We start from the raw sequence: 52,583 nt of genomic DNA, 5'->3' as shown, positions 1-52,583 counted from the left end.
ACATTGTATGTGAGCCCATCAGGCAAAGATAGGAGTGTATGGGAAAAGAGGCTTCCTGGACATGTCATACTATTTGCTGGATTATAAAAATCCTATGCTGAAGTCACTCTTGAGTGAGCAGTCACATGAGACACAGATATTTCCATGTTTTTGCCTTGCTGGAGTAACCTACCCCAAATCCTAAGAGGCTTGCTTAGTAGGCATTGTGCCTCTTTTTTATGTAGGGGTAGCCAGATGTAAAGATTTATCCTTGGGGGTGGGAATATGGCCTAGTGGCAAGAGCGCTGGCTTCGTATACATGAAGCCCTGGGTTCGATTCCCCAGCACCACATATACAGAAAATGGCCAGAAGTGGCGCTGTGGCTCAGGTGGCAGAGTGCTAGCCTTGAGCAAAAAGAAGCCAGGGACAGTGCTCAGGCCCTGAGTTCAAGCCCCAGGACTGGCCAAAAAAAAAAAAAAAAGATTTATCCTTCTCCTCAGATAGGATAGCTTGCTGTGCCCTGTGTTATCACCCCTAGAAATGCCACAGAGGAAGAAAACCTCTGAATTTTTTCAGGTTTACTTTCCATCCTCTCACCTTCAAATTTCCCACTATGAAGTCTAGAGAGTTCTTACTTCATACTCCCAAGGTCCATTAAGGTAATGGACCAATGTAGTATCTTGTGAGAGAAAGGGCAATCAGAGTCCCCACAAACTAAGTTATGACAAGGTTGGAGATTAGATGTATTCCTAGGAGAAGACAATGAATGTGTGTGCTGACCTTGCCAGGTGAAAAGCATGCTTTCTTGGGAGGCCAAATCCAAAGGATTGAGGTTCAGTGTCTGCCTAGGAAAGAAAAAATCTATGAGATTCCATCTCCAAAATAACCAGCAAAAAGAGATAGGCTGGATAGGTGGCTCAAGTGGTTGAATACCAGATGTGCCAAGTTTGAGACCATAAATAACCAATAATAAAAAAATAATAAATACATATTCTCATAGCCCAACTACTTACTTTGCATTTAGGTGGCAGCAGCTCCTATTTTAAGTTTACAGAGATTGATCACAGAGCTCTTCAAGAATGCTGAGGCTCCTCTCACAAAATTATTTCCCACAATCACAGCAAGAATTCTTCTGAATTCTTCAAGACAAGTGAATAGATCTTTAATAAATTCATGGGGTTGATGACTTAGCTCAGTGGAAATACCCTGTGTAAGGGCCTGAGTTTGGTCCTCAGCAATACAGAGAGGGACAGAGACAGAGGCAGACAGAGAGAAATTCACTCTAACATTCTAATTTCCTTATGCCTTTGAATCTGTTCCTCTACAGTAATCCAAAGCAGATCCAGAATTTGAGCTCACTCACTGTGTGCCTGTGGCTTTAGACCAGCAACCATTTTAAACAAACATTTAATTCCCCAACTTGCATTCTTAGGTACAGAATTTCTTCTTAGAGTCCATATCCATCAATTTGGTCACTATATCCTACATCCTTAATTTTCCCACACATTGGGGTCTTCACACATCCTCTATTCTAATTTTCAGATTTCTGTTCCTTTCCAGTTAGTGTTCTTAGTTTAACATTAGACATATATAAGACTGGATATTTATTAACTTTAAAAGACATCAGAGCTAGGCACCTGTGGCTCATGTCTATACTCTCAGCTATTCAGGAGGCCGATTTCAAAGGACTGAGGTTTGAAGCCAGCCATGTAGGAAAGTCTGTGAGACTTTTATCTCTAGTTAACCAGCAAAAAGCTAGAAGTGGAGCTGTGGTTCAAGTAGTAAAGTGTCAGCTTTGAGCAAAAAGGCCCCCAGTACAAGCCTGTTTGGGCACAAAATAAAAATAATCATCACTGGGTAAAGTTTGCTTTTGTCACTAACTTCTGACTTCTTCCATGTCTTGCTGCCTTTTCACACTTCCCTATCTCTTCCTTGTTAACATATCAACCAATGTGGTCTGTTCAGCTTTGTCTTCCTCCAGATTTCAGGATTATCTTTATCTCATCCCAATCAAAACTCCTGTTTGCCAGTAACATTCTCTCAATTGTTAGCCTAATAGCAAGTAACCTTATAATCTAGTCTCCACTATTTAACTATTTACTCTACATTTGGTAACTCCTACTTCCTTCTCAGCTGAGCCTGCAGGAGTGGAAGAGACAGAACCTCCCACTAGTGCCATAGGCTGTTGGAGCAGGCCTGCCAGCACATACCTTTTAGATGTTGGATGTTGACCTTAGCCAGGGCCTTCGCAAACAAGTCAGGCCTAAGAAGTACATTTCCACCAGCTACTTTAATGACAGCATGGATCTTATTCTCTCTGTAAAAGTCACTTCAATGTCATGCAAGATGAGGGCAGAGGAATTTAGTGCTGCTTTTTCACTGCTTCTTTTCAATGGAGCATATGCATAATTAGTGGTGCACACCTATAATCCTAGCACTCTAAAAGATCAGGCAGGAGATTGTGAGTTTGAGACCAGCCTGGACTACATAGTAAGACTTTATCTCTAACACAACATGAAACAACAACAACAAACCCCAAATGCAAAGATGCCAAAGATTGAGGGTTTCACTCTTCTTTCTCCCTCCTTCCCCTGGTCGGCTCACCTTCTTCCCTTTCTTCTTTCACTCTTTCCTTCTGTTTGTTAAATTTGTCCAGAACTTCTGATTAGGAGAGATAAGTTTTCTATTTCCTCAGTTGCCCAAATTAGTCCCAGATGTTGCCTTTACTTCAGAGATGATTTATTTTCTCTTCCAGGCCTTAATTTTAAAGATCCAGTTAAGGCAGAACTGTGTATAGATAAAGGTCAGGCTAAGTGCTTCCCTATCAGAATCTTTATTGGCACATGGTTACAAAGGGTTCTTTGTCCTAGTGGGTTAATGAGGTTGTTCACAGCTGAGATGGGAAAATACTGGTCTTTAAAGTTTCTTTCTTTCAATCTGAGTGCTGATGGCTCATGCCCATAATCCTAGCTTCTCAGGAAGTCAAAATCAGGGGATCGTGCTTTGAAGTTATCTCTTGTAGTCTTTTAAAACTTAATCACCAATTAACTAACTAACTAACTAACTAACTAACAACAACAACAACTGAGCTGGAGCAATAGAGCACCAGCTATGAGCCTGCAAGTAGATCAAGAACATTACTCTGAGTTCAAGCCATGGTAATGGCACCAAAGAAAGAGCAAAGTTTCTTCCTTTCAAGTGGTGCTTAAGTATCTTCCAAAACAGCTTTAGAGAGGTTTTAGGCAACTGGATAGCCATTGTAGAAGCATGGCAGACAGAAGAGGAAAGCAAGGGCTCCAACATATTACTATAGTTGGAGCACAGGAACTTTGGTGGTACTGCTGGCATTTTCTTGGTGGTCTTCACAGGTTTGGTGCCAGTGAACAAAGGTATTGCTTAAGCATTCAAATCATGCCTTTAATCCTCCAGCATTATCACCCAAGTCCAACCAGAACCTTTTAAGGCTTCATATAATAAAGGGCTTTTAGTTGAGAAATAAACTTAATTAGTTAGGTGTGACAATTTCCTTGAAACAAATGGTGAAAAGACACCCCTCCCTTTACCCCCTCTAGAAACACTGAAAGCTATTTATGCTCCTATAAACAGCCTTGAAAGGTCAATTCTACCAAGACATGATTGGCTTTTCCACTCAGTTAAAAATTGTTACCATCCTTTTTTGTGTGTGTCTGGTGTATATGCTGTGTTTTATATATAGACTCATTCTTTCCTCAAGAAACATATAGCTTAGTGAGGATTTATTTTTTTTAAATGATAAATTATAGAAGCATATTGCATTAAAATGGCAGCTTTTGTGGAAGAAAAAAGAGACTTTTCTGAACAGGGCATATAAACAGAGATGGGGATTCTAGGCAGAGAACCCAAAATGTGTTTAGATTTAGCATGTTGGCTTAGAGTACTTCTAATTAGCCTGTGGGAGTGTGTAGAGGGGTTGGGTAGGAAGGAAACCCTAAGGTGTAGGATGAGGTTAGATCGCATGTCTCAATAAGGTGGTAACCCTAGGATTTCTGTGTGACCTTGATAGAGGTCTGGTAAACTATCCACATTTAGTTGAAGATGCAATTTACATCTTTCTGGAAGCAGATGCCCAGGTAATAATTTCACAGAACCATCTTTCCTCTCTAACCAAGTCTTGCTCGGCTGAAGCGGCGCATTAATTCAAAGAATTATCATTCGTAAGTCCGAGTGGCCGGTGGAAGTCCTGTACAGTGTTGAGACAGTTTACCCTCCCATTCCTTTGCTCCTTTTCTGCAATAACGAGGGGTTGTGGTGGTGGTGGTGGAGGGGGCGTCTGGGGAGGCAATGGATGGAGTGAGGATGGCTGTCAGAGGCCGAGTACATTAATATATGAACTTAATTGTTGAATGGCCAGTCACCAGAATGCTAGGCTGGGAGTGAATGGCACTTAGGAATCAAGAATTCTGGTCCCTGTCTCCCTGACCTTACCTAGTCCTTTGCTGTTTGTCTTTAGCCTTAGGTTCCTTTTGCATTCTGCCTTATTTGTCCCTCAGGATCGCTTCTGAAAGCCTCTTTCTTTCCTTGGGCGAGCTATTTGCCTTGCTAACATTTCCATCCTCTTCTTTCCGTCATTCCTAGCCAAGCCCGGAGTTTTGTTTTTTGTTTCCCCTCCCTCAAGTCCTGGTGTGCTTGCCTCGAGGCAGGCGGCTCCAGGAACCCCAGACGGATGCAGCCACGAGCCGCTGCCACGTCTCCACCGCCGGTAGTCCAGCGCCTACGTGGGCCCAGGGGGCGGGGCGGGGCGGGGAGGCGGGACCTAAGCGCGAGTGGCGCGGAGACGGCCCAATGGGGCTCCCTGGAGGGGGGCGGGGCCGGCGGCGGTTGGGGGCTGAGCCCGGGAGGCGGGGAAGGTTTGTCGTTGCTCAGGCCGCCGCATCCCTAAGCGAGTCGTGCTGTTGCCAGCCCGGACTCCGGAGCTCTTTCCTCGTCCCCACGCTCGAGTTGCACACCGGATCTCGCCAGCCGCTCACCCCATCGCCCTGCGGGCCGCGCCTCCGGCAGCATGTGTGGTAAGGGGACCGCGGGCGGGGGGGCGTGTTGCCGGGCAGTCCAGAGGTGCGGAGCGCGCGTCCGCCGAGGCCCGAGGCGCTGCCAAGGCCGGGCGGGTGTCTGTGATGGGCAGGGGGCGTCCTGCGGCGGCTGTGGACGCGGGAGCAGGGAAGTGGGGGTCCCCCAGGGACACCTGGGCGGCGGGTGGGCCTCTGAGAGGGAGGGGGCGGGTAAGTGCAGCGCGGACCCCAGGGGCGGGGGGTACGGAGGCGTGGACCAGGCGCTGCGGAAATGGGCCTCCAGGTGAGCGGGGCAACCTGTGGAAGCGCGGGTGGCATCTTGAAACTTAGCTTTCCTTCTTCGAAAGGAAAATCCCATTGCAGTCGCCTTCTTCCTGACAGGCCCCCCAGAACTCTAGCTAGAGTAAAATCACAATGGTGTTTCATAGCATCTTACTTCCTGCCACTCCCTGCCTGCACTGAAAGCTTTACTCGTCCATTATCTCCTTGAGGGGGTCAGAACTGACCCTGGGAGACAGACCACACATTCTGGGCCACTTGCATGTACTTCCGAGAAGAATGCTTAGTTATGAGTAATATTTATTGTTTATCATTTGCGATGTGTACCCTTTTCAAATAGTCACTTCGATTAAAACGTGACCAATGGCTTTTCTAGAACAATTGAGAAATGAGTGAGATCCCTTATAGTCCATGTTTTGAGAGTTCTTTTATTATCCTCTATAAGTATTACTGAAAGGGATTGTGTGAATGACATCTGACATGATTGATTATACTTTAAAATTGGGATTCATTTAGCCCTTGTCAAAAAGCATTGTCTTTCCTCTTTGAAACTGCTTTTCTTTTTGAAATTATCAGTTGATGTTACCCTCTGGAACTCAGAACACTTTTTAAGGAGAAGTAAGGTGGTAATGGAATTGAAGCTGTTTAGCAAAGTTAACTCTGCAGCCTTTGACATGAAGGAACTGGGTAGGATTGTATTCATTAACCTCTTTTGTCCCCCTGTATTTCACTTTATGTTCATTTCAGCTTATGGAAGGAACAGTTTTAAATTTACAGTAGATTTTTTTTAAAAACACATAAAAACAGAAACACCTATAAATAGCTTACTGCAATTACTGGAGTAGAGTTGACTTCAGAATCAGTTATACTTTTGTTTACTGTGTCTAAGAATAGTTTTGTAAAACACACGATTTAAGTTAGTGTTGTAAAATAGAGAATTTTCAAACTGGTTAGCTGCCGTTGTGCTTCATTGGTAACTAAGTGTTCTTGAATAATGTGCCCTGATATCCTGGTTGCAGGTTATTTCCTCATCTTGTTCCAGGAAGAAAGGATGTTGAAGTACTATAGAAGAAGAAAATCAGATCCGGTTTAGAGATGGCTCAGATAAGAATTTTAGGGTGGTGGCTCAAGTGCTGGGAATTTTTATATAGCCAGTTACAGGATAGCCATTAAGCAAGAGTTTTACTGGCGAGGAAGCAGATTATGAAGAATAAATAGGCTAGTGCAATTAGAGGCATTTCCAAAGTCCAGCTTTTACCCAGCTTAGAGCTGTGCGTAATTCCAGTACTCAAATTTCCTCTCTAATGAAAAATTCAAAAAGATGTGTGTAGTTAGTTTCCTCCCACATTTGTTTATTAATATTTGTGCTGGTCCTGGGGGCATGAACTTAAGGCCCTTGAACTCACTGTCCCTGAGTTTTTTTTTGTTCACAGCCTCTACTGCTTTAGCTATAGCTCCACTTCTAGTATTTGGTGGTTAATTTGAGATTAACCACTTGGGCTGGCTTTGAACAGTAATTTTTAGATCTCAGTCTCATGAGTCGCTAGGATTAAAGGGATGAGGCACCTAGTTCTCTCTCTCTCTCTTTTTTCTTTCTTTCTCTCTCTTTTGCTACTCCTGGGGCTTGAACCTGGGGCCTAGGGCCTGGGCACTATCCCTGAGCTTCTTTTTGCTCAAGGCTAGCACTCTACCACTTGAGCCTCAGTGCCACTTCAGGCTTTTTCTGTTTATGTGGTGCTGAGGAATCGAACCTAAGGCTTCATGCATGCAAGGCGAGCACTCTACCGCTAAGCCACATTCCCAGCCCCCTGGTTTATTCTTGACTCCTAAGAATTTTTTTTTGTTTTTATTGCTTTTGTGTATTGTTTGTTTTTGTGCCTATATTGGGTTTGAACTCAGAGTCTCACACTCATAGAACCATGCTTCCACTTCTGACTTTTTGCAAGTTAATTGGAGATAAGAGTTTTCAGGATTTGTTTGCTTAGGCTGGCTATGAACCTTGATTCTCAAATCTCAGCCTTCCGAGTAACCAGGATTATAGATGTGAATGGTACCCAGATACCTCTGGTTTTGCTTAGATATCAAATATCAAGTCATTTAAACTTCTAGCTTTTCCTAGGTTGTTTTTCTGATTATTAAGTAAATGAGGAATTACACTCTTCTGATTTTTGGAGTTTTGCCAATGAGATTTTGCTCAAGCTGTATGGGAACTTGCAATTTAAAAGTATCTTACAAAGGGATAAGAGTCCTGGCTCACATCTATAATCCCAGATACTCAAGAGACAAAGATCCAGAGGATTACAGGCCAAACTAGGCAAAAAGTTGTCAAGACCCTATCTCAGCAAACAAGCCAGGTCTAGTGGCTCATAACTGTGATACAGTATTGTGGAAGGTGTAAGTAGGAAAATGGCTGAAGCCAACATGGTTAAAAACTCAAGACCATATCTGAAAAATAACTGGCAAAAAGGCTCACATGTGGGGGGTGGAGGTGGAGGGTAGGGTGGTATAGTGTGGCACAGTTCATGTGGTAACATATGCCTGGCAGATTCTAGTCCTAAGTTCAAACTCTAGTATTACCTGCTCTCAAATAAAATAAGATAAAGCAATGTATTTGGAAATCAGAATTCTTTTTCTTTTCTTTTTTTGTAATTATACTGTCTAATGACTTTGGAGGTAATTGAAGGATTTTGAAACTGGTTACTAGGATGAGTCATAAAACCAGTACAAATCCGTAGATATCATACAGGATATAATGTTGTGAGAGGCAATATTTAATTGCCCAATAAGCACTTCCTCTATGTTTTCTAAAAAAAACTCTTAAGTATAAACCTGATCACTTTGTAAAATTTGATGTCTCTTAAACTTTTCATTATGAAATATTTTTTCACTTCATATCTTTTTAGGATGCTTCTAGAATCTTTTTAGAACCTGCAAATTGTATTCTGTTTCTGTCATTTGGAAAATTTTGACTCTGTCAGGTGTCTAGAAAGTCTTAGAATATGCTATGAAAATGGCCTTTATGCTTGGCATTCTGCTCTGGGGATAGATGACTAAAACAAGGTATTGCCTTCAAGGAATTGCACTCTGGTCAGAGGAAGCAAAGTGAATATACATTCTTTTTCATTGCCATTTCATAGACCACTGTAGAAGTTCAGAGAGAGGAGAGCTCTGGATTTGGGGTATCTGTGTGAGACCAAGAATGTTCTGGACTCTTACTTGAGAGAAGGTGTTGGTTGGCAGGAGTACAATGATGAGTTAATTCATTGAGGAAGAAGGAAGTTGAAGGAATAAATAAAAGTGCAAGGAAAGAGAGCAAAAGACAGTTGTACAGTAGTGGCAGAAGTAGAGCTGATTTCAAAATCAGACTTTTGCTCTGTCTAATTAGTAGAGTGGTTTTGCCAATGCATACTCTACAAAGGTAGAAAAATGGGCGTTTGTAGGTTCTCTCTCTCTCTCTCTCTCTCTCCCTCCCTCCCTCTCTCCATTTCTGCCCCACTTTGTTTCTTCTACATTCCTACCTCTCAATCCAGTGTGGGGAATTGAACTGGGGACTTATGAGTGGTAGCCAAGAACTCTACACTAAGCTACACTCCCAGTCCAAATCATTCATGTTGAGTGCTGCAGAGAGAAGTTGGTTGGATTTGGATATGAAGAAGTAATTGTTCACCCCATATATGAAAGCAGAAAGGCATGAGTTAGTGTTGAGGAAGAGGGCAGCGAGTAACAGTGACAGAAGTTTAGAGGTCCTTTCAGAGTTTTGAGAAGTTGAGTGGTTCCTGACCTGTTAACTTAGAAGTTATTTACTACAGAGTGCCCATTGTGTGGTTTTATACTCTAAATATTGTCTGAAAATCAAATAAAAATTGTTCTAGAACATTGAACAATGAAAATTTAATCTACAAAAGATGGAATGTTTACTGTTGGAGTTACAGGTAAGAGAGATTAGCTTTAGAAAGTAGTATGTGGAATATGGCTCTCCTGTTTTTGAGTATCTCAGAAAGGATTATAGTTAAACAGAGTACTACATTGTTGAAATGAAGATAAAGGTTTCAGTTCTATAGTGCATACGTACTAAAAATGAGGAAGAAGAGAAATGGGAAATTTGTAGGTTCTAAAACAAATATATGAGCCAGGTGCTGGTGCCTTATGTCTGTAATCCTAGCCACGCAGGAGGCTGAGATAGGCGTATCATGGGCAGGAAAGTTTATGAGATTCCTATCTCCAATTAGCTATCAAAAAGAGCTGGAAGTGAAGCTGTGGTTCAAGTGGTTATAATGCTAGTCTTGAGCAAAAAAGCTCAGAGGCAGTTCCCAGGCCCTGAGTTCAAGCCCCAGTAAGGTCACACACACAAATAATAATAATAATAAATAATAATAATAATAATAATAATAATACATGGGGGAAGTTTGGGAGTTGGATAGGTGATAAGTGAACAGGATTGCTTGGCAACTGGAAGGGCTCATATGAATGTGGACGGCAGTAGATGAATGAGTTCTATGTGTCTCATGGTCCCGTATAGGTGTGGGACTCAGGATTAAGCACAGAGGGCCCAGAGTGGACTGACTTGGCACGATGATGAAAAGTGACCTGATGTGAGTGGTCATAGAGATATGGGAGAGAGAGAGATAAACTCTTAAAAGCTGAGAGGAAATGAATGTTCTTCTCTTGAGAAACATGATATAGGAAGATGTGAGAGGGAGCGTGTGATTAAAAATGTCAGAGCTTAAATGATGCTTTGAGCTCTAGACCGTTCCCTGTCAAGGAGCCCATTCAGTTTCTGTTCTTGCAGAGCTTAAATGATGCTTTGAGCTCTAACTGTTCAGTGTCAAGGAGCCCATTCAGTTCCTGTTCTTGGAGAATGATACATGTACTCACAAACATCTGCTTTACCAAAGGAAAATTTTATCCCAAGTGTGAGTCATAAATAAGAAAATTTACACTATGAAAGCTTATGCCTGTCTGGGGGTAGACAGTGTCTCTATTCATCCAGCTACTGTGTGAGATACTGAGGCATTTATCACGTAGCAGATTTCTAGACTTTCATAGTTGCCTTGAGAAGATATGTTCTTTGGAAAGTTTGTCAAAGATCTGACAATAAAGGTTAATCCAGTGATTTCTGTCCTGACAAGCACCATTTTGAGTACAATTACATCCCTATGAAAGTGCTTTGTATGGTAACTGGTTACTTGCTGCCTTTATACTTTTCCAGCCACTCTATAATTACAGATAATCCCTTATTTCAGCTAATGGACTGTCTTGGACTGATAGTTCTAAAGGCAGGTCCGTAAAACTGACAGACTGACGTCTTAGCTCTGATTTTTCTAACTAGGTATGGTTTAGGTCAATCTATTGTCCTGTCTTCTCTCAGTTGTATTACTTCCATCTTAGAAAATTTCTTTCTTGGTATCCTTCATCCTTTTCTTCCTTTCAGCTCCTGCAGTCTTACCTCTTATTTCTCATATCTCTGCATCCTCTTTCCTCTTCTCTCTCTTTTTTTTTTTTTTTTTGCCAGTCCTGGGCCTTGGACTCAGGGCCTGAGCACTGTCCCTGGCTTCTTCCCGCTCAAGGCTAGCACTCTGCCACTTGAGCCACAGCACCGCTTCTGGCCGTTTTCTGCATATGTGGTGCTGGGGAATCGAACCTAGGGCCTTGTGTATCCGAGGCAGGCACTCTTGCCACTAGGCTATATCCCCAGCCCCTTCTCTCTCTTTTTTATTACCCCAGTAGCAAACCAAAAAATGACAGTCATGATTATTGCAATAATACTACTTTTATCAAATAAAAAGCACTTTTTGAGTTGTAATTTAATAGATGCTATTTCATTGAATCTAAGATGCCTGATTGGAGGATGAACATTTTATGGGCTACAAAGAAAACATTTGTATCTCTAGGCCAGTGCTACCAATCTCTAAACCTACAAAGGAATCTAAAGATGTTTCAGAATATCATGCACCTAGTAATCTGATTGTCTTTACTTGAAACCAGTGATGAATCTTACCATCATCAATAGGGAATGACCAGACAATATACATACACTCCTGGAACCATTCTTGTCTCCACCCACTCTATAGTTTTGTTGTTGTTGTTGTTGTTGTTGTTGGTGGTGGTGGTGGTGGTGGTGGTGGTGGTGGTCATGGGGCTTGAACTAAGGGCTTGGGCACTGTCCCTGGGCTTTTTCACTCAACCTCTACCACTTTGAGCTGGAGTGCCACTTCTGGTTTTCTGATGATTAATTGGAGATGAGTCTCATGGACATTTCTGCCCAGGCTGGCTTGGAACCATGATCTCGGGATCTCAGACTCCTGAGTAGCTAGGATTACAGGCATGAGCCACCAGTTCCTGGCTTAGTTCTTAACTTAAGACTATCAAGCATTTTGATCCATCTTCTGGCTCACACTTTGCAGGAAATTCAGGGGTTAGAAGAACTGGTTAGATGACATTTTGGAGACAGTTGAACACAACCTGAAGGTGTGATATTTACCAAGAAAATTGGTCCTGGCTTGTTTTAGGGAAAATGGGGCAGTTGAGAGGGTGCACATTCTGGTTTCACAGAGACGTAAGGGTCTTAGCAACCAAATGTGAGGGGTGATCCTTTTTAGATACTTGAATAAGCAAAACTGCTATACAAGGATTTTTTTGATCGTGGGAAAAATTTGAATGTGAACATTGGGTTAGGTAGTGATAAAAGGCTTATTACCATCTTAGTTGTGATAGATAATGTGGTTTTGTAGAACAATGTTCTTAATATTTCTACTTTTTATTAATCCTTAATAATGTGCTCTGAAAATAATATCCTCTTTTGCCAGGATTTCAGCTTTAGTTTTGTAGTTACAGAGCACTCAAAACCATGCAAGTGCTGTTACAAAGAAGTGAGAGAGACAGAAGAGAGAGACAGTCTGTCAGGTATTAGAAAGTGCCAGAGTCATCAGAAATGGCTTCAAAGCAAATGGAAGAGGCCTCAAATATTATAAATAATGAGTTAAGGGAGAATTGTACAATACCTCAACTATCAGTGGTGAAAAATATAGGTCTGTGTTATTATAACCCGTGTAATAGGTGTTGTGAATCAGTTGGTTTTCTTTCTTTTTGCTGGTCTTGATTCTTGAACTCAGGGCCTGTGTGCTGTCCCTGAGCTTCTGTGCTCAAGCCTCAAAGTGCTCTACCACTTGAGCCACAGCACCACTTCCAGCTTTTTCTGAGTAGTTTATTGGAGATAAGAGTCTCACTGCCTTACATATGAAATTGTAACCCCTCAGTACATCACTTTGACAATAAAGAAATGAAAAAAAAAAAAAAAGAGTCTCAGGGACTTTCCTGCCTCGGCTGGCTTCAAATGTCAATCCTTAGATCTCAGCCTCCTGAGTAGCTAGGATTACAGGTGTGAGCCACTGGCACCCCATTTAGAAAATAGTGCTACTAAATCCATGTTTATGACTTGCTGGTGCTTCCTAGGGAATCTGTTTTATCATCTCAAAGTTCATTTTATGGAAGGGAAAACGGAGACCTGATGGTAGAATAAAAAGCTGATTTGGGGACATGTTTAATTCACAGGATTGTGTGTGTGTATGTGCATGCACGTGTACATGCATGCGTGCATATACTGGTACTGAAGCTTGGACTCAGAGCCTTACATTCTTTTTTTTTTTTTTTTCCAGTCCTGGGCTTTGAACTCAAGGCCTGAGCACTGTCCCTGGCTTCTTTTTGCTCAAGGCTAGTACTCTGCCACTTGAGCCACAGCACCACTTCTGGCCATTTTCTGTATATGTGGTGCTGGGGAATCAAACCCAGGGCTTCTTGTATACGAGGCAAGCACTCTTGCCACTAGGCCATATTCCCAGCCCAGAGCCTTACATTCTATCTTAGCTTTTCCACTTAAGTAGAGTGCCAACTCTACTGCTTGAGCCACACACCTCTACTTTTATATTTTTGATGGTTAATTGGAGATAAACATCTCAGATTTATCTTCCTAGGCTGATTTTGAACCATGATTCTCAGATTTTAGCCTCCTGGACACCTAGAATTGCAGGCATGAATCACCAGCACCTGGCTTGTTTCCCTCCCTTCCTCCCTCCCTCCCTCCCTTCTTCAGTTTAGAGAACCAGGCATTAACTTTGACTGGTCTCTCAACAGTGATCCTCCTGATCTCAACCTTTTGGTGAACCTCTCTCAACTTGAGAGCTGGGATGACAAACCCAACCAGCTATAGTATCATTTTAGAAGAATTGTGTTTTGTGTGTTGTTTTCTTTGGACATTGAATTTAGGGTTTTGCTTTATCACCAGGTAAAACTCCCAGTCGTAGTTTGTGTGTGTGTGTGTGTGTGTGTGTGTGTGTGTGTGTGTGTGCGCGCGTGCATATGTGCCAATGCCAGTACTGGGACTTGAACTTAGAGCCTAGAAGCTTTTTTATTTTTTGCTCAAGTCTTATGCTCTACCACTTTTAGCCACTGCTCTACTTCCAGCTTTTTGGTGATTAATTGCAGATGAGAGTCTCAAGTACTTTTCTGCTTAGGCTAGCATTGAACCATGATCCTCACATCTTAGCTTCCTGAGGTACTAGGATTGCAGGTGCAAATCACTGGTTAAATTTGGTAATTAAAAAAATTTTACTTGAAAAATGGCAGTCAAGAAACATAAGTTATCAGCCTTATAAACTTCTTTAAAAGCACTGAACATAGCCAAGTGCTGTAGTCCTAGCCAATCAGGGGGCTGAGATCTGAGGATTGTGGTTTGAAGCCAGCCTGGAAGGATAGTCCAGTGAGACTTGTCTCCAAATAAGTGTTCAGGTACGCGTGCGCACACACATTTTTTTCCAAGTAAGTGCATATACACACACACATACAAAGCCAGAAGTGGAGTGGTGGCTCAAGTAGTTCAAGCCCCAGGACTGACATGTACACTTGTGTGCATGTGCATGTGGACATACACACATTTATTTTGACATTTATACAAGAAATTTACATTTGAAAAAGTGTCACTTCCTTTAAACAATTTGGAATGAAATTTCTTTTTTTTTTTTTTAAACAAAAATGAAGAGGGAAGATGTGATAGTTCATGATTGTATTCTAGCTGCTCAAAAGGCAGAGACTGGAAAGATTATGGTTCAAGGCCAGCCCAGGCAAAAAGTTGTTGAGACTCAGGAATGGTGATGCATTCCTATGATCCTGGCTGTGCAAGAGTTGTAAATAGGAGGATAATTGAAAAACATGGCATCTATTTCAAAATAACTAAAGCAAAGGACTGACTGACTACTTAAGTGGTAGAGAGCCTACCTACCAAATATAAGGTCCTGAATTCAAACCTCAATACCACACACAGACACACAAAAATTTTTTAGCTTTATATTTTATGTCCTAAACAATTATACCAATTATGGTTCATTAATCAAAATTCTGTTAAATATTTGTTTGTTTGCAGGTATATTTGCTTACTTAAACTACCATGTTCCTCGCACAAGAAGAGAAATCTTAGAGACCCTAATCAAAGGCCTTCAGAGACTGGAATACAGAGGATATGATTCTGCTGGTATTTTCTCTTAAATGTATTATGGGTGTGCTTATTTCTTGAACTTAGTGTTTTTCTTTTTTGACTCGTGATGTCTGTTGTTTTTTAGATTCAAATGTGAAGAATTTTTTGTCTTTTTCATGTTTAAAGAGTTTGTGTGTTTCAACAGTGTTGCCATCTTTACTGTAAAAACACAAATGACATGGGTATTTTCATGGAAGCAATTCTACAAATTCTACAAATTCTGCCTTTCATTCCTTTTTTATCATGGAAGACAGTGAGTCTGAGAGTCACAAAATCCTCAGATTCTGTGATTCCCCAGGGTGATTTATAAGACCCAGCATATAGTTGAACTCACAGCTATAGTTTATTATAGCAAAATAATGTAAAGCAACATTGGCAGAAGCAATAGGTATGTGGAATGAAATGAGAAGGAAACTAGGCATGAGCTTTCAAGTGTCATCTTCCAGTGTGGGGTTCACTTAACTCCCCTAGCAGTGAGTTGTGTAGCATTTGAAGTTACTTGTGAGGGGAGCTCATTGGTAACTCAGTGCCCAAGGTTTTTATTGGAGCTGGTCACATAAACACCTTATGTCTAGCATGTACCAAAAGTCCTGACTCACCAGGAAAAAGCAGGTATTTAGGACAGACTGGATATTTGCACAAACGAAGGTATAGTAAACCATTCTTACTCCTTGAGGATGATAGGAATTCTGAGACCCAAGCCTCCAGCTGCCAGCCAAGGGCCAACTTTGAAAGCAGGGAGTTCTAAGGGTAGCAGTGACACATCTCTTTTCTGTACACCTAACATTGTACATTTAACATTTACTATGCTTCACATTGGGTATTTAATTTCCTTCACTGATCAGTGATAGAAATTCAATCCTACAAACAAGCCCTTTGTTATTAATATTTTCCTTCTTTTTCTGGCAATGTATCTTTCCCATATGATGCTCTTTGTTTTTTGTATGCTTTAGGGGTCTTAAATAATGATTATTAAGGATATTCCTTCAGCCCACCTGTGTTACTTTGTGTTTTTATGGGCGAGATCTGGTCTACCTTCCCTTCCTTTCTTCCTTTAGTGCTGTGTGTGTGTATACCGGTCCTGGGGTTTGACTTCAAGGCTTTGACACTGTCCCTGAACTTTTTTCTCAAGGCTAGTGATCTGCCACTTGTGCCACAGCTCCACTTCTGGCTTTCTGGTTAATGGAGATAAGAATCTCAAGGATTTTCTTGCCAAGGCTGGCTTCAAACTGTAATTGTCAGATTTTAGCTTCCAGAGTAGCTAGGATTACAGGTATGAGCCACCAAGTCTGGCCCTTTAGTGTTTTTTAAAGGTTATTGAGAAAGAGTCTCACTATGTGTACCAGACTGGCCTGCAATTTACTGCGTAGCTCAGGCAGGCCTCAAACTTGAGAAATTCCTGCATCAGCCTCTCAGGTGCTACCATTACAGGCAGGAGCCACCACACTCAGCTTTTTACTTTTTCTTTTTCTTTTTTCTTTTCCTTAGTTAGTATAGGGGCTTGCACTCAGGGCATGGGTACTCACTGTCCCTTAGCTTTTTTACTCTAGGCGGTCACTCTACCACTTGAGCAGCTCTACTTCCAGCTTTTTGGTGGTTAATTGGAGATGAGTGTCATAGACATTTCTGCCCAGAATGGCTCTGAAGCATATAATTCTCTGGTCTCAGCTTCCTGAATAGCTAGGATTATAGACATGAGCCACCAGCACCTACCTATCTTACTTATTTCTAAAGTGTATTTCCAGCTGCGTTTCCCAAGAGTGTAGACTTGTGTTTCCACCTGCCTTCTAGGCTTTCTTCCTGGGGAAAGCACATGTTACAGCCTTTGCACTGTAGTATTCACCCATACCCCATCAATTCCTTCCACATTCCTTTACCAATAATCATCATCAGTTGTCTTAACAAATTTTTTTCTGAATAACGAAACATATTTAATTACCTCTCAATCCCCTAATCCCATAACTCCTTTGAGCCCAGTAGGTATCTTAGGCTGTCTTGCACTGTCATTACATATCCAGTCAGTTCTAGTCCTCATGATCACTTTGTCCATCTTCATTACTTTTCTTTCATTCAGGTCTATTCATTTTTGGTTTGTTCCCTCTATCTCCAGCCCATCCTCTGCATTGTTTTTACAGTTTGCTAATGGTTTTTGCATTATTATTTCCCGGCTTGAAATGGCTCATTGCTTTCCTGTCTCTTCAAGGATAACATTTTTACTTTCCTTAGCAACTTAAAAAGTAGTCTCAAAAGCTGCTTTGCTGGTGTTTCTCTTTATCCTCCTTCTCAGGTGAATGCCCCCCTTATTACTTCATTTTGCCATCCTCCTTCAGCTGTGACCTGAAGCACTTCATTATAACTTGTAAACTTGTATAGTAATTGCTTAAGATATGTAATAATTTCTGTAGCACTTAGTCTTTCCTTATCTGTTTTCTTAAAGACTTTTGGAAAATTGCAGACAGTAACTGAGTCCTCCTTTCTCTTCCCCTTCTCCCTCTCTTTTTTCTCCTGCCTCCCCCCTCACTGCTTTTCTCGTCCCCTTCCTCTCTTTCCTCTCATTTCCTATCTTCCTCTCCTTGCCTCCTCAGCCTTGTGCCTTCTGAGCGTGTTTACTGACCCATACCCTCCAGCCTTGTTTTTGCTTTTGTCTGGAGCAGCTATTATGACTGATGCATAATGAGTTTTAGTGAATGTTAAATTAATTTGATGAAAGTATAATTTTAAATTAAAAAGTTGCCTTATATTGATGATTTTAGCAGTAGCTCATTCCTAAATATTGTTTTCTTTCATCTTGATTTAGGTGTGGGATTTGACGGAGGCAATGACAAAGATTGGGAAGCTAATGCCTGTAAAATTCAACTCATTAAGAAGAAAGGAAAAGTTAAGGCACTGGATGAAGAAGTTCAAAGTAATGTATTTAGTTTGCTTTTTGTCCTTCTTCCCATTCTGTGTTCCTTGCCAATGCCGTATATTTTAGAATCCATTTTGAGGACAATTTTTAAAGTGCAAGGGAGGGATTAAAAAGTGATTTTGTTATTGCTTGAATGGCTTTAAATTGAGCCTGAGCTTTAAAAATGGTCATAGTACCTGGGTGCATTGGCACATGTCTATAATCATATATTCAGGAGGTAGACATTGAGAGGATTGTGGTTTGAGCACACACTGGGAGAACAGTTAACAATATGTCATCTCAAAGAGCAAACTGTTCTTGGTGGCAGGTGGTGTGATCCAAACTATGTGGGAGCTATAAGTAGGAGGATCATGGTCTAAGGCTAGCAATGGGCAAATAAAAAAAATGAATCTCCTACCTGAAAAATAATGAAAGCAAAAAAGGATTGGGATGTGGTTCAAGTGGCAAAACATGTGCCTAGCTAGCATAACACTCTAAATTCTCCAGTACTGAAAAAAAAAAGTCACACAATGAGGGAAGGAAATTAAATATATTTGTATTTTTTAGTGGTACCTATTGCTTATATGTCTTCACTTGGAGGCGATTTTTGCTTACTTAGTAATGGCCCCAAATGCAATAGTACTGCTTGATGCTGGAAGTTCAGATGCGCCACTGAGAAGCCATCAGTGCTTCCTATAAAGGAAGGTTAGAGTTCCCTGCTTAACAAGGAAAGAAGAAAATATGCCAGGGCTGCCAAAAGATAGGTTTTGCTGTCACGTCTCAAACTAAAGTGTTCTGGCTACAGGGCATGCATGATAAGTTCTTAGAAGATGGAATAGGTATACTAGCATTAGTGTATGTATGAGTACCTTGAAACATATTTCTTTGGGTATGGCAGAGGACTACTTATTATACTTAACATGGCTTTCAGCATTTTTACAGCTTTATTGAATATAGAATTTCTCGTTTTATCTTTTTCAGAACAACAGGATATGGATTTGGATATAGAATTTGATGTCCACCTTGGGATAGCTCATACCCGTTGGGCAACCCATGGAGAACCTAGTCCTGTCAATAGCCACCCTCAGCGCTCTGACAAAAATAATGGTTTGAACAGATTCTTTGTACTTTGAGATGATTGCAGAGGGCTAGTAATGAGAGAAGGAAGGCTTTATGATTTTATTATTTCAATTTTCTTTCCATCTGGAAAATTTCAAATTCTTTGACAAATAGAGTGTAGAGAGCCTGACTCATACATTATCCAGCTTCCTTATTTATGCCGTGTATGATAAATGTATTTAAATCCTTCCTAGTCACCTGTTGGAAGCAAATATATACCATAGTATAGATTGATAATTCTTCATTATCTTAAATGTATAGTTTCTTCTTTTTACTTCTGATTTTTATTTCTTTGTCCTGTAGTTTCCTGCAGTATAGATTTTTCTAATTCATGTATCCCTGATATAACATTTTCAGTGTTGATGCTGTATTCTCTCAGAAATCAATTAAAAATGTTTATTTTGGGGGCTGGGAATATGGCCTAGTGGCAAGAGTGCTTGCCTCGTATACATGAAGCCCTGGGTTCGATTCCTCAGCACCACATATATAGAAAAGGCCAGAAGTGGCACTGTGGCTCAAGTGGTAGAGTGCTAGCCTTGAGCAAAAAGAAGCCAGGGACAGTGCTCAGACCCTGAGTTCAAAGCCCAGGACTGGCAAAAATAAATAAATAGAAATGTTTATTTTGTTATACAATTTGTAATACATTTTAGTTCAAATTCATTTACTTTCAAACTAAAGTCAGATCTTTAGATATAATAACATTTTGAAAATTTGATACAAAATTATATTCAAGCAAGGTGTGAGTGACACAAATCTGTTACTCTGATTACTAGGGAGGCTGAGGTAGGAGGATCACTTGAACCCAGAAGTTGGAGGCCAGCTAGAGCATCATAGTGAGACCCTGTTTCAAAGAAGACAAAAATTGGATTTAGTAATTTTTCTTCTGATGTATGGAATTTAAATTTATGTATAGTCAGAGACCATACGTAAGAATCTATATTATCACCTTTTGATATTCTTATACTTTTCAGTATTGCCAATTCATAAGAAATAGATGAAAATAATCCCAAGAATATTATTTTCTTTTGGAATGATATCTTAACATTTTTATGTGACAACTCAGGAATTATCCAGGAATTTGCTTGCTTGAGCAAGTAAAGTTAATTGTAGAACCAAATAGCCACATCATTTTTTTTAAAATTTGTTTTGTTTTTGTTGCCAGTCCTGGGGCATGGACTCAGGGCCTGAGCACTGTCCCTGGCTTCTTTTTGCTCAAGGCTAGTACTCTACCTCTTGAGCCACAGCTCCACTTCCAGTTTTTTCTATATATGTGGTGCTGAGGAATCGAACCCAGGGCTTCATGTATACGAGGCGAGCCCTTTACCACTAGGCCATATTCCTAGCTCGCCACTTCATTATTTTTAGCAAATTCTTACACTGATTTATCATAAATTAGGTAATTGTTCTAGCTTGAAACTCATACTCAAGAGTAAATGAACAGAGACATGAGAATGACAGTTATTTACTTCAGCTGTCTTCTTTTGGAAATGGGAAATGACCCTTTTCTATAGTAACATAGGAACTGTAGTTTAGCCACAGGTAAAATTGATGTTTTTAGCTCAAGGCTAGAGCTCTGCCACTTAAGCCACAGTGCCACTTCTGGCCTTTTCTATATATGTGGTGCTGAGGAATTGAACCCAGGGCTTCATGTATGCAAGACAAGCACTCTTGCCACTAGGCCATATTCCCAGCCCAATACTGCTATTTTATAGTTTACATGATGGTAATCTAATAATGAAAAGTAGATGATAGTATGTTATAAAATTTTTGACTTGAGAAAAATTATTCATAATAGTAGCCATTACTAGTGCTATCAGACTCCTAATTTTTTGTCATTAATATTTTATTTCTTATAGAGTTTATTGTTATTCATAATGGAATCATCACCAATTACAAAGACTTGAAAAAGTTTTTGGTAAGTAAAGAATACTTTAAGAATAGTGTGTGTGTGTGTGTGTGTGTGTGTGTGTGTGTGTGTGTGTGTGTGTGTGTCCTGGGGCTTGAATTCAGGATCTGGGCACTGTCCCAGAGTTTTTGTGCTCAAGTCTAGTGCTTTGCCACTTGAGCCACAGTTCCACTTTTCTAATTTTTAATTTTTTCCAGTCCTGGGGCTTGGACTCAGGGCCTGAGCACTGTCCCTGGCTTCTTTTTGCTCAAGGCTAGCACTTTACCACTTGAGCCACCGTGCTCTTTCTGGCTTTTTCTATATACGTGGTGCTGAGGAATTGAACCCAGGGCTTCATGTATATGAGGCAAGCACTCTACCACTAGGCCATATTCCCAGCCCCACAGCGCCACTTTTGGCTGATTTTTTTGTTTTTTGTGTTTGCTCAAGGCTAGCACTCTGCCACTTGAGCCACAGTGCCACTTCTGGCCTTTTCTATATATGTGGTGCTAAGGAATCGAACCCAGGGCTTCGTGTATATGAGGCAAACACTTTTGCCACTGGGCCATATTCCTAGCCCTTTGGCTGATTTTTTTTAGTGATTAATTGGAGGTAAGATGTCACAGACTTTCCTGCCCAGACTGGCTTTGGACCACAATCCTCAGATATAAGTCTCCTGAGTAGCTAGGATTACAGGCATGAGCCATTGGTACCTGGCTTGAGAATCCTTTTTTTTTTTTTGGCCAGTCCAAGGCACTGTCCCTGGCTTCTTCCCGCTCTGCCACTTGAGCCACAGCGCCGCTTCTGGCCGTTTTCTGTATATGTGTTGCTGGGGAATCGAACCTAGGGCCTCGTGTATCCGAGGCAGGCACTCTTGCCACTAGGCTATATCCCCAGCCCCTTGAGAATCCTTTTAATGAGAGTCATGAAATGGTTTGTTGGATGTGCAGCACTATCTACATATAACTGAGTAATCTTAAGGCAATTGTAAGATTGTTGTGGTCTGTTGGATTTTTCTCTGACAGCAGTGGAGCAATTCTGTTTTGTTATATAAAAAGGAAGTAATTAGCTTGATACCAGTGGCCTACCTATAATACTAGCTATGCTAAGGCTGAGTTCCAAAGGATGGTAGTTCCAGGCCAGCATAGGCAGAAAAGCCCATGAGACTAGTTCCAAAATAATCAGCAATAAACAGAGCTGGCAGCATGGCTCAAGTGGTCCAGTGCCAGTTGAACAAGTAGGAAATTCTCAGTCCAAATCCCAATTCTGTCTCCTCTCAAGAAAGAGAAGCAATTATTTGACTTTATTATTAATGACCAAAACCTCCAATAAAATTGTATTATGAAGACTTGAGTGGTACAGAGCTTGACTAACACATGAGAGGACCTGGGTTTGATCCCCCAGCATGGGAAAAAAGTCTTTGGGGACATCTTTTGTTCTGTAATAGACCTGTTCAGCATTTAATAAAAGGATTTTCTAGGGCCAGGCGTAGTGTTGCACACTTGTAATGCAAGAGGCAGGGCTAGGAAGATCAAGGTCTGAGGCTGGCTTGGGCAAGAATATGAGAAAGATCCTATCTGAAAAGTAGAAGAGCAAAAGGAAGTGTGCCTCGTGGTAGAGAGCTTACCTAGCAAATGTGAGGCCCTGAGTTTAATCCCTAGTGTCACAACACACACACACACACACACACACACACACACACCTAAAATATTTCTAGGATGTGTAATAACTAGAACAGATTAAATGAAAGATCTATGTCCTAAACAGTTATGTGCTGTGTTGTAACAGTTAAAGTGATGTCAGCATCTTTCCAGGGGCCTTCTCAGGGCTGTCCAGTTAAGCTTTCTGCAGTGATGCAACATTGTGTATCTATGCTAGTGCATAATCCCCAGCCACAAGTGACTGTTGAGTTACTGTAACAGAGAAACCGAATTTTCAACTGGATTTTAGTTAGATTTAAATAGCCACATATAGCTAATGGCAATTTTACTAGACTATGGTATCACCATCAATGAAAAAAATTATTATATTTATTATGAAATTAGTGTTTTTTATTTTTTTCCCCTCTGGTCCTGGAGCTTGGACTAAGGGTCTGGGCCCTGTCTCTGAGCTTTTTCGTGAAGGCTAGAGCTCTGCCACTTGAGCCACAGCTTCACTTTCAAATTTTTGTTGGTTAATTGGAGATGAGAGTCTCATGGACTTGACTGCCTGGGCTGGCTTCAAACCATGATCCTTAGTAGCTAGTATTACAGGTGTGAGCCACTGGCATCCAGCTTTGAGTGTTTTATATATCATATTTTATTATTTGAGATGTATTTAATTCATATGTGGCATATATTTATGTGACTTTAAAGTATTTGGTCAGTTGTATAGAATTCATTATTTAGAGTTCACTATATTCAGATGATCACCTTAATTTTGGGTAAATGCTTATGGTTTTCAAAAAATACTAGAAATTTGGGAGATTTTTAAGGAAAAAGTTCTATAGAGAGATTTGGTTATCATGGCTATTTCCTTAAGTTTGTCTTTCCCCTCTACTTACAGGAAAGCAAAGGATATGACTTTGAATCTGAAACAGATACAGAAACAATTGCCAAGCTGGTGAAGTACATGTATGACAACTGGGAAAGTCAAGACATCAGTTTTACTACGTTGGTGGAGAGAGTTATCCAACAATTGGTATTCACATAAACTGTTTATGTCCATACTGAAGCTTGAACTCAGGGTCTTATACTTTCACTTGGCTTTTTACTCATGGTTGGTGCTCTACACTTGACCCATACTTCCAGTTCTAGCTTTTAGCCAGTTTATTTGAAATAAAAAGTCTTATGAATTTGTCTGTCTGAGATAGCATTGAACTGAGATTCTGAGATCTCAGCCTCTTGAATAGCCATCAAGTGTGGCTAAACCACACTTCTAAAGATAACTATACCAACATTAACTGAGAGGAACTTTCTTGATGTTTTACTTTATTTCCTGTGTATACAATTTAACTTGAATAATTCTGAATCTGTTGTTTGGCTTTATTGGCCTGTCTTCACCAGCACTTAAAGTTTTATTTATTCCACTATAGTTTGGGGTCATGAGATTGAAAAGTAAGTTTGTCCAAAAACTACATATAGATACAAATTCATCCACACCACACACAAACATGTACACAGGGCACACATGGAGAATTAATCACTTTCTTGCTTTCAGCCAGCCAATAACAGCACGACTTCAGTGAAATGAAGTCTTTTTTTTTTTTTGCCAGTCCTGGGCTTGAAGTCAGCATGGGCTCTGTCCCTGAGCCTCTCTTGTGCTCAGGGCTTGCGCTCTACCACTTGAGCCACAGTGCCACTTTCATCTTTTTTTGAATAGTTTTTTGGAAATAAGAGTTTCATGGACTTTTCTGCCCAGGCTGGCTTTGAACTGTGATCCTCAGATCTCAGCCTCCTGAGATCTTCGGAGATCACAAGCTCTCGTCTTGAAACGTACTCTTTATTCTGAGATAATGTCTGCATGTTTTTGCACTATCATAATAAACTATTTTTCCTTGGCCCTTTACTTTTAGCAGGCACGATGGTTCATGCCTTTAATTCTAACTTTTTGGGAGGTTGCTATAGAGAGTATTGTGGCTTGAGGCTAGTCAAGGGGAAAAAGTTACAAAACCATCAACTCAAATAATTGGGTGTGGTAGGGGAATGTCATAAATTTCAGCCATTGACGAGGCACAGATTGGAGGATTGAGGTCCAAGGCTGGCTTCTAGTATAAAAGTAGGATCCTATCAAAAAAAAATATCAAAAGACAGAAAGTTCTGGGGACATGGCTCAAATGGTAGAGCACCTGCCTACAAAGCAAGCTTGTGACCCTAAATTCATACCTTAGTATTGTCAAAAGGAAGAACCCGCCCCCCCCCCCCCCAAGTATTCTTTTGGTTTCATCTCAAAAGTCCAGGTTCATAGTGATGCCTATGCCTCCTTCCCCGGCTTATACCTTTCCCACTCTACTAAGATGCACCCCTCCTTCCTATCTCCACCAGCAGGAGTTAGGAAAACAGAGAATACAGTGGTCTATTTTTTATTTTACACAAAGCAGATTTGTATCCCTTCCTATTCGACTCCTGTTCCTATTTCTGTTTGGCTTTCTCTTCTGTTCCCTGGGAAGTCCACTTTGTTGGGTAGCGGTTCTTTGCCCTCCTCTTCATGTTCTTCCTCCCTTCATTCTTCTTAGATCCTATCTCTGAGGAGGTTGATCAATGGAGTGGGGTGATTGCTAATTATTGTGAGGGATGTGTATTTATGTCTCTAACCTTGAGGTAAAAAAGAATGGGAGGTGCTGGGTGCTGGTGGCTCATTCCTGTAACTCTAGCTATTCAGGAGCCTGAGATCTGAGGATCACCGTTTGAAGCCAGCTCAGAGAGGAAAGTCTGTGAGACTCTTATCTCCAAAACTATTTCCCCCAAAAGCCAAAAATGGAGCTATGGCTCAAGTGGTAGAGCTCTAGCTTTGAACAAAAGAAGTTCAGAGACAGCACACAGGCCCTGAGTTCAAGCTCCAGGACAGGTACAAAAATAAAAAAGGAAGGTAACACGATATATAATTACTAGGCCAGTATGTGAGTTTTGGATGTTTAACTTGGGATCTTTTAAATTCTGTCCTCCACCTACTGAATTTATAGTATGAGAGATGATGTATCTATTGAGAAATTTTGGTAGCATATACAAAGGTGAATTTTCAACTGGTCTATTTTTGGAGCTATTAGCTGTTATATCACTGTTGTAATTACTTTCAACATGCCATGTGAAATGGTAGCTTTTTTTGTTGTTGATGATCCTCTTGTATCCCCTTCCTGTGGTTGTCCCTGCACTATCACTGTATCTCACTGAGCCACTGGGTACTCACTGAGTACCCTGGATACTGTATATACCGGTATTAGAACTAGGGAAGTGAAAGGGAATATCAAAATTGAGAGACTAAGGATAAAAAGACAAATGACTCCAAAAGCAATACTTACAAAACCATTTGGTGTAAACCAACTGAACAACTCACCGGGGGAGAGGGAAAGGGGGAGGGGGAAAGGGGGAAAATGAGGGAGGAGGTAACAAATTGTATAAGAAATGTACTCACTGCCTTACGTATGAAACTGTAACCCCTCTGTACATCACTTTGACAATAAATAAGTAATTATTTTTTTTTAAAAAGCATACCTTGAAAGTGAGCCTTGTTCCAGAAGTTGGTCTTTTTTGTGCCAAATCTCAGGAATATCTAGATAAATTTTTCTTTTTTGCCGGTCCTGGGATTTGAACTCAGGGTGTCTGGGTGCTATCCCTGAGCTCTTTTGCTTAGGGCTAGTCCTCTACCATTTGAGCCACAGCTCCACTTTAGGCTTTTTGGCAGTTAATTAGGGATAAGAGCCAGCCCGGGCTGGCTTTGAACCATGCTCCTCAAATCTCAGCCTCATAAGTAGCTAGTATTATACCTGAGCTTGGCTATCTAGGTAAAATTTAAATGTGTTTATAATCTAGTGAAGAAAAGCATTTGTGTGAGCAATAAATTTCTATTCTAAAGCCAGTATATTTTCAGTGTTTCATTTCTGATAATTATAATAAGTATTGCTAATTTTTTACTTGCTTTTTTGCTTCCATAGGAAGGTGCTTTTGCACTGGTATTTAAAAGTGTTCATTTTCCTGGGCAAGCAGTTGGCACAAGGTATGTATAACTCTAGTAAGAATTAATACTTATGTGTATTTTGGAATAAATCCTTTGCTGTTAAGGCCCAGCCCTTTCTTAGGTATTGAGTGTTGTTGCTCTCTGCATGAAGGGATATTAGAGCTGAAGAAATGAGGACAGAGAGTTAAGAAAGTGGAGACCGGGGCTATAAAAGCTCTTGAACCCTGAGCTCCTTTAAATAAACTTATTTATTTAGCTCAGTACAGGGAAGGTTATTGTAGATACATTCAGAAAACAAGGCGTCAATTTATCTTGTGGTTCCAATCATTAACATGAGATATAGTTTGTATATGTAGTAATAATTGATTCCCTTATTGTTAGGGAACAGAGGGAAGCAATTATACATTTTCAGAATCCATAACTGTTACATAAGCATTCATTATCTCAAGCTTCATAGGGTCCAGCCAACTCTAACTTAGACTTCATAGGGTCCAGTTAATAGTAATTTACACATTTATTTTGCCTTGTCTGTTTTGGCCTTTCCAGGGTCCAGATCGCTTTCTGAGTACTGATGAGGCCGCATTCCAACCTCTTAACCCTTTCTTGTTCTCACAACTTACTTTCAGAGTATATTTGTTTTCACACATTAACTTTGCCTATTGTGATGTCACTTTTAACGAGATCCCTTAATAAAGCAAATATATTTTGGCATTTATGACTGGCTTTCAGTGGGGGAACCATCTTACTTTATGAATAAAGATATTGAAAGTTCTCCAATTTCAAACCCAAAGCATTAGCTTTCTTTATAGTTTTTTGAGACAGATTCCTAGCTAATAGACTTATGATTACTTTTGCTAGGACATTTAGACCTATTATGAAGTGAGGCACTTGAAGATTTGATGAGAGAGATGCTTTTAATCTGAAGGCAAAGTGATTTAGGAGAAGAAGTCATGTGTTCATTTATGTTGGCAGTCTATACAATTGGAAAAAGCTCCATTTTATATTAAAAGGGAGTACAAGGTTCTAGAATGGAAGATGGCAGGGATTTTTTTCTTTTTTTGATATAGGCCGAATAGTGAAGATTTTAGGCTTTCTGAGCACACATAGCCTCTTAGTTACTACTCTTAGTTACTACTTGCTGTCCTAATGTGAAAAAATGTACCTGAATGTGCTTCAGTAAAACTTCATTTAATGCAATTTAAATTTTATCAAATTGAGAAATAATAATGAAAGCTGTTTATAAAAATAGACAAGAAAAATGAGGTAGGAGGTAACAAATTTCACAAGAAATGTTCTCACTGCCTTACATAACCCCTCTGTACATTACCTTGACAATAAAAAAAAAAAGACAAGTGTGTCCTTGTTTTGTTAATTTGAAGTTGAGTTTGGAGGAAAAATTAAAACATAATTTGAAAATTAAATTTCACATTTGAATGTTTAAAATTTGAAGTTGTGAGTGCATTCTTTATATATACAAGTATTTAATTCTGATTCATCTTACACGTACAGGCGAGGTAGCCCCTTATTGATCGGTGTGCGGAGTGAACACAAGCTTTCTACTGATCACATTCCAATACTCTATAGGACAGGTAAACTGCTCTTATCTCATGCTTTGGGGAAAATGTAGAAATTGAGTGTTGTAGCTATAAGAATTATCTTCCTTAAGTGAGAACAAGTACTTGTTGGTTGTATGCATGTATATGTATACAGCACATACACATACACACCACGTATAAACATGAAAGAGGTTTGTTTTGTGAGTTCTCTGACAAGTAGTTTTTTGTTTTTTTCTGTTGTATATCCTTAGCTAGGACTCAGATTGGATCAAAATTCACACGGTGGGGATCACAGGGAGAAAGAGGTGGGAATTGCATGGATGGAGAGGAATCTTACCCTCTTTTGTTTATTCTTTACTAATTCTTTGTTTTTGGAGTGAATGAATGTGCTGGGCCTCTAAAACTGTGCTTATTATATGGGAAAATATATTTTGACATTTATTTTTCTGATTTGCAGTTATATTTTGTCTGTTTGCTTTCCCCATTTAGAAAACTGCTTTTCATAATTCACTTTATTAAAATCTAATGTTTTAGGAAATAGTTGAAATTGTACATTATCTTTTTCAGTTTGAAAAACAGTTATGCAAGTTACATGCTTAGATTAAAGAAAGAGCATTGTTTACTTAGTTCATTAGTTACTTGAATATAGCTAAGCTTTTAATTGAAATGCACTTAAATGATCTTTTTGCATGATATTTCACTTTTAGACTTATAGTTGATGTTTTGATTTGCATTATTTAGAGCTCTTTCTTACTGTTCATTTTTGAAGTTAGTTTTGTTTATATATTTACTTGTGTAACTGGGAATTAAACCCAGAGCCTTACACATGCTAGGTAAATGCTCTATCTCTGAGCTATATCCTAAACATGTTAGTTTTTAAAATGGGCTTTCAGCTGTACAAACGCCAAGCCATTTTACTAACATAATTACACAGGAAAGTAAAACAGCTTGAACAATGTAGAAGAAAGTCAAATGAGAAGCCCTGAGTTCAAGCCCTGGTACCAGCATACACACCCATATTATTTTCCAATGTATAGTTGTAATTTTAATATTTTTAATGTAGTTCTTGTGATAAGTTATAGGCATATCAACTTACATGTATTAAGTTCAGAACATGACATTAAATTAAAATTAGCATATTCTTTTGATTTTTAAAAGTTAATGATAAAGAATGATTAGTTTTTATCTGGTGAGAAATATTGCAGTGAAATGTTTATAATGTAACACTGTTATATGCACTGCATTGTTTTTTCTTTTTGTGCCAGTCCTGGAGCTTGAACTCCCTGAGTCAGGGTACTCTCCCTCAGGTTTCTTGGCTCAACACATGTGCTTTACCACTTGAGCCACCTTTCCACTTCTGGCTTTCTTTTCTTTTCTTTTTTGGTGGTTATTTGGAGATAAGAGTTTCATGGACTTTCCTGCCCAGGCTGGCTTCAAATTGTGCTTGTCAGATTTCAGCCTCCTAGAATAGCTAGGATTATAGGTTTGAGCCACCAGCACCCAGCTTTGCTCTGCATTTTTAATAGTTGCTATTCACCCTATACTTTTTGTTTTTCACTGTTGTTTTGCATGGAAAGAAAGATGACCTACCTAGCATTTATAATTCTTTTGTGTTGCTATGGGTTTTTTTAATTACTTTAGTTGATTTGTATATATTTTCTATATTGGCCATACTTTTTACATGCTTTTTGACTCAAGCTAATTTTATGCTCTAGGCAAAGACAAGAAGGGAAGTTGCAATCTCCCTCGTGTGGACAGTACAACTTGTCTTTTCCCTGTTGAAGAAAAAGCAGTAGAATATTATTTTGCTTCTGATGCAAGGTGAGCTTCCATAATTGATTTAAAGATAATTTTTAGTAAAACTCTCATGCTGTAAGAAATTGAGAAGTCATTTTGCATAAATCTTAGTCACACTGTAGAGAACTCTTTCAATCTCTCTTTCTGTGCGTGTGTGTGTGTGCATGTGCACGCGCTGAGGATAAGCTCTGTAAGAAGTGCTCTAGAAATAAATACTGGGCCAGCTTCAACCCTGAGTATCTTTTTTTTTTTTTTTATTTGTACTGGTGTGAGGCTTGAACTCAGGGCCTGGGCACTATCCCTGAGCCTTTTTGTTCAGTGCTAGTGCTCTGTCATTTGAGCTGTACCTCTACTTCTGTTTTTTTGGTGGCTAGTTGGAGTCGAGTCTCATGGACTTTCCTCCCTGGGCTGGCTCTACCTGAACTCTTTAGATTTCAGCCTCCTGAATAGCTAGGATTATAGATGTGTCACTAGTGCTCATCTAGAATTTTCTTAGAGTAGAGGTTGTCAGGTATAGTGGCCTGTGATCCCAGATATGTGGGAGGTGGAAAAGGGAGTATTGTAGCTCAAGGCTGGTCTGGGCAAAAGTCATTAAAACTCAATCTTAAAGAACAAGCTGAGTGAGGTGGTACTTGTCTGTAATCCAGCTATATGGGAAGTGGAGGTAGGAGACTTGTTCCAATGCATTTGCTTCGGAGCGCTTCTTTTTCTTCAGGAAGATTACCCAGGATTTGTAGGAAGGAATGTTAGATTGGAGAATACCTTAGTTGGTATCCCACCAATTGCATTAGTTGTTGAACTACTGTAGTTTTAGTGTAATATGGATACTTATCTTTTACATTTAGAATGAACTTATAGCATAATTCTTTAAAGGAACAGTACTAAACTAAGACATTATGAAAGAAAGGAAGGTAGAATGTTTGGATGCACTTATAAATGAAATACTATAGAAATGAAGATACATTGGGATTGCTTAAATTATCAATAGGTATTGATTAATTTACTGTACCTAAAAACAAGAGGAAAGAATTAAAAAATGAGAAAATTATACCATTTCAGACATAAAGGCAATGTATTGTCTCAGAGGGGAAAATGAGCTTTGCTAGTTTCCAAGTATTGCAGATGTGTAAGATGTGCAGTCAGCATTAGTATGTGTCACTGCTGTCATTAACTTGGTTGACAATTATAGCTTAAATAACTGGAGATTGCTGAAGCATATCAGCCTTTTTTATTCATTCTTATGTTCATAATATATACTCTGAGCAAAGCCATATTCTAGTCTCAGGCATAATGATAAGAAATAAAACTATCTTTTGACTTTAAGGAGCTCTTCCACAATAAAGAAGACAAATTTTAAACAGTAAAACAATTGTAGAATTCTCACTGTGATAAGAGCTACAAAATGTTTATAAGAGGTTGATTTAGGTAGGCTTTTTAAGGGAATGAAACTTGAACTGAGAGTTAGGGGAAATAAAAAGGTAAGTAGAGTAAACAGTGGACAGAATAATACTTATTTTCTGCACATGATTTGTCCTGTTAGAATTCAGGAGAGATGTGAGTAGCCTAGAACAGAGAGGCAAATGATATTTGGTGAGGCATGTATGTTTTCCTCAGAACCAAAGAGGCATCAAGTAGTTTGTTGGCCTAGGGAAGACATCTTGCTTAGTACTGCCTTTTGGTAGAGATTTTGGCAGATGATAAGAATGGGTAGAGAAATCTAAGGGAAACATGGATGCTGAGTTAATCACCCACAAAGTTGATAGCAGAGAGTTAATACCAGCATGTGTCAGTGGACAAAGAAGAAAGCCTTAAGACATATTTGGGGATTAAAATTACAGTATTTGATGATGGGTAGAATGAGGCAGAAATAGCCATGCTTCCTGACCTAATCTAATTTTGTTAGCTTTTTACACAAAGATCCTTTTTTTTTTTTTTTATTCTCAGGGACCACCTCCCCATCAATGTTCCTTATGTGATGACATTTTGATAGCCAGAAAGTTTAATAGAGGTATTACAAGGTGATACTATGTATTTTGATTTGATTCTCCTGTCCTAATGACAGTTGCACTTGTGATAACAATTGTTGGTTATTGATTGTAATCTCTTGTTGAACATCATAGTGCTGTCATAGAGCACACCAACCGTGTCATCTTTCTAGAAGATGATGATGTCGCAGCAGTGGTGGATGGCCGTCTTTCTATCCATCGAATTAAACGAACTGCAGGAGATCACCCTGGACGAGCTGTGCAGACCCTCCAGATGGAACTCCAGCAGATCATGAAGGGTGATAGTTTTTGTTATGTCCTAGCTTGGTGTCCTTAGAGAAAGGAGGCATTCTATTTCCTGTCCTGCCATTGAACCCAGTAATGCTAGGTAGACTCTTTCTAATTAGTGGTGACCCCAGGAAAAGTGATGGTTCTTTGGAAAAAATATCCCCTGTTCTTAAAGTAATTCTTCATTCTAATTCCTGGTCTGTTATTTTTGACATAATAAAGGAGATTATCTTAATAGAACCTGATGTTTTATAAATAGCCTATAAGTATAATACGGTTCTTATTTTGTTGCTTATTTTTCTATTTGCTCTTTAGTTTTGTCATATATAATGCCTTCTGTATGCCCTTGAATAGTGCCTTGCCAACTTCCTGCCTTCTTTCATAATTTGACTTATTAGCTGTTACGATTACTGTGATTTTTTTCTCCTTTCTGACTGTGTTCTAGTAGGAATAAAAGTTAACATGCACTGTATAACTACCGCATGTGAAGCTTTTTCAATATTAATCAGTCTACACTGTGAAGTAATTTGCTTGTTTTGCAGCGTAAGACATTTCCTCAGTATAGAGTAATACCATGATTTGAACCTAGATCTGACTAAAAACTCTTGACTTGTTCCTATTTTGCTATAACTGCTCTTTTCATACAGAGTAAGGCATATCCATCCACCCCTATAAGTACTCAAGTGGGAATGTTGTTTTCTGTCATATGATATTTTGCTTTATTCAGTTTATCGAGATTATGTTAAAGGAGATAGTATGCAAATTTTTTATTCTCTAATATAGTTTTTGTTTTAGTGATATTTCTTTTGTTGTAGGCAATTTTAGTTCATTTATGCAGAAGGAAATTTTTGAGCAGCCAGAATCTGTTGTGAACACAATGAGAGGAAGAGTCAACTTTGATGACTACACAGGTAATAATATATGACTTGTTTTTATTTCAAGATCTCTAGTAGGGAGTACTGTTTAATAATCTGAAAGTTTTGTCCTGAATACTCCTGTGGAACAACTACTGATGGAGCCTAGTCCTTCAGTCTATAATTCCACTTACATGAGGCATCTAGGATACTCAAATTCTAGATAGGCAGAAAATAGACCAATGGTTACCAGGTGCTTGGATGAGGTGAGATGAAAAGTTAGCATTTAATGGGTACAGTTTCAACTTGGGATGATGAAAAAGTTGTAGAGATGGGTAGTGGTGATGGATGTCCAATAATCTGAATGTACCTAATGCCACCAGATTGTATGCTTAAAGTAGTTAAAAATGTTAAATTCTATGTATTAAGCACCTGCTATTTCTGTCAGAGTCCATTTGGGGCCCTGTCTTAGACATGGTAAATTCTAGGAGGACTGAGAAGCTTGGGTATATCTACCTAGTCTAGCTTCTTCTTCATAAATAAGCAAAAATATAAACTTTGCCAGAGATATTTTCATGTGGTTCTGATATCATGTAAGTAATCTGTACTTCCCTCTATGTTTAAGGTAGAAGTCAGAGCACAACTCTAGTCTTATTTGTCAAAATTCTCTCTAGGCTTGTGTCAAAGAACTCAGAGACGTGAACCATAGCAAAGTAATATCTGCTATAATTTTGTCTTTGAGGTTTTTAATCTAAAAAAAGGGGGAGGGATAAAAAAAAAAAGGCTGGGAATATGGCCTAGTGGTAAAGTGCTTGCCTCGTATACATGAAACCCTGGGTTTGATTCCTCAGCACCACATATATAGAAAAGGCCAGAAGTGGTGCTGTGGCTCAAGTGGTAGAGTGCTAGCCTTGAGCAAAAAGAAGCCAGGGACAGTGCTCAGGCCCTGAGTTCAAGCCCCAGGACTGGGAAAAAACAAAAACAAAACAAAACAAAACAAAAGAACCAAATAAATTCTGTATGTGCTTACAGGAGTTGAATAAGTTTTGTAAGTTGTGACCCATGTACTTACCCTACTTTTCATATCTCTAGAGCACTATTCATATCTAAAAGGAAAATGAACTGTTTAAAGAAGTAGTGTTATTTCTCATATTGGCATTGGACACTCAAAATCAGTGATTGTGGCCTCTGGGTGCTTACCACAGGCTGTGCTCTTACACTGACTGTATAGAAAGAGGAGGCAGAGTAAACCTACCCCATATACACCTCAGCCCAGGTCCTATGCCTGGTATGTATTGTGAATAGCGAGATAGGGGGAAAAATTCAGTGATTGCTTGTTTCATATGGTTGTTTTCTAAATAGTGATGTACACAAATTTTTATTTCAGTGAATTTGGGTGGTTTGAAGGATCACATTAAGGAGATCCAGAGATGTCGGCGTTTGATTCTTATTGCTTGTGGAACAAGTTACCATGCTGGTGTAGCAGTAAGTGACTTTTTAGTGTTTCAATTATGTTAGGTATCAGAGTATACCTGTATTTTTATTTTGCCATGGCAGGAACTAGAAAGATAGTGGAGCTTTTCATAGCTGCTTGGATTATTTATCAAATTAGAAGATCTTTACACTTGCAGATAAATTATGCAATTGACTTCATGAAAAGACTGAGCGTGAAGACTGCTGCCTAGAATAGTGGCCTAGGGAGCATGCTTATTTGTATCAGAGTAGTCACTGGGTCTTTTATTTTATTTTATTTTTTGCCAGTCCTGGGCCTTGGACTCAGGGCCTGAGCACTGTCCCTGGCTTCTCTTTGCTCAAGGCTAGCACTCTGCCACTTGAGTCACAGTGCCACTTCTGGCCATTTTCTATATATGTGGTGCTGGGGAATCGAACCCAGGGCTTCAAGTGTACGAGGCAAGCGCTCTTGCCACTAGGCCACATCCCCAGCCGGTCTTTTATTTTGATTCTTCTTGTGCCAGTATTGGGTCTTGAACTCAGGGCCTGGGCAATGTCCCTTACCTCAAGGCTGGCACTTTACCACTTGAGCATCGGCTCAACTTTTGGCATTTTTGCTCTAATTAGAGATAAGAATGTTATGGACTTCCCTGTCCTTGTGATGTGCCACAGTCCTCAGATCTCAGCCTCCTAGTTGTAAGTGTAGAAACTATAGAGCTCAATGGCTTTTTAGACCAGCAAACCAGACCCACATGTAGTTTCTTTATAAGCAAACATATTAAATAATGTGCTGCTGATGTACAAATGACCCTTTCTTTCAGTTTCTCTGTTTAGAATTGATTCCCAAAGTTTATGACGTAGTAATTTTTTTTGGTCTTTTCTCTTTTTGGTACTGGGGATCGAACTCAGGACCCTGCACTTGCCAGGCAAGTGCTTTGCAACTGAGCTACATCCCAGCCCCAATAGTAATTTTTTTATTTGATAAAATATACATACTTTTACATGATGGGTCAAGCATTTAATGAGTTGAGTGTATGAAGCTGTCATTGCAAAGCAAGCTTTATCTCTAAAACCCCTTCCTCCAAATATTACATGGTCCTAAAAGGAAATACTACACAATATTGAAAGGAAGACGTTTTAAGAAGGTAAAAGGAGTAAGCTTAAAGACACTAATGAAAATTAAAGAAGGGGTGAACTAATTCCCATTAGGTCTAGTACTAAGTGAGCCCTCTTTTATCTATCCATGCATCCATCCATCCATCCGTCTATCAGCTATCTATCTATCTATCTATCTATCTTTTTCCCCTATTACTGGGGCTTGAACTCAGGGACACATGCTTCTCACTTAGCTTTTTCACTCAAGGCTGGTGCTCTCCCACTTTAGCTACATTCTATTTCTGTCTTTTTGCTGGTTAATTGGAGATAAGAGTCTTACTTTACTACCTGTGCTGGCTTTGACTTATCCTCAGATTTCAGCCTTCTGAGTAGCTAGGATTATAGGTGTGAGGCATTAGTGCCCAGCTAGCAATAAAAAATTTGATTAAATGTTTCATTTATAATGATAAGCCTTAATTTTGGGGTCTTAAATTATATGTTGTGTTAGAATTCGCCATTTCTATTGTCTTTAAATGTGAGATGATACAAGGTTTTTGTTTTGTTTTGTGGATGCCAAGATTACTATAATAAACAAGCATTACAAATTCTTTCTGTGGTTTTATCATATAAAGTAATTCTATTACTCCATTATAGTTTTTTTGTATGTGTTTAAATGTGAATGAATGTGTTTATGTGTTATGTGTTAACAGTTGCATGCAGTGCATTTGTAGCATTAAGTTCTCTTATGGTAAAAGTTTGTCATTCTGTTTCTAAATAATTGCCTTCCCCCATGACAAACTCTTTATTAGTGTAGATTAGCTGTTTTTTTTCAGCACTAATTAGTTATACAAGGAGGCTCATTATTTTAACATGCCTGCATCTTTTTTTTGTTGTTGTTGATTGTTTGTTTGTTTTTGCCAGTCCTGGGCCTTGGACTCAGGGCCTGAGCACTGTCCCTGGCTTCTTTTTTTTTCTTTGCTCAAGTCTAGCACTCTGCCACTTGAGCCACAGCACCACTTCTGGCCATTTTCTATTTATGTGGTGCTGGGGAATCGAACCCAGGGCTTCATGTAAACAAGGCAAGCACTCCTTGCCACTAGGCCATATTCCCAGCCCACATGCTTGCATCTTAATCATTCACTTCCTCCCTTATTGTTGCCCACTCCCCACCTTCCCATTGAGATCACATTGATTGAGGTATGTTATTTTATTTATTTATTTATCTATCTATCTATTTATTTATTTATTTTTTGGCTAGCCTTGGGGCTTGGACTCAGGGCCTGAGCACTGTCCCTGGCTTCATTTTGCTCAAGGCTAGCACTCTGCCACTTGAGCCACAGCGCCACTTCTAGCCATTTTCTGTATATGTGGTGCTGGGGAATTGAACCCAGGGCCTCATGTATACGAGGCAAGCACTCTTGCCACTAGGCCATATCCCCAGCCATGAGGTATGTTATTTTAAAATAGAAAAGGATCTGGTAGGTTGTCAGAGATGTGTCTTTTTTGTTTAAGAATGTAATTTTAATTTAATAGATTACAAAGTTTGTAATAGATTGCATTTGTTTGAGGGAAATCCTTTAGCACTTCAGTGTCAGTGACTTCTGTTTTTTTTTTTTTGGCCAGTCCTGGGGCTTGGACTCAGGGCCTGAGCACTGTCCCTGGCTTCTTCCTGCTCAAGGCTAGCACTCCGCCACTTGAGCCACAACACCGCTTCTGGCCGTTTTTCTGTATATGTGGTGCTGGGGAATCGAACCTAGGGCCTCGTGTATCTGAGGCAGGCACTCTTGCCACTAGGCTATCTCCCCAGCCCCAGTGACTTCTTTATGTACAGTTATTCAGTAAATATGGAAAAGGGTAAAAATAGAAGCATTTTAAAGACTTTCTGTTCATGCTGTTAGACTATTGCTAATAAGTGCCCAATTACAGCTGTTGGAAAACAAAACACAAAAGTTTTATTTTAGTTTGTGGGCAAGCAAAAGTCCATGGGCTATGAAGAAATAACACTTTTACAATTTTCATTGCTTTAAAAGAGTAATGTGCAAATGAGGCAAGACAGGTGGCATGGCTGGTTCAAAGAGATTGGTGAAGAGCTATTGGGGTTGGGGATCTTTAGCATTAGTGTTAAAGCAACTCTGCCTATCTGTAGGGCTTATGGTTTTTGGTGCCTGAAAGCTTATTTTTTGTTTTTAATTTTCTGATATTTAGGATACGAGAATTTTAATTAGAACTAAAACCTAGGAAAAGGAATGAATGTTAAGGTGCCCTTTGAACAGAAGTATACTTCCCTTCTGTCTCATTCCATACCCTATTTCAGTTCCTTAAAGTTTGCAAATAGTGAGCCACTTACAGTAGGTTTTCTCAAATGTATTGATTTTTTTTTGGTAGTATTTAAAAGTACATCATGCTTTTAAATATTTACTTTTTTTATGGTACCAGGATTGAACTCAAAGCCTTGCACTTCACCTGCTTGCTTACTTGGCTGGTGTTCTGCCACTTGAGCCACACCTCCAGCCCAGTGTTTTTTTGTGGGGGACGGGAGTTGGTACTGGGTCCTGAACTCAAGGCTTCATGCTTTTACTTGGCTTTACACTCATGGGGCTCTTCACTTGAGCCATGCCTCTAGTTCCTTGCTTTTTGTTGGCTAATTGGAGCTTAGAGTCTTGATTTGTTAGTCCAGGCTGGCTTCAACTCCTATCCTCAGATTTCAGTTCTTGAGTAACTAGGATTATAGGCATGATCCACCAGTATCTAACTTTCCAGCCTAGCTTTTTGTTGACTACTTTGGGAATGTAAACTTTTCTGACTGGGTTTGCTTCAAATCTTGGTCCTCTGGGTCTGTCTCTTGTATAGCTAGAATTATAGGTGTGGGTTACTGTGATCAACATGTTTAGTTTTATATTTGTGCAGTCTATTTCTTCATTTGAAATTCTTTAGTGAGTTGGGTATTATCTGAGCTTTCACTTTAAAGATAAAAAATTGTGAAATTGGAAGTAAATCACAACCTGATGCTTTTTCTACCTCTGATAATTTAAAAAAAATTTTGTTGTGAGGCTTGACCTCAGGGCCTGGGCACTGTCCCTGAGCTCTTTTGCTCAAGGCTAGTGCTCTGTTATTTTGAGCCACAGCTCCACTTCTGGTTTTCTGGTGGTTAATTGGAGATAAGATCTTGAACTTTCCTGCCCAGACTGGCTTTGAACTATGATCCTCAGATCTCAGCCTCCTGAGTAGCTAGGATTCTAAGCATGAGCCACCAGTACCCAGCTCCCAGTGTTTATATTATATGTATGAGCTTATTTGCTTATAAAGCATAGATAATTGTTTTAAGAGTTTTATATTACAATGTTAACAGCATATATTTCTTTTTTAACCTATATTGTTTATATTTTCTAAATTATTTGTGTATACTTGTTTTCCCCCAGTCCTGGGGTTGAAACTTAGGACTTTGTGCACGCTAAGATCAACCACTCAGCCCATATATCGTTTTTGTAATCAGAAAATATAAAAACTATACATTGAGTTCAAAGAAGACCACTGTGAAGGTATATGAAGGCAAATTGTCTAACCTTGTCGCCTTTTCTGTACAGACACGTCAGGTTCTTGAGGAGCTGACTGAATTGCCCGTGATGGTGGAACTAGCCAGTGATTTCCTGGATAGAAACACGCCGGTCTTTCGAGATGACGTTTGCTTTTTCATTAGCCAATCAGGTATGTTTCTTTTAAAGACTGGAAAGGAAGGAAACTAGTTTTTCACCTTTCCCCCCCTTTTTTTTTTGCTGGTAGTGGGTTTTTAAAATATTATTATATTTTATTCAAATATATTACTTAAGCAGGGAGGTTTTGTTGTGCTATTTCCATTCATGCATCCCAATTCAAATTAATCTATTTCTTTCCCTCATTTCTGCTCCCCCCTTTTAAAAACAATTTTACATTTTCATGTGCATAAAGTTTTTTGACCATATCTAACCTTCTTCACCCTCTCTGTTGGCCCTCCTGAACCCCTACTGGGGTTTGAAGGTGTCTCATGTTTGGTTGGTTTTCTTGTTTTCAGCTGGTGGTTCACCACTTCAGCTATGCCTCCAGTCTACCTTTTTGCTGATTAATTGGAGATAGCAGACTTGTCTAAACTGGCTTTTTGGACTATGTTTCTCTGGATCTCAACCACTTGAATAGCTAGGATTACAAGCGTAAGCCACTGGTGCCTGGCCTTAAAGTAATTTTTTTTTTTAATTTAGCATATCTTGTCAGGAACTGGTATTTAAAGATACATTGGTATTACTGGTAACTCATTGTCAAAAAATTTACTTTAATATTATATTGCTTATGAATTAGTAAAAATAAAAATTTTTATGCTAAATTAGCTGAATTTTCAATAAGGAAAGAAAATAGATCCTAGAAAGCCTTTTATTAGATGTCTTACAAATTTATTTGGTACATGTTTTATTTTTTATTTAAGCAAGCAGTCTGGTTTTTTTTTTAATCTAAGAACCATCATATGCTGAAACTGCTCCATCTGTTACTTTCGTCTTACTTTTTACACAGGTGAGACAGCAGATACCCTGATGGGACTTCGTTACTGTAAGGAGAGAGGAGCTTTAACTGTGGGGATCACAAATACAGTGGGCAGTTCAATATCACGGGAAACTGATTGTGGAGTTCACATTAATGCTGGTCCTGAGGTTGGTGTGGCCAGTACAAAGGTAAATTCTTCCCTTCTCTCTCTGATGATTACTTAATGATAGGATTGGTAAAGCTGACTAGTATATAGATCCGTCTGTCTTTTTGTAATTACTAAAAGAAGTAAGTTTTAGGGCTTAAAAGCAATAAATGGCTTCCTATCCTCACTTAACAGCCCTGCCTGGCTCAATGGAACACATGGTACGAAAACATACCCTTCTTTTGTTATGAGTACTTGGGGAATAAAAAAGTAATAAATTAGTTTAAATACTTAGTAATAAATTAGTTTAAATGCTTTTTAACATACTTTTATTTATATATTCCTGGTTTCTTATACTGTTTTTGAAGGCTTGTAAAGAGGAATACACCTGTGGTATAAAAACTCATTTTAGGGGCTGGGAATATGGCCTAGTGGCAAGAGTGCTTGCCTCATATACATGAAGCCCTGAGTTCAATTCCCCAGCAGAAGTGGCACTGTGGCTCAAGTGGCAGAGTGCTAGCCTTGAGCAAAAAGAAGCCAGGGACAGTGCTCAAGCCCCGAGTCCAAGGCCCAAGACTGGCAAAACAGAAAACAAAAAACAAAACTCATTTAAAAAAAGACTTGAAAAACAGTTAAGAAAATAAGTAGTAGATGGTAATATCTGTTTCTTTTTAGTTTTCATTTTTTTAAAGGCTCACTAGGACACTACCTTGCGCATCTCTGACTTTGTCCAGATGTAGTAATTGTAAAAAAAAAAAAAGTTTTATAAATACAAAAGATTTATTTCAATACAAATATTTTGCTTCTAATGATTTTAGATTTTCAGTTTCTCATGTGTTCTTCTGCTTACATCTTAATTTTTAAAAAATCTTCTAACGAGGGCTGGGGATATAGCCTAGTGGCAAGAGTGCCTGCCTCGGATACACGAGGCCCTAGGTTCGATTCCCCAGCACCACATATACAGAAAACGGCCAGAAGCGCGCTGTGGCTCAAGTGGCAGAGTGCTAGCCTTGAGCGGGAAGAAGCCAGGGACAGTGCTCAGGCCCTGAGTCCAAGGCCCAGGACTGGCCAAAAAAAAAAAAAAAAAAATCTTCTAACGAGGTCCTTGGTTTTGTATTAAACTAAAAGCTTGTGAAATGTTAACTTTTGTATAACCACATTTGAATTGATTTTCCTTGTGAAGATTCTAGTAAGAATTTTGTGGTAAATTTTTGATCTTTATGTAAAAACACTGAGTAAGATCTTTATTTCTTGGGAATCTTGCTATTACTAACACTGTCCTCTCCATGACAGTTGCCCTCTTTAGGATCTGTGCTTGGGTTTCCATCCTGTTGCTGTTTTTGGCAGCATCTGACTGGGTTTCAGAGCTGTGTCCACACAGATGAAGCCAGCTTTGATTGGGGGCACTGGACTCCCAGGCCTCCCTTACCTATGAACAAAAGGGCTTCAACAGGGCATATGTGGGACGTAGTTTTTATAAAATCTTTTTGAACTCTGATCTGCTAAGGGAACTATTTGATTACTGTCGGGGTCCTTCGCCCCCAGCGCTCTCCTGGCCAGTAGGAGAGGCGGGCCAAGAGAAGGTGAAGGGTCGATGAACCTCCCGCACCCAGCCCCCATTTCGCCGGAGGACAAACAGCCTGGGAGTTGGCCTCGCACAATCTCGCTTTATTTAGGAGAAGCTTTGGTCTTTAAATGCAGGAAGGGGAGGGGTGTAAGCGCACCTAGCTAGGGACTGAGGGGACGTCTGAGCTGTCCGTCAAGGGTGGAGGGCCCAGGGACCAATCCTAAGGGACCGACTCGGGGTTCACCACCAGGCGCCATCTTGGCAACGTGTGGTCCCAAGGCTGGGAGGCGGGGCCAGCTAGAACCGCCTTTCCGGTTCTACCGAATAGCCACAGGGCCCCAGGGCTGGGAAAACAGGCGGGGCCAGCCGGGCGTGCCCCACAGATTACAACCTTTATTTATTTTATTTTAGTTTTTTTATCATGAGGCTTGAACTCTGGGCCTGGGCTCTGTCCCTTAGCTCTTCAGCTCAAGGCTGGTGCTCTAGCACTTGAGCCACAGTGCCACATCTGGTTCTCTGGTGGTTAACTGGAGATAAAAGTCTAAGGGACTTTCCTGCCTGGGCTGGCTTTGAACCGTGATCCTTAGATCTCAGCTTCCTGAGTAGCTAGGATTACAGGTTTGAGCCACCAACACCTGGCTGATTATGAACTTTCAATTCTTTAATTTTCCTTGTTATTTCATTATCATTTTTATGTGAATAGCAGAATTAAAATAAATTCACATTAATACCTGTATACCCATTACCTAGATTATACTGCAGACTTGTTTTCACATTTTGTAGAGGAACTAATTTCAAATAATAACATTCAGTTATTTTAAATGTACAGTTGTAGTAAATTTGATTGTGCAGCCATCACAACTCAGTTACAGAAGACTTCAGTCACATAACAAAATTCCTTTGTTCCTCTTAATAGCTAATTCTCACATTGTCCACCAGCCTCATGTTCAACAACTAATTCTTTCTTTTGCTATATGTTATTTTCCTTTCTTTTTTTAAAAAAAAAATTTGGTACCAGTACTGGGGCTTGAACCCAAGACTTTTGTTCTCCCACTTGAGCAATAGCCCTACTACAACCTTTTTGGTGGTTAGTTGGTGATAAGAATCTCACAGACTTTCCTACCTGGGGTTGGCTGCAAACCGTCATCCTCAGATTTCAACCTCCTGAGTAGCTAGGATTACAGGCATGAGCCACCAGGTGGCAGCAGGTGGCTATGTTGAATCTGGCCTCTTTCTTTTAGCATGAGATATCTTAAGTTCATTCATATTGTTAGTATCAACAATACTTCTTTTGCAAGTCCTTTAAAAATGTTTAAAAATACAGATTTACAAGAAATTTAAAAGCTGTGTTACTCAGCTGCACATTATTATAACAAAATACCTAGTGCTGATGGGAAATGGTTTATTTTGGCTTACAGTTCTGGATGATCCACTCCAGAGTTAGGCAGTTCCATTATTTGGAGCTTCTGGCAAGGATAGTACATGGCAGTGGGATTCTGTGGAGAAGCAAACTGTTTACATTATGAGTTGTGAAGCACATAGAATCTGAGATTTGCAAACTTCCTTGTAACAATCTGAGGTTTGCAATCTCCTCCAAGTGTTCCATTCCCCCCCCCCCCCCCGCCCCCTTGCCCAGTGACCAAAGGACATCCTGGGCCCTAGTTCTTAAAGGACCTTCATCTCCTGCTAGTGCCACCTTGGAGACCAAGCCTTCGTGCAGAACTTTGGGGAAACATTCATCTATTCTGTAACAGAGAAGTCCCATATGTTGCTCCTCCAACTTACCTCATGCTTACATCATATATAAGGAAATATACATCTTTTTATATTACATACTGTCTTTCAAAAATGACTATCTTAAAAAGTTTAGTAAGTTTGGCAGTTTAGTACTGCTTCCTTCCATTAGATTTGAATTCTAAAGTTAAAAAGAAAACCAAATCCTTGACTTACTCCACTTTTTGCTTTTAGATAATCCACATTGGAGTTACTTAACATGAGTTTGGGGATATTTAGTCATAGATATTCCTAGATAGCAAATATAAGTTTATATGTCAATGGGTGATAAAAGAAGATTATTGGTCTGGATTCCTTAACTGTGATCCTGTTAGGAATTTCCAACTTTGTCTTAAAAATACTTTAGGATTAAAGGAATATTGCTGACTTGCTCATAATACGAGACCATAGATAATTTGATATTTCTGCATGAATTGATGGGTGCAAATGTGCAGGCTCAGGAGTTTCTTTTTTTATGTTATTGCAGGTGCTTAAAATTTCACCACAAAACTAACAAGTTGATTAAAAAAATATACTCATGTAACTTTGTTTTGGGCTGAATAAAAAACCATCCCTGAGTTTAAAAGTTCAGAGTTAATATTTTCCTGGTAAATTTTTTCAGACCTCAGAGTATTCTAAATGGCTTATAGCTTCTCTGCTCCTCCTGCTTTTCCTGTTCCTCTGTGGAGATACTAGGGCTTGAACCCTGGTCTTACACTTGGTAGGCTATTGCTCTATCACTTGGACTACAGACTTAGCTCTATTTTTACTAGTTCTTTTGGAGATGTATTATCTAACTAATCTGCCCCAGGCAGCCTCAAAATCAGACCCTCTAGAGTTTACTTTCCTGAGCAGCTAAGATTATAGACACAAGCCATTAGTGCTTACCTGATATATGTTTCCTTAAGTGAATTTCCATCTATATTACCAGTTATTAGGCATTCTTCTATTCCTTGATTTTCTTGGGCACTAGAAGGGGTTCTCGATTAAAACAAAAATATATACATAAATAAACACATTAGTAGGAAAGTATGATGCAGTCCAAAGTAGAAAAGAGAACAACAACCAGTGTTCTGAAAGCTCCCTGACAGCAGAGCTGCAGGTTAAAGGACAGTCTGTCTGTTCATAGTCCCTTGGGTAGAGGGAGCAGCTCACGTCATTGCTCTTTTCCCTTGTCATCCCTGGAATGCTTCAGTACTTGGGTGGTAGAGGTCAGAAGACTGAAAGTTTGAGGCAACCTGGGCTACATAGTGAGAACTTGTCTCAGAATAAAACAAAACAAAATACAAACAAAACTTTTGTAAGTTGAAAAATAGGTGAAGAACAACAAAATCAATTCTCAAAAGCAAATGTAAGTGACTAACACACACAAAACCTTAATATTTTGGATTCAAGCTTTGATGGTGTAGTTGGGCATAGTGGCTCACACCTGTCATCCCAACTATTTGGTAGACACAAGTGAGAGAGGATCACTTGTGTTTGAAACTCGTTGGAGTAACATAGAGAGGTCCTGTCTACTACTACTGTCCAGCAGTTAAAATAGTATACATTTATTTAAAAAATAATTCTGAGCAGATAACTCAGTTGTTCACAGCATGTGGTGAAACAGGTACATCTCAAATTTGTATATAGCTAATAAGAATGAAAGTGGTCTTCAAGTCTGTGAAACCAAAAACTGCTTGTCAAATAGTATTCCCCACAGGATTGGGGCAGCAACCCAACAGTATGTAACTAAAACCAAACAATTACTCAACATATAAAGGTAAAAAATTGACCTCTCAGGGGAATACAATAGCTCAAAAGCTATGTATGTACGTTGACTACTGTTGACATATGGTCTAATATCGACATTACATTTAAAGCCCTAGGCGAACTTTCTTGGGCATGGCCACGTGGCTACTGTATATGTTCTTGATACATTGTATATTGTATATATGTCTACCTGACCTAGAGAAGGGATAGAAAAACAGGGCGTAAGATATCACAAGAAATGTACACACTGCCCTACTATGTGACTGTACCCTTTTTGCACAACACCTTGTCAAAAAACTTGTGTTCAATTAATAAATAAATTAAAAAAAAGTGGTCTTGGCACTGTGACTACAACTTTTAGAATATTCACTACACTTAAAACACTTTAGGAAAGCAAATGACTTTTAGTTTGTTTCTGATAATAAAATGTGGTTTGAGTCTGTGTGTTAGGTATGGTGCAGAGGGCTTATATGTATGTCTTACTTACTTTCCATGACAGCCTTGTTGCTTGTGCCCTTACCTAGAGGATACTGTTCTCATATGCCATTCATAATATCATGCTATTAATGTAATTATTCCTATTTACAATGTTCCCACAGTTAAAACTTTCTTATTTTATTGTTAGCTAAACTTTTTGTTATAAAAAATGTGAACAAGAAACAGGCATAGGTAAAAGTGAAAGAACTGAAGAACAATGGAAATGAATCCAGCAGTACCAGTGCCAGGTACCCCAGGCACAGACCCTGAAGCCTTACTCTTCCACCTGCTGGAAAGTCTTTACCTGCGTAGGCATTTGCAGAATCGTTGGCTCTTCACCTTCCTTTGCGTGTTTCTTTCCTGTCCTTCCTTAGGAGTGTGAGGGATCTCACAAGCATCCAATGCATTAAAAGAGGTTTTGCTTTTGTATCAGGAATAAATGCTAAGTCATTTGCGCATAATTAAGGAGAACAGAGGTAGTTTTCCAAATACTGGGTCAATTTAGCTGTTACTAGTGTTGCTTTAAAAGACAATGCATACTGTCATTAGTGGGGAATTTTATGTTCATTTTTTTTAATGATTAAAGTTTCCAAGTTCTTAAAGTACAGCTGCAACGAATTCTGCTTTTTTTGTTTTTGTGTGTGTGGTGTTTCAGGCGTACACCAGCCAGTTTGTAGCCCTTGTGATGTTTGCCCTTATGATGTGTGATGACAGGATCTCCATGCAAGAGAGACGCAAAGAGATCATGCTTGGGTTGAAGCAGCTGCCAGGTAGGGAGATACTTTTGTTTTCTGAAGCAGTGAATAATGAGTGAGATTTTCTTCTTATTCTTAAAGAAGCGGTTTGTAGCTACTTAGTCACTGATACCTTTTTTGCTTCAGTTTCCACGTGCTAAAAAATTCCTATACTGATGCCGTAGAAGGATAGAAATATTGATCTTTTGTTGGTTGCTGCTGCTGCTATGTTATTGCTGTGCAGTTTGTGGTCCATTTTTCATACATTTTGTTAATATTTCTTTTAAAATTAGTTTTAGTTGTACAAGATGGTTTCAGTTCCACATGTCAGTTTATGAGTACAGTTCAACTTTAATCTTCACTTCTTAACAGATTTGATTAAGGAAGTGCTGAGCATGGATGATGAAATTCAGAAACTGGCAACAGAACTTTATCATCAGAAGTCTGTCCTGATAATGGGACGAGGTTATCATTATGCTACTTGTCTTGAAGGTGCCCTGGTATGTTTTTTCACAATTATTTCAGTGTGATAATTGTAGACCTGGCACATAGTCATACTTTTATTTATTTTGCATTTCTGGGATCTAACCTAGAGCCTTGCATGTGCTAGGCAGTCACCATCACTGACCCACACTCCTGGTGCCAACTGAACTTTCAGCATGAATGAATGAAATAGGGGGAGCTTTTTCAACTGCCACTGTGTTCATGCCTTGTGCTTTGTTTACCTTGGGGAAGTGCCACAGAGCTTAATTCAAAGTGAAATCAAAAGATATTTTTGTATGATTACTTGAATTGAGCAAGTGATTTAAGTTTATGTGTTGTCCATATATGAATAAAGTTTTAAGGTTTTCTGGATAAGGAATAAACCTGAAATTCAATGTGAAACTGGTACAGTTAAAGAGAAGTGTGAATATACTCATGATAGCCTAGGGCTCAGATGGTAGAACACCAGCTAATGAGCGAACTCAGATACTGAGTCTGAGTCTCAGTCTTGTACCAAAAAAAAAAAAGGAAAGAAATATTGCTGATAGTCTGAACCCTTGAGGAAGGAGGTTTTTGTAGAACTTTAAAATTTCTGGATACTTATTTGCTTTTATAGAAAGGATGAAAATTAACTTGTTAGGTATATTCATACACACATTAGGTATATTTACACACTAAAGGACATTGGTCCTTTAGTATTTCTTGTTAGACAGTGGCTTATCCATGTTTGTATAATGTTTTAAGATGAAGTTTGAAAAATGGACTGAAGAACTTACTCTGGTTCTTTCTTATTAGAAAATCAAAGAAATTACTTACATGCACTCCGAGGGCATCCTTGCCGGTGAGTTGAAACATGGCCCTCTAGCTTTGGTGGATAAGCTAATGCCTGTCATCATGATCATCATGAGAGATCACACTTATGCCAAGTGTCAGAATGCTTTTCAGCAAGTAGTTGCTCGGCAGGTAAGTTAGATGATTGTCTGGACATCTCAGGGATCTAGAGGTTAGGTTATTAAAGCTTATTTGGGTATTACATTTAAAGTGAGAGACAAGCGCTAGATAGTTGACTTAAAAACACTTGGTAACTTTTTTGCTTTTGGAATATGGCTTTTGATGTTTAACACTGGGAATATGACATTTGACTTTTTTTTCTTGACCTCCCTTTCCCTTCCCTCCCCTCCTCTCCCCTTTTTTGTTAGGCTTGGAATCTTCTAGTTGTGTGAATTTTTAAAATTTATTTATTCCCATAAACTGTTTCTACCACTATGTGATATCAGCAGACTTACTACATAAAACTCTGGATTTTACAAAGATCTATCAGCAGTTAGGCTTGGTGGGTCACACCATAATCCAAACTAGGGGGATTGAAATCCAAACTTGAATCCAGACTTTAGGATTGGCTCAAAGCCAATCTGGGCAAAAGAAAAGAAAGAAATGTTAGTACCTTAGTGATAGAGTACTTGCCTAGCCTAGCATGCATGTAGCCCTGGTTCTGTTCTTCAGTACCACATACACAGAAAAAGCCAGAAGTGGTGCTGTGGCTCAAGTGTTAGATTGCTAGCCTTGAGCAAAAGGGGCTCAGGGGCAGTGCCCAGGACGTGAGTTCAAGCCCCTGGACTGGCAAAAAAAAAGAAAAAAGAAAAAAATGTCAGTAAGACCCCCCCCCCCAACTGAGCCAATAGCTGGGTGTAGGGGTATGTGCCTGTCATCCTAGCAGCATAAACAGGAAGATACAGGCCAGTTTGCTGGGGTGGGGCTGGGAGTGGGAGGTAGTATAGGGGAAAAACCAAATAAAAATGTGAGACCCTATTAAAAAAATAACTAAAGCGGCTGAGTGGTGGCTCATGCCTATAGTCCTAGTGACTCCAGGAGGCTGATTTAAGAATTGTGGTTCAAAGCCAGCCCAACCAGGAAAGTTCCTAAGACTCATATCTCCATTTAGCCAGAAAAACAAACAACACACACACACACACACACACACACCAACAAGGGCAGGAAGTGGAGTTGTGGCTCAAGTGGTAGAGTTCTAGCTTTGAGCAAAGAAGCTCAGGGACAGTGCCTACGTCCTGAATTCAAGCCCTAGAGCAGGCATAAAAACAAAACAAAAACCAACCAACAACAACAAAAAAAACCTGAATTACAAACAACTGGAGACATAGTTCAAATGATTGATTTGCCAGCCAAGGAAGTGTGACATCCTGAGATCAAATCCTAGCACTATCAAGAAAGAAATCTACCAGTGAGACTGAATGTGGGTTCTGTACATTCATGTGTTTTAGCCCTGCATTTGCTTTCTAGTGATTGTGTCTAAGTGTGCAATTGCCTTTCCCAGGGGCGCCCTGTGGTGATCTGTGATAAGGAAGATACTGAGACCATCAAGAACACAAAGAGAACCATCAAGGTTCCCCACTCTGTGGACTGCTTGCAGGGTATTCTCAGTGTGATCCCTTTGCAGTTGCTGGCTTTCCATCTTGCTGTGCTCAGAGGCTATGATGTAAGTGATCCACCAATGGCAGGCATTTAGGAGTTTTTATTTAAATTTATTGTTATTGTTATTATTGAGGTGTTGTATAGAGGTTGCCATTTCATAAGTCCAGTAATGAGTACTTTTTTTTTTTGGACAATGTCACCCCTTCTTTCACTTTTCTCTCCCATCCATGCCTACAAGTTACATAGGTCATTTTCTACATAGTGTCTACTGAATACCTTGATTCCATTTGTTCCCCCTTCCTATCTGTACCTCCCTTTGCACCCCTGAAAAAAACAACCCAAAGTAAAAACAAACACCACCATCACCACCATCATCACCACCTCCAACAGTAACAAGAACAACAAAAAGATGTTTCCTTCCTGGACTTCATTTCAATAAATAATATTTATTGCGTTCCTTCCCTGAGCATATCCTCCATTAGTCTGTTTGAATGTGAATTTTTAGAGTCTTCTATAGGCTGTCACATCCAGTTATATTTTAGGTCTAGCTTCCATATAGGAGAGAAAACATGACCTGTTTGTATCTCTGAGCCTGTTTGTCTTACCTCACTTAGCATGATTTGCTCTAAGTCTGTGGATTTTTTTTTTTATTGCATAGGTTCATTCTGGTACTTTTTCTTCTAAACTTTTAACAGTAATAGCACTTGAGAAATCCACCAAGTATGTCTGTATTATAGTTATCCTCTTACTCACAGAACTTGAAAGAAGCTTGGAGATCTTTTCTAAGATTAGGATTCTCCTTGGGGAATCTTCTGTTTTCTTAGTATGTGGTTTTTTTTTTTTTTTTAACAGAGTGGTCATTGGTATTTTGGATAGGACAATCCTTTGTTGTTTACCACTCCTCTACAATGGATGTTGCAAACACTTAGTATTCCTGTCTCCCAGTTATTGTAGCAATAACTCACCATTTTCTTTTACTTATTATCTCCTCTCTGAGGGCTGCTATCTCTATAGAAGGTAAGGTGCTGGTACCTTTACAATTTAGAATTCCTTTTCCTCACTTCAATTTAATTTCAGAATAACACATGATATTCTTTTCTTTTTTTCCTTTGAGCTCGTGTTGGCTATATGTCTTAGGCTGTCCATGAATTCCTGGGCTCAAACAATTTTCCTACCTCAGTCTCTTGCATAGCTGTGACTAGACACATAACATGAAGCTAGGCTCTAAACAAAAGAAATTTCCGAATAGCAAATGTTTGTGTGATTTCAAGTCTTGCTCTTTTTTTTTTCCTTTAGGTTGACTTTCCACGGAATCTTGCCAAATCTGTAACTGTAGAATGAAGAACATTTATTTGAAACATGGAAAAATTCAGCAACATAAAACACCTTTCATATTTAAAACTTTGATTTAAAGTATCACCTCTGGAAGCCTTTTTTAGTAAATCCTTATTTATGTATCAGTTATAATTATTCCACTCAAGTTGTGATTTTGTGAAATTGACTCTTAAAACTTTTCCATTACTATAATGAATGAGTTTGATGAATGGAATCTGTATTGGAATCTATCTCCAAAAGATTTTAACTGTCATTTTCTTTCAAGAAGTAGGTACTAGGTTTCTAAGCCCTCCACTTCAGTCCGGGAGGATTCTTTAATTTTTAAAAGTATTGCCGTTTGCTTCCATTCATTCAGACCAGTGAAAGAACAATGCATTTAATTCGATATATAAAACCAGTGGCATCTACTGAAGGTTTGCTGGAGATATATATAAAAGAGAAGATGCTGTGATTTATTTTGAAATTTGCTTCTGTTTTCTTTTTAAACTGTACAACACATAGACTAAACACTTTACTTGGGATTCATATCTAAGTTCAGTTAACCTTAGTTCTTGTCTGTTATCTGTAGCTGGAGGTATTTTAGGAAGCAAAATATAACAGTGCATCTGTGTCCTTCAACTCCTAACTAGAATACATGCACAATTTTATACCATAAACATTAACTTGGAACTGCTTTGGACAACTGATGGTATGATTTTAAATTTGAGGATGGGATGCTGGGTGTCCTCATCCATGTGTTTTCACTTCCTAAAAGTAGAAATTATCACCACTTATTATTTACTTCTTAAATAATTGGTAAGTGACCCTTTTATTTCATTATTTGAAATCATAACCCAGAGCTACTATCACATGTCTTAAGTAAATATTGATAAGGAAGGACTTTCCTGCAGATAATTTTAACTTGTTCACTACCTTTTCGGATAGACTAATACCCTTAGTGCCACTGTGGAGGTTATTTGAAATTACTTGGAAGATTTGCAAAGTCTTTGACTAATCATTTGAGTCTAAATATATATAGTAGCCTGGGCTCAGAACAGTTCTGTGCTTTCTACCTATGTTAGTGAAGAATGGCATCATTGAGTATTTAGCATTACTTCTTGGATTTTTTTTTTCCCCTCTCTGGGTTCTACTCTTAAATTTTGGGGAATGAAGACAAAATAAAAATGATATTGAGGTGCCTTCTGCTGATTAGTGTCAAAATGGTAGTCAACAATTTTGATTAAAACATCTAAAATAAAATACTTGACAGCCCAAAAATGTGAGTGATAATTTCTTCACATTGCTTTTGGGGCCAGATCATTGTGGCTATAGATGAGTATGTTTATATTTCGGTTAAGTCCTATTCTCTCAAAAGTTTCCCTTTTTAAATTGTCAAGGGGAAATATTTAGTACAATTATTAATGAGTGCAGTCTTTTTTTCCTGTTTGAACTTCTTGATGATTAAGATTGTCTAGTATCAAGTATTGCTGCAAGAGAAGCATGCAGTTTTGCTAGTGGGGGAGGGCGTATTTTGAGGCACCTTGCAGGGATCTTACTGAGAGAGACAGGACACTTGACTTAGTTTTTCCTTCATGTACACAGCTTCTTTAGCTATATTTATCTACTCTAATTGTTTATGAGATTTTGTTTAAACCTACTGGCTTTAGTATATGTACAACATCATTTCTTGTTTCATTGAATAGCATTGGACACTGATGATGTGTATAATTTGTAGCATTTGTTTGTTTTTTAAATTATTTTTTTGAAAAATGATTGCAAATTCTGATGGGATACAGTTAATGTTTTGGAACATTTATATATTGTGAAATGATCAACTCAAGCTACTTAGGTTATCCATCACCTTAAACATTGATCATTTCTTTGTGAGGACATTCAGAGTCCTCTCTTCTGGATGGTTTGAATTGTATGAATTGATTCTGTTGGCTGTAAGCACCCTTCTGTGTAATTGAACACAACGCTGTCTCCTGTCTGGTTGTAT

At 39.2% G+C, this 52,583-nt stretch overlaps 1 protein-coding gene and 1 non-coding gene across 3 annotated transcripts; both read left to right on the top strand.

Annotated features, from left to right (window-relative positions):
• The first annotated feature begins 4,863 nt into the window (after positions 1–4,863).
• Positions 4,864–52,355, top strand: Gfpt1 (glutamine--fructose-6-phosphate transaminase 1). Of its 2 annotated transcripts, XM_048352657.1 has the most exons (20): positions 4,864–5,025; positions 14,720–14,827; positions 17,628–17,735; positions 18,699–18,824; positions 20,693–20,751; positions 23,266–23,400; positions 26,351–26,412; positions 27,883–27,962; positions 28,181–28,234; positions 29,645–29,750; positions 31,847–32,010; positions 32,815–32,910; positions 34,241–34,338; positions 38,985–39,105; positions 39,940–40,097; positions 46,279–46,393; positions 46,730–46,857; positions 47,636–47,803; positions 49,173–49,334; positions 50,567–52,355. In XM_048352657.1, exons 1-20 carry the CDS (start codon positions 5,019–5,021, stop codon positions 50,609–50,611), a joined length of 2,100 nt encoding a protein of 699 aa, XP_048208614.1. In that variant the 5' UTR covers positions 4,864–5,018; the 3' UTR covers positions 50,612–52,355. The 2 variants fall into 2 exon arrangements, with proteins under 2 accessions (XP_048208614.1, XP_048208613.1); XM_048352656.1 differs by lacking the exon at positions 28,181–28,234 and having other exon boundaries at positions 4,865–5,025.
• LOC125356951 lies at positions 34,037–34,168 on the top strand. The gene has a single exon (XR_007211992.1). It is a non-coding gene; the product is annotated as a small nucleolar RNA SNORA51 (small nucleolar RNA).
• Positions 52,356–52,583: the final 228 nt, after the last annotated feature.

Source organism: Perognathus longimembris, chromosome 8, assembly GCF_023159225.1.
Source record: "Perognathus longimembris pacificus isolate PPM17 chromosome 8, ASM2315922v1, whole genome shotgun sequence".
In the NCBI taxonomy this organism is placed as follows: domain Eukaryota; kingdom Metazoa; phylum Chordata; class Mammalia; order Rodentia; family Heteromyidae; genus Perognathus; species Perognathus longimembris.
This window is presented reverse-complemented; position numbering and strand designations above follow the sequence as displayed.

Bases quoted from the DNA above. Each gene is read 5' to 3' on its own strand.
- Gfpt1 (XM_048352657.1), top strand. The intron at 34,339-38,984 runs GTAAGTGACTTT...TTTTCTGTACAG, and splicing joins GTTACCATGCTGGTGTAGCA to ACACGTCAGGTTCTTGAGGA. The intron at 47,804-49,172 runs GTAAGTTAGATG...TGCCTTTCCCAG, and splicing joins AGCAAGTAGTTGCTCGGCAG to GGGCGCCCTGTGGTGATCTG.